We start from the raw sequence: 72,089 nt of genomic DNA, 5'->3' as shown, positions 1-72,089 counted from the left end.
GAGGACCAATAGAATGCGCTGCAGAGTCTGAGCACATGACCCTCGATCTCCAACGGGAGATCTTGCCCTGGGCATGCTCAGTGTGCGCAGACAAGGACTTAGTCCCAGAGAAGTCCACTCGCTGCTGACCAGTATAGGCTTTACAGGCAGAAGCTGGAGAAGCAGCAGTAACTCTTCTCACAGAGTCAGACTGAGCGAGATGCTGGGATCGACATCCCTGCTGAGCAGGCTCCACTGCGGCTGGAGGAGAATGGGAGACCGCAGCGGAGACGGATCGAGATTCCCCCTGTGCAGCAGAGGAAACTCGACTCCTAACACATGCAGCTTTTATTTTGCGTCATGCGTAAAATTATGCGGAGGCGTAAGCATGTGTTTACATGCGTTTTGGTATGCGTTTGCGTATGAAGATGATACACTGCACACAGAAACGCTAATGTGAACCTAGCCTTAGGCCCCACAGTCCCCTCTCTAGTTGCTGGGTCCTGGCTATCCCATCTGCAGTTTTTTGGGCAATTTCATAACACCAAAATCTACCACAAATCATGTGATACTCTATGGGTGAGTAATTAAATCTAGAAAAAAATTTTCAATGCTTTTTTGGACTTTTGCATAACACCAAAATGTACCACAGAGCATGTTATAGTATAACTATGAACAAATGAATGCAGAAGCATTTTTCAATGCTTTATTGGACTATTTTAGAACACTGAAATCTACAACAAAGGACAAAATATGCTATGGATGAGCAATTGAATAAAAAAAATGTTTCAACACATTTTCGACTCTGAAATATATCACAGAGGATGTAACAGTATTTGGATAAATAATTGAATACTGAAACATTTTTAATTGCTTTTTAGTTCTGTTATATAACACCAAAATCGACCACAAACAATGTAATGCTTTATGGCTGAGTAAATGAATCCAGTAAAATGTTTCAATGCTTTTTTGAACTGCTATATAAGACCTAAATCTATCATAAAGCATGTAATACTCAATGGGTGAGTATTTGAATCCAGAGAAATGTTTCAACTCTTTTTTGGAGTGTTATATAAAACCGAAATGTACCACAGAGCATGTATTACTCAATGATAAGTAATTGAATCGAGAAGAATATTTTAATTTTTGGGGGACTTTTGCATAACACCAAAATGTACCACAGAGTATGTTATAGTATATTTTTGAGTAATTGAATACAGAAAAAAATTCAAAATTTTGAATGCTTTTTTTGGACTGTTATGACATGTAGTTCTGTTGTTGGGTGTCCTGGGACCGGGGGCCCTAATGCTAGGAGACACTCTAGCTCACCCTCCTCCTCAAATTACTTCTGATGGTGAAGATGCCGGGGCCATGTACCTTGCCTTAACTCCTGAATCTGCCCTCTGTATGTATCCTTCCCTTACTCAGGGAAGAGGGGAGTAGTAGTGAATCTCAATACACAAACCAGACTTAACAAGGTAATTCAAAAAAGAGTAATGGAAAATACCAAACACACAAATATACATACATATGAAAGAGGTATGCATTGGGGAGTGGAAGATGGGGCTAAACCAACATAGGAGAAGAAAGAGAATTATCACACACTCAAAACCAAGCAACAGTCACAGATAAATCCACCAACTGCCTACTCAAATAACCACGAACAATAACCTCCAAGGCATGCAGCAAAAGCTAGCTGTGTGTTAGTCAGGACCCAGATTGTAAAGGAGATGGGAGTGGCTAACAGTGCACAGCTGAGAGCCTTAGCTTCAGGAGCTCTCAACAGAGCAGATTAACCTCTGCACTGCCCAAACAAATTTACACTGTTTAATATAATGGTGAAATGCTTCTATTCAGTGCAGACGTAGGAGAAATCAGACGCTGTGGTCTTCTGGCTCCTCTCTGTCATGGTAACCCCTTGACCATGCCACAGAACTCATAATAATATTTGAATGAGTAATTGAATAGAGAAAAAAAGTCAACACTTTTTTGACTGTTATATAACATTGAAATAAACCATAGAGCAAGTAATACTCTATGGATGAGTAATTGAACAGAGAAAAACTTTTCAATGTTTGTTTGGACTGTTATATAATATCAAAATCTACCACAAAGCACGTAATACTCGAAGAGTGAGTAACTGAATCCAGAAAATAGTTTGTTTCAATGATTTTTGGAACTGTTATATAACACCGAAATGTACCACAGAGCATCTCATAGTATATACTGTAGATGAGTAATTGAATACAGAAAATTGTTTCAACTCTTTTTTGAACTGTTATATAGCATATAAATCTACCACAAAACTTGTAATATATTCTGGGTGAGTAATTGAATCCAAGAAAAACGAAAAAACTAATCTATCCAAAAAACTTTATTAAACCAAAAATAAGGATAAAAGACTGACACAACACACAGACCCCTCTATATAGGAGTGGGTCAATAAAAATCCTGGCCCAAAAAAGTTAGAAAAGGGCAAAGGGTGGGAGGGAAAAAAGGACCGATAACCAAACCCTGAGCGTCCCTACGACTGTTCCCTACCTGTCTGCGGAGGTTGGCACCCTCTTGAACGCAATATGGCGCCCCCGCTCCTCGTCGACTGTCCCTTAAAGCCCTAAAAGTCCCTAAACATGTATGAAAATACCATACCACAAACGACTATAAATAGTCAACCTAATCAAACTAGGGACAAAAGAAAGAACACCAGGTAATAAATCACCAGTAAAGACAAATAGTCTGACCGTACAAATCCCTAAAATACTAATATGTACCACCTGTAGCTAAGGCTAGCAAGCCCTAAGGGGTCCCTAGCCAAAATCTCCCTGCCTGTCAGCGGAGGTTGGCACCCTCTTGAACGCAAATGGCGCCCCCGCTCCTCGGCGGCTGCCCCTAATAACCCTAGCTGAGTCCCTAAACAAATATAGCGGGATCCTAAATATGGGTGGTGCCTTAGGGGCTGCACTAGTGACCCGTGAAAACAGATCCCTGTAACTCGGTCAGACACTAAATATCAAAACAAATAACTTAAAGTGCTTAAACCAATAATAGCTGATAATACCACAGATGTATCTAGTAGCTTAACGGATACAGCTAGATTTTAGTGACAATGGTCAGGTATCCATACATGTACACATATATATTGGTTACGAAAAAAAGCACATAACTGGTGAAAAACATAAATATTTAAAAAGGCCTGAAACACTTATCTGTGTTCAGGTCTCGCCTCTACGCGTTTCCCCCCCATGATGTGGTTCCTCAGGAGGCATATGGGAAAAAGAGATTCCGTGTGAATAGATCACATCAGAGATACATATTGTGCCTGGTTGCAGGTCAGGGATACATGAATGGCGGTTTAGTCAGTGTATCCCTGATTTGTTTTGATATTTAGTGTCTGACCGAGTTACACCAAGAGGGTGCCAACCTCCGCTGACAGGCAGGGAGATTTTGGCTAGGGACCCCTTAGGGCTTGCTAGCCTTAGCTACAGGTGGTACATATTAGTATTTTAGGGATTTGTACGGTCAGACTATTTGTCTTTACTGGTGAGTATTACCTGGTGTTCTTTCTTTTGTCCCTAGTTTGATTAGGTTGACTATTTATAGTCGTTTGTGGTATGGTATTTTCATACATGTTTAGGGACTTTTAGGGCTTTAAGGGACAGTCGACGAGGAGCGGGGGCGCCATATTGCGTTCAAGAGGGTGCCAATCTCCGCAGACAGGTAGGGAACAGTCGTAGGGACGCTCAGGGTTTGGTTATCGGTCCTTTTTTCCCTCCCACCCTTTGCCCTTTTCTAACTTTTTTGGGCCAGGATTTTTATTGACCCACTCCTATATAGAGGGGTCTGTGTGTTGTGTCAGTCTTTTATCCTTATTTTTGGTTTAATAAAGTTTTTTGGACAGATTAGTTTTTTCGTTTTTCTTGGTAAATACTAATTTGGATCATCAGTTATTATACTTTCTACTGAGTAATTGAATCCCCCCAAATTTTCAACCCTTTTTTGGAGTGTTATATAACATTAAAATGAACCACAGAGCATGTAATACACTATGGGTGAGTAATTGAATCCAGAAAAATGTATAATTACTGTTTTGGACTGTTATATAACTTCTAGTGATGAGCGAATATAGTCGTTACTCGAGATTTCCCAAGCTCAGAGGTTTAGTTTTCCTCACCTCAGCTGAATGATTTACATCTCTTAGCCAGCTTGATTACATGTGGGGATTCCCTAGCAACCAGGCAACCCCCACATGTACTTATGCTGCCTAACAGATGTAAATCATTCAGCTGCACTAAAAAATACTCGGTCACCCGAGCGTGCTAGGGAAATCTCGAGTAACGAGTATATTAACTCATCACTAATAACTTCAAAATGAACCACAGCGTGCCTAATAGTTTTGGGGAAAAAATTTCACTGCTTATTTGGTGTGTTATATAACACGGAAATGTACCATAAAGCATCTAATAGTAGATGGAAGAGTAATTGCTTACAGAAAATTTGTTCAATGCTTTTATGGACTATTATTTAACACCAATATGTACCACAGAGCACGTAATAGTATATGGATGAGTAATTGCATACGGGAATGTTTTTCATTGCTTTTTTTGGACTGTTATATAACACCAAAATGTACCACTGAGCATGTAGTAGTATATGGATGAGTAAGTGAATACTGAAAAAATGTTCATTGCTTTTCTGCTATATAACACATAAATCTACCACAAAGCATGCAATACTCTAAGGGTGAGTAAATAAATCCAGAAAAATGATTCAACTTTTTTTTTGGACTTTTGTATGATACCAAAATGTACCACAGAACATGTAATAGTATATGGATGAGTAACTGAAAATTGAATATATTTTTAACCCCTTACCGGCATCGGACGTACTATACCGTCCGATGCCGGCTCCCCTGCTTTGATGCAGGGCTCCGCGGTGAGCCCGCACCAAAGCCGGGACATGTCAGCTGTTTTGAACAGCTGACATGTGCCCGTAATAGGCGCGGGCAGAATCGCGATCTGCCCGCACCTATTAACTAGTTAAATGCCGCTGTCAAACGCAGACAGCGGCATTTAACTACCGCTTCCGGCCGGGCGGCCGGAAATGACGTCATCGCCGACCCCCGTCACATGTCCGGGGGTCGGCGATGCGTCTCCATTGTAGCCATAGAGGTCCTTGAGACCTCTATGGTTACTGATTGCCCGTCGGCGCTCACAGCACACGTGCAGCCGATCGTGCTATGCCTGCTTCTAGCCTCTCATGGAGGCTATTGAAGCATGGCAAAAGTAAAAAAAAAAAGTTTAAAAAAATGTGAAAAAAATAAAAAAAACATAAAAGTTTAAATCACCCCCCTTTCGCCCCAATCAAAATAAATCAATAAAAAAAATATCAAATCTACACATATTTGGTATCGCCGCGCTCAGAATCGCCCGATCTATCAATTAAAAAAAAGTATTAACCTGATCGCTAAACAGCGTAGCGGGAAAAAAATTCGAAACGCCAGAATTACGTTTTTTTGGTCGCCGCGACATTGCATTAAAATGCAATAACGGGCGATCAAAAGAACGTATCTGCACCAAAATGCTATCATTAAAAACATCATCTCGGCACGCAAAAAATAAGCCCTCAACCGACCCCAGATCACGAAAAATGGAGACGCTACGAGTATCGGAAAATGGCGCAATTTTTTTTTTTTTTTTTTAGCAAAGTTTGGAATTTTTTTTCACCACTTAGATAAAAAATAACCTAGTCATGTTTGGTGTCTATGAACTCGTAATGACCTGGAGAATCATAATGGCAGGTCATTTTTAGCATTTAGTGAACCTAGCAAAAAAGCCAAACAAAAAACCAATGTGGGATTGCACTTTTTTTGCAATTTCACTGCACTTGGAATTTTTTTCCCGTTTTCTAGTACACGACATGCTAAAACCAATGATGTCGTTCAAAAGTACAACTCGTCCCGCAAAAAATAAGCCCTCACATGGCCAAATTGACGAAAAAATAAAAAAGTTATGGCTCTGGGAAGGAGGGGAGCGAAAAACAAACACGGAAAAACGAAAAATCCCCCGGTCATGAAGGGGTTAATACTTTTTTGGGCGGTAATATAACACCAGAATCTACCACAAAGCACAAAATACTCTGCATGCGAGTAATTGAATTCATAAAATTGTATCAATACTTTAATGGACTTTTACATGAACACCAAAATGTACCACAAAGCATGTAATACTAAATGGATGGGTAACTGAATGCAGAAAAATGTTTCAATGCCTTTTTGGACTGTTATATAACACCAAAATGTACCACAGAGAACGTAATAGTTTATGGAAAACATTTTAACTGTGTCTTGGTGTTATACAACACCTAAATGCACCACAGAGCATGTAATAGTATATGGATGAGTAATTGAATCAGAAACAATGTTCAACGCTTTTTTGTTCTGTTATATAACACCGAAATCTACCACAAAGCACTTAATACTCTATGGGTGAGTATTTGAATCCAGAAAAATGTTTCAACTCTTTTTTTAACTTTTGCATGACAACAAAATGTACCACAGAACATGTGTTAGGACTAGAGTCGAGTTCTTCAAAAGGGCTGCGGAGACCTTTCCACCTCACCGCCCCTATGATTGTCATATTGACCTCTTGCCTGGTGCTGAGCCTCCCCGGGGTTGAGTCTATCTGTTGTCTCTCCCAGAGACCGAGGCAATGTCACAGCATATCTCATAGAATCTGGCAAGAGGATTCATTAGGAAGTCAGTGTCAACTGCAGCGGCTGGGTTCTTCTTCGTACAGAAGAAGAGTGGAGAACTGCGTCCATGCATAGACTACAGGGGTTCTTATCGCCATCACCATTAAGAATAAGAACCCACTACCCCGATATCTGAGCTTTTTGATAGGCTATGGGGAGCAAGGGTATTTACTAAATTAGATCTGCGGGGTGCTTACAACCTGATTCGCAACCGTGAGGGGGACGAATGGAAGACGGCTTTTAACACCAGGGATGGGCACTATGAATATCTGGTGATGCCCTTCGGGTTCTGTGATGCCCCAGCCATTTTCCAATACTTTGTAAACAACATCTTTTTTATTATTATTATTATTTATTTGTATAGCACCATTAATTCCATGGTGCTGTACATGAGAAAGGGTTACATCAAAATACAAATATCACTTACAATAAACAAAACTAACAATGACAGACTGGTAGAGAGGGAAGAGGACCCTGACCTTGTGGGCTTACACTCTACAGGATTATGGGGAAAGAGACAGTAGTTCGAGGGTTGCGGTAGCTCCAATGGTGTTGAGGTGGCCGTGGGGTCTTTACAGGCTGTAAGCTTCTTTGAAGAGGTGGGTTTTCAGGTTTCTTTTGAAGGATCCAAAAGTAGCGGATAACCAGATGTGTTGGGGCACTGAATTCCAGAGGATGGGTGATATTCGGGAGAAGTCTTGGAGGCGATTGGGTGAGGAGCGAATAAGCATAGAGGAGAGGAGGAGGTCTTGGGAGGACCGGAGATTACGTGAGGGAAGATAGTGAGAGATTAGTGTGGAAATATACGGAGGAGAAAGATTATGGATGGCTTTGTAGGTCAGTGTTGGTAATTTAAACTGGATACGCTGGGAAATTGGGAGTCAGTGAAGGGATTTGCAAAGAGGGGAAGCAGGAGTGTAGCGAGGAGAGAGATTAATTAGTCGGGCAGCAGAGTTAAGGATGGACTGGAGGGGTGCGAGAGTGTTAGAAGGTAGGCCACAGAGGAGTATGTTGCAGTAGTCGAGGCGGGAGATGATTAGGGCATGCACGAGCATTTTGGTAGAGTGTGGGTTGAGGAAAGGACGGATTCTGGAAATATTTTTGAGCTGGAGGTGACAGGAGGTGGCGAGAGCTTAGATGTGCGGTTTGAAGGACAGGGCAGAGTCAAGGGTTACTCCGAGGCAGCGGATTTTGGGGACAGGGGAAAGTGTGATTTCATTTATTTTGATAGATACATCAGGTAGGGAAGATATGTATGATGGAGGAAAGATAATGAGTTCAAATTTGTCCACATTGAGCTTGAGGAAGCGAGAGGAGAAGAAGGAGGATATTGCTGATAGACACTCTGGGATTCTGGAGAGCAGAGAGGTGACATCTGGGCCAGAGAGGTAGATCTGAGTGTCATCGGCATATAGATGGTACTGGAAGCCATAGGACCTTATGAGTTGTCCCAGGCCGAGTATATAGATTGAAAAGAGTAAGGGTCCTAGGACAGAGCCTTGGGGGACTCCAACAGAGAGGGGGCGAGATGAAGAGGTAGTATGGGAGTAGGGAACGCTAAATGTGCGGTTGGAAAGGTATGAGGAAATCCAAGATAGGGCAAGGTCTTTGACTCCAAAGGAAGAGAGAATCTGTAGTAGGAGGCAGTGGTCAACTGTGTCGAAGGCAGAGTACAGGTCTACAAGGAGGAGTATAGAGAATTGTCTGTTAGCTTTGGCTGTAAGTAAGTCGTTAGTAATTTTGGTCAGGGCAGTCTCAGTGGAATGGTGGGGACGGAAGCCAGATTGTAGGTTGTCGAAGAGAGAATTAGATGCAAAGTGAGAGGAAAGTTCAGCATGGACGTGCTGCTCAAGGAGTTTGGAAGCAAATGGGTGCAAAGATATGGGGCGATAGCTGGACATACCACTTGGGTCAAGGGATGGCTTTTTGAGAATAGGTGTGATTGTGGCATGTTTGAAGGCACAGGGGAAGGTACCAAAAGTTAATGAAAGGTTGAAGAGCTGGGTTAGGGATGGGATTAATGTGGTGGTGAGGTTGGGGAGGAGGTGGGATGGGATGGGGTCAAGTGCACAAGTAGTGAGGTTTGATTTGGAGAGAAGATGAGCAAGCTCCCCTTCAGAGATTTTGGAGAGTGAAGATATGGGGTTTGGGCATTGGTCTCTCATACAAAGGGGTTGTGGTGGTTGGCCAACAAAGACTTGCCTTGTTTGGTCTATCTTATTTTTGAAGTGCGTGGCAAAGTCCTCAGCAGTGATTAGGGAACTCGGAGGGGGCAGTGGTGGGCGGAGGAGGGAGTTAAAAGTGTTGAACAACTGTTTGGGGTTGTGGGATAAGGAAGATACGAGGGTTGTGAAGTAGGCCTGTTTAGCAGAGGTGAGAACTGATTTGAATGCCAGTGTTGCTTGTTTGAGTGCAGTGAAATCTTCTTGTGAATGTGTTTTCTTCCAACGCCGTTCTGCAAATCTCGATACTTGCCAAAGCTTTTTAGTGATGTTATTGTGCCAGGGTTGCCTATTGGTTCGTCGCACTCTGCTATGCATGACAGGGGCGATGGTGTCAATAGCTGATGCAAGAGTGGCATTGTAGAAAGCAGTGGCAGTGTCTGTGTCATGGAGTGAGGATATAGAGGACAGTGGTAGGATAGAGTCAGAGAGTGTGGGAGTGTCTAGGTGTGCGAGGTTCCTGCGTGGGTGCACATGGTGCTGGACATCGGTGACAGATGAGGAGGACATGGATGAGAAAGTCAGTAGATGGTGGTCAGATAGAGGGAGAGGGGAGGTTGTGAAGTTAGATAGGGAGCATAAATGGGTGAAGACCAGGTCCAATGTGTGTCTGTCTGTGTGGGTGGCTGAGGAGGACCACTGAGTAAGTCCAAAGGATGAAGTAAGGGACAGGAGTTTGGAGGCTGCTGACTGGTGGGTGTCAATGGGGATGTTGAAGTCACCCATGATGATGGTGGGAATGTCAGCAGACAGAAAGTGAAGGAGCCAGGTGGAGAATTGGTCAATAAAGGCAGTGGTTGGGCCCGGAGGTCAGTATATGATGGCCATTTGGAGGTTGTAGGGGGAGTAGATGCGGACAGATTGGACTTCAAAAGAGGGGAGGATAAGGGAAAGGGAGGGTAGAGGTGAGATTGGGTTAAAGGTACAGTGTGAAGAAAGTAGAAGGCCCACTCCTCCACCATGTTTGTTGCCAGGGCGAGGAGTGTGGTGAAGTGGAGGCCCCCATAACATAGTGTAGCACGGGAGGCTGTGTCAGAGGGTGTCAGCCATGTATTGGTGATGCCCAGAAAGAACAGATTACGAGAGGTAAAGAGGTCGTGAATCACGTGGAGTTTATTGCAGATGGAGCGGGCATTCCATAGTGATCCAGATAGAGGGTGCAGGGGGGTGGGCAGCATGGGCATGGATTTGAGGTGGGCAAGATTTTGGGTGTTTATATTGGGTTGGGACCGATAGGAGGGGGTAGTAATGTTAGGTATGAACTGTGGGGGTCCAGGGTTGGGAGATATGTCACCAGCAGTGAGGAGAAGCAGAGAGAGACAGAGCAGGTGGGAGAAGGAGTGGGCAGCTTGTTTTGTGTTTTATTAGGAGAGATCTGAGGTTGAGGAGCAGGTCAGCAGAAGAGGATAGGTGGGGAGGCAGGAGGGAGATAATTACTTGGTTAGGGGGTGCTGGGGTTTGAGGATAGCGAAGGAGAGTGAGGAGTAAGGGAGCCAAAACTGTTAGAGCGTATGTCAGCATGATAAGAATAAGTGTGGCGGAAAGGGAATGAAATTTAGTACATTTATTAAATTTATTTATTTATTACATCTTCTGGGATATGCTTTCCACCTCGGTTGTAGTTTATCTGGATGATATTCTCATCTACTCTCCAGATATTGACTCCCACCGGAGAGAGGTTTGCAAGGTCTTCGACCTCCTATGCCAAGTTGGAGAAGTGTGTGTTTGAGCAGGAGTCCTTGCCTTTCCTTGGCTATATCATCTCTGCCCAGGGATTGGCTATGGATCCTGCCAAGCTACAGGCTGTGATGGACTGGCAGGAACCCCATTCTCTCAAAGCGGTGCAGCGCTTTATGGGGTTCATTAATTACTATCGCCAGTTCATTCCCCACTTCTCAACTTTGGTAGCTCCCTTGGTTGCCCTCACCAAGAAGGGAACAAATCCCAAGTTGTGGTCAGAGGAGGTCTCCATGGCCTTTCTGTCGATTAAGTCACACTTTGCTTGCACTCCCATCCTACATCGCCCCGATGTAGAAAAGCCATTTATTATGGAGGTGGATGCCTCATCCGTTGGTGCTGGAGCAGTCCTCTTCCAAAAAGATGCTCAAGGTCGGAAGCATCCTTGCTTCTTCTTCTCCAAGACCTTTTCACCAGCGGAGAGGAATTATTCCATCGGGACAGGGAGTTGCTAGCTATGAAGTTGGCTTTCTCTTCCCTTCCAGGTGTTCACAGACCACAAGAACTTGGTGTTAGCGTTGTTCATCAAACATGTTTTCCGTTTACATGGCATGCCTGACAAAATTGTCAGTGACCGGGTCCTCAGTTTGCATCTCGGCTCTGGAGAGAACTCTGTTGTTTACTCAGCATTGAGCTGAATCTCTCTTCTGCATACCATCCCGAGACGAATGGGTTGGTAGAGAGGCCGTAAAAAAAGAGTTTTCTTTATTCACAAACTTTAAACATGGAGGATACAGACTTCAGCACAACCATATGGGTAAGAATCTCAACGCGTTTCTGGAGACTAAGCTCCCTTAATCATGACATGTCATGCGCTAGTATCAAACCAAAGTCTATGAGCTCAGCGCCAGTGTGGTCATGTCTGTATGTGGTTAGGGTTTGGCTGAAATAAGCCCCTAGAATACCAGTACCTCCGGTAAGGAGTTTGCATGTGTGTATTCATGGCCTTGGCTGAAATAAGCCGCTAGAATACCGGCACGTCCGATGAGGAGTTGTTTGCCTGTTTCTCATACTGCATGACCACAGTTTTGCTCTGTTTGGTAGCTGTGTACCTCTGTGAGGTTAATAGGGCACAGCATCTTGTTTCTAGCGAATCTGTGGAGTTAACAGAGTTCGCTTATAACGCTGCAATTTGCCAGCAGCAGGTTCCTATCCTGCACGGTGGACCCCGGGTTACAAACGCACCTATTAATACACATATATACTTAGTGTGTTCCGCCAACCCTAACAACATACACTAGTATATGGATGAGTAATTGAATACTGAAAAATGTTTAATTGCTTTTTTTGGTCTGTTTTATAACATTTAAATCTACCACAGAGCACGTAATACTCAATAGGGGAGTAATTGAGTCCAGAGAAATGTTTCAATGATTTTTTGGACTCATATATAACACCAAAATGTAATAGTAATAGTATATGGATGAGTAATTGAATCCAGAAAAAAATGTCAACAGTTTTTTGGAAGTTATATAACAACAAAATGTACCACAGAGCAAGTAATAATTTATGGATGAGTAATTTAATCTAGAAAGAAATGTGTCAACCCTTGTTAGGACTGTTATATAACATCAAAATCTACCACAAAGCACAAAATACTCTATGGGTGATTAACTGAATCCAGAAAACTGTTTCGATTTTTTTTGTACATTTGCATAACACCAAAATGTAATACAGAGCATGTTATAGTATATGATGTTAGGGCTGGCGGAACACACTGAATAAATATAAAGATACTAAAAGGTGCGTTCGCAGCCCGGGGTCCACCATGCAGAGATGGAAACTGCTGCTAGGTAATGGTGGCTCTATGTGGCGGTACCATGCCGGACTAAACTCGGGTTCTGTCACTCGGTATGAACTGATGTGACCTCTGTTGCTTCACAGAGTCGCAGGGAAACTAAGGAAATGCTGTGCCTTGTTAGCAGTCACAGGGTGCAGCAGATGGGCGCTAGTGGGATCCCTGAAATTCACCCTCACTATGCTGGTGATTGATCCCGCTCTGACCCTCGGTGGCTTTTGAGACCGGGCCTGAGGATGCACTGAGTCAGATGCTGAGATCAAGCGGGAGTTCCCACCCTACACTGACCAGTTGTCTGGACTTATTAAAGATCACTGCACAGAGTGCGTACAGCGCCGCTCTGGCGGACGCCACTAAGCACCCTTACAAGGGTTAGGAAAGCTCTCTAATTGTGTGTGGTGCTGCACTGGCGGTCGCTGCTGGTTAGGGGCATTAAGTATCGTGCTCTTGTGTTAAGGATAGCACTGTCAGGCGCTAGGTAGCTCCAACATTCGCGACAACAACTCTAGGAATGGGAATGATTAAGGAACAATCACCAGAACAGGCATACAACCACACACACACATGATTACAGGTTTATACTAGTGCATGGCCGAGCGGCCGTGCAAGCCTTTTATAGATGTAGCCTTCCGGGACCTTCCCAGTGGTCCAGTCAGAGCCTCTACAGGACCTGAGCATGTGATCTCCGACCTCCAATGAGAGGTTGTCCCATGGGCATGCTCAGTAGATGAAAAGCAGGACTTAGTCCCTGGAACGTCTGCTCGCTGCTGATCAATGCTGGTTACAAAGGCTGAACCTGGGGCAGCAGCCATAACTAGCCGCACAGTATCAGCTTGAGCCAGATGCTGGGACCGATGTCTCTGCTGAGCAGACTCCACTGTGGCTGGGGAAGAATGGGAGTCCAAAGAGGACATGGTTCGAGATTCCCCCTGTGCAGCGGCGGGAACTCGACACCTAACATATGATTAATGGAATCCAGAAAAATGTTTAAATGCTTTTTTGGACAGTAATATAACATTGAATACTACCACAAAGCATGTAATACTCTATGGGTGAGTATGAGTAATTGAATCCAGAAAAATATTTCAATGTTTTTTGGCCTTTTGCATAGCACCAAAATGTACCACAGAGCATGTGATAGTATATTTATAAGTAATTAAATACAGAAACATTTTTCAATGTTTTTTGGACTGTTATACAGCACAGAAATGTAGTACAGAGCATGTAATAATATATAGATGAATAATTGAATAGAGAAAAAAAAATTCAATGCTTTTTAGGACTGTTATACAACATCGAAATGCACCACAGAGCATGTAATACTCTGTGGATGAGTAATAGAACACAGAAAAAAATGCAATGTTTTTTGGGAGTGTTGCAAGCCATCAAAATGTACCAGAGAGCGTAATGGTATGTGGATGAGTAATTGAATACAGAAAAAATGTTCAATGTTATATAACATTGAAATATACCATAGAACAATAAATAGACTATGGGTAAGTATTTGAATTCAGAAAAACTGTTTAAACGCTCTTTTTGAGTGTTATATAATACTAAAATTTATCATAGAGCGCGTAATAGAATATGGATGAGTAATTGAATACAGAAAAATGCTTCGACCTTTTTTTGGACTGTTATATTTATTATTATTATTATTATTATTATTATACATTTTTATAGCGACGTTTATTCCATGGCGTTTTACATGTGAAAAGGGGGCAAATATAGACAAATACATTAAACATGAGCAAAAAACAAGGCACACAGGTACATAAGGAGGGAGGACCCTACCCGTGACTGCTCACAGTCTGCAAGGGATGGGTGAGGATACACTAGGAGAGGGTAGAGCTGGTTGTGCGGTGGTTCAGTAGTTTGAGGATTACTGCAGGCTGTAGGCTTGTGGGAAGAAGTGAGTCTTCAGGTTCTTTTTGAAGGTTTCTATGGTAGCCGAGAGTCTGATGTTTTGGGGTAGAGAGTTCCAGAGTATTGGGGAAGCACGGGAAAAGTCTTGGATGCAGTTGTGGGAGGAAGAGATGAGAGGGGAGTAGAGAAGGAGATCTTGCGAGGATCGGAGGTTGCATGTAGGTAAGTATATAACAACAAAATATACTGCAAAGCATATAATACTTTAGGGGTGAGTAATTGAATCCAGAAAAATGTTTCAACCCTTTTTTGAAGTGTTATGCAACACAGAAATGTATCACAAAGCACGTAATACTCTCAGGATAACATTATAGTAAATGTTTTCACCCCCCAAAAAAATGTGGTCTTCTGCCGCAGTTATATATTTAGCAACGGACTGCAAAATCCTAATCCCTGCCTAGAGACTTAATTCAGCTACTCTCCCTGCTCCTGTAACTCTTTCACTCCCAAGGCTAATGCAGTATGTATCTAATACAAACAGCAAAGCACACAATTAGCCCTTACAAGGACTGTTAGTATGATGGTTTAGCTTCAGTACTAGTGTCAACACTACAGGACTCTGATTTGGTAAATTGTGCACACAGACGCTGGAACAAGCACTTTCCCTCCATTAAGAGCTGTGCAATGTTGTCAGTGTTCTGAGCCTGGCAGTGCCTGTCTTTTTACAACCCCTAATGATGTCAATAACAGTAATGCCATTACCAAAATCACTACGGCATTATAGTGACTCACAGGAAATCCCTGCATGCTTTTTGGCTGTCCAAAAGAAGCCATACATGAGGGCTGGGGATTTGAGTTTGAAATCGAGCGATGGCTAAAGGTACCTTCACACATAACGATATCGGTAACGATATCGTTGCTTTTGGTGATGTTGCAACGATATCGTTAAGGAAATCGCTATGTGTGACAGCGACCAACGATCAGGCCCCTGCTGGGAGATCGTTGGTCGCTGAACAAAGTCCAGAACTTTATTTCGTCGCTGGATCTCCCGTGGACATCGCTGGATCGGCGTGTGTGACACCGATCCAGCGATGTCTTCACTGGTAACCAGGGTAAACATCGGGTAACTAAGCGCAGGGCCGCGCTTAGTAACCCGATGTTTACCCTGGTTACCATCCTAAAAGTAAAAAAAACAAACACTACATACTTACCTGTCCCCGGCGCTGTGCTCTGCACTCCTCCTGTACTGGCTGTGACCGTCGGTCAGCCGGAAAGCAGAGCGGTGACGTCACCGCTCTGCTTTCCGGCCGCTGTGCTCACAGCCAGTACAGGAGGAGTGCAGAGAAGCAGAGCGCCGGGGACAGACAGCGTTAGGTAAGTATGTACTTTTTGTTTTTTTTACTTTTAGGATGGTAACCAGGGTAAACATCGGGTTACTAAGCGCGGCCCTGCGCTTAGTTACCCGATGTTTACCCTGGTTACCGGCATCGTTGGTCGCTGGAGAGCGGTCTGTGTGACAGCTCTCCAGCGACCAAACAGCGACGCTGCAGCGATCCGGATTGTTGTCGGTATCGCTGCAGCGTCGCTTAATGTGAAGGGGCCTTTATGCTCACTGAGTGTCGAACACATGCAAGCTCGCAGATATTCGAGTGATATCCTAGTATCATCGAGCAATTTGGCTCATCCCTTATAATGAAGTCTGATAAACCCTCCCTGGCTTCATTGTAATGCAATCAATCATTGCAGATACCAAGGTACAAATTAAATTGTGTGCATAAGTAAGATTTCAATTGCCTGAGAGTTGTCGTGGGCATTTTAGAGAATGTCAGTTTTATCTATAGAGGGCATAAATAGAATACATCAGACAAGACTTTTCTGTGAAAGTGACTTATGGATGTTTTGAGCATTGCACAGGAACAGAGCGGATGTTCCTATGTATGCACTTGCTGCTATGTATACAGTGGGGAAAAAAAAGTATTTAGTCAGCAGCCAATTGTGCAAGTTCTCCAACTTTAAAAAAATATGAGAGAGGCCTGTAATTGACCTCATAAGTAGACCACAACTACGAGAGTCAAAATGAAAAAAACAAATCCAGAAAATTATCTTGTCTGATTTGGCAAGATTTATTTTGCAAATTATGTTGGAAAATAAGTATTTGGTCACCAAAAAACATGCAAGATTTCTGGCTCTCACAGACATGTAACTTAATCTTTAAGAGGCTCCTCTGTCCTCCACTCATGATCTTGTTATCAGTATTAAAGACTCCTATTTACAACCTCAAACAGTCACACTCCAAACTCCACTATGGTGAAGACCAAAGAGCTGTAGAAGGACACCAGAAACAAAATTGTAGCCCTGCACCAGGCTGGGAAGACTGAATCTGCAATAGACAAGCAGCTTGGTAAGATGAAATCAACTGTGGGAGCAATAATAAGAAAATGGAAAACATACAAGACCACTGATAATCTCCCTCGATCTGTGGCTCCATGCAAAATCTCCTCCTGTGGGATCAAAATGATCACAAGAACAGTGAGCAAAAATCCCAGAACCACACAGGGGGACCTAACATAGTAACATAGTAACATAGTTAAGGTTGAAGGAAGACTTTAAGTCCATCTAGTTCAACCCATAGCCTAACTTAACATGCCCTAACATGTTGATCCAGAGGAAGGCAAAAAAACCATGTGGCAAAGAGTAAGCTCCACCTTGGGGAAAAAAATTCCTTCCCAACTCCACATACGGCAAGCAGACTAGTTCCCTGGATCAACACCCTGTCAAGGAATCTAGTATATATAACCTGTAGCATTATACTTTTCAAGAAAGTTATCCAGTTCCCTCTAAAATTTTAGTAATGAATCACTCATTACAATATCATAAGGCAGAGAGTTCCATAGTCTCACTGCTCTTACAGTAAAGAATCCGCATCTGTTATTATGCTTAAACCTTCTTTCCTCAAGACATAGAGGATGCCCCCTTGTCCCTGTCTCAGGTCTATGATTAAAAAGATCATCAGAAAGGTCTTTGTACTGTCCCCTCATATATTTATACATTAAAATAAGATCACCCCTTAGTCTTCATTTTTCCAAACTAAATAGCCCCAAGTGTAATAACCTATCTTGGTATTGCAGACCCCCAGTCCTCTAATAACCTTGGTCGCTCTTCTCTGCACTCGCTCCAGTTCAGATATGTCTTTCTTATACACCGGAGACCAGAACTGTGCACAGTATTCTAAGTGTGGTCGAACTAGTGACTTGTATAGAGGTAAAATTATGTTCTCCTCATGAGCATCTATGCCTCTTTTAAAGCATTCCATTATTTTATTTGCCTTTGTAGCAGCTGCCTGACACTGGCCACTAAATGTGAGTTTGTCATCCATACACCCAAGTCTTTTTCATTGACAGTTTTGCCCAGAGTTTTAGAATTAAGCACATAGTTATACATCTTATTACTTCTACCCAATACATGACCTTACATTTATCCCCATTAAAGCCCATTTGCCATTTATCAGACCAGGCTTCTAGTTTACATAAATCATCCAGTAATATAAAATTGTCCTCCTCTGTATTGATAACCATGCAGAGTTTAGTGTTATCTGCAAATATTTAAATTCTGCTCTGTATGCCCCCTACATGGTCATTAATAAATATGTTAAAAAGAAGAGGGCCCAATACTGACCCCTGTGGTACCCCACTGCTAACCGCGACCCAGTCTGAGTGTGCTCCATTAATAAACACCCTTTGTTTCCTATCCCTGAGCCAGCTCTTAACCCAATTACACATATTTTCCCCTCTCCCCATTATTCTCATTTTATGTATCAACCTTTTGTGTGGCACCGTATCAAAAGCTTTTGAAAAGTCCATATACACTACTTCCACTGTTCCCTTGGTCCAGTCCGGAACTTACCTCTTCATAGAAATTGATCAGATTTGTCTGACAGGAACGGTCCCTAGTAAACCCATGCTGATATTGGGTTATGAGGTTATGACCTGCATAGAGTTGGGACCACCGTAACAAAGGCTACCATGAGTAACATAGTAACATAGTAACATAGTAACATAGTTAGTAAGGCCGAAAAAAGACATTTGTCCATCCAGTTCAGCCTATATTCCGTCATAATAAATCCCCAGATCTACGTCCTTTTACAGAACCTAATAATTGTATGATACAATATTGTTCTGCTCCAGGAAGACATCCAGGCCTCTCTTGAACCCCTCGACTGAGTTCGCCATCACCACCTCCTCAGGCAAGCAATTCCAGATTCTCACTGCCCTAACAGTAAAGAATCCTCTTCTATGTTGGTGGAAAAACCTTCTCTCCTCCAGACGCAAAGAATGCCCCCTTGTGCCCGTCACCTTCCTTGGTATAAACAGATCCTCAGCGAGATATTTGTATTGTCCCCTTACATACTTATACATGGTTATTAGATCGCCCCTCAGTCGTCTTTTTTCTAGACTAAATAATCCTAATTTCGCTAATCTATCTGGGTATTGTAGTTCTCCCATCCCCTTTATTAATTTTGTTGCCCTCCTTTGTACTCTCTCTAGTTCCATTATATCCTTCCTGAGCACCGGTGCCCAAAACTGGACACAGTACTCCATGTGCGGTCTAACTAGGGATTTGTACAGAGGCAGTATAATGCTCTCATCATGTGTATCCAGACCTCTTTTAATGCACCCCATGATCCTGTTTGCCTTGGCAGCTGCTGCCTGGCACTGGCTGCTCCAGGTAAGTTTATCATTAACTAGGATCCCCAAGTCCTTCTCCCTGTCAGATTTACCCAGTGGTTTCCCGTTCAGTGTGTAATGGTGATATTGATTTCTTCTTCCCATGTGTATAACCTTACATTTATCATTGTTAAACCTCATCTGCCACCTTTCAGCCCAAGTTTCCAACTTATCCAGATCCATCTGTAGCAGAATACTATCTTCTCTTGTATTAACTGCTTTACATAGTTTTGTATCATCTGCAAATATCGATATTTTACTGTGTAAACCTTCTACCAGATCATTAATGAATATGTTGAAGAGAACAGGTCCCAATACTGACCCCTGCGGTACCCCACTGGTCACAGCGACCCAGTTAGAGACTATACCATTTATAACCACCCTCTGCTTTCTATCACTAAGCCAGTTACTAACCCATTTACACACATTTTCCCCCAGACCAAGCATTCTCATTTTGTGTACCAACCTCTTGTGCGGCACGGTATCAAACGCTTTGGAAAAATCGAGATATACCACGTCCAATGACTCACCGTGGTCCAGCCTATAGCTTACCTCTTCATAAAAATTGATTAGATTGGTTTGACAGGAGCGATTTCTCATAAACCCATGCTGATATGGAGTTAAACAGTTATTCTCATTGAGATAATCCAGAATAACATCCCTCAGAAACCCTTCAAATATTTTACCAACAATAGAGGTTAGACTTACTGGCCTATAATTTCCAGGTTCACTTTTAGAGCCCTTTTTGAATATTGGCACCACATTTGCTATGCGCCAGTCCTGCGGAACAGACCCTGTCGCTATAGAGTCCCTAAAAATAAGAAATAATGGTTTATCTATTACATTACTTAGTTCCCTTAGTACTCGTGGGTGTATGCCATCTGGACCCGGAGATTTATCTATTTTAATCTTATTTAGCCGGTTTCGCACCTCTTCTTGGGTTAGATTGGTGACCCTTAATATAGGGTTTTCATTGTTTCTTGGGATTTCACCTAGCATTTCATTTTCCACCGTGAATACCGTGGAGAAGAAGGTGTTTAATATGTTAGCTTTTTCCTCGTCATCTACAACCATTCTTTCCTCGCTATTTTTTAAGGGGCCTACATTTTCAGTTTTTATTCTTTTACTATTGATATAGTTGAAGAACAGTTTGGGATTAGTTTTACTCTCCTTAGCAATGTGCTTCTCTGTTTCCTTTTTGGCAGCTTTAATTAGTTTTTTAGATAAAGTATTTTTCTCCCTATAGTTTTTTAGAGCTTCAATGGTGCCATCCTGCTTTAGTAGTGCAAATGCTTTCTTTTTACTGTTAATTGCCTGTCTTACTTCTTTGTTTAGCCACATTGGGTTTTTCCTATTTCTAGTCCTTTTATTCCCACAAGGTATAAACCGCTTACACTGCCTATTTAGGATGTTCTTAAACATTTCCCATTTATTATCTGTATTCTCATTTCTGAGGATATTGTCCCAGTCTACCAGATTAAGGGCATCTCTAAGCTGGTCAAACTTTGCCTTCCTAAAGTTCAGTGTTTTTGTGACTCCCTGACAAGTCCCCCTAGTGAAAGACAGGTGAAACTGTACTATATTGTGGTCGCTATTTCCTAGATGCCCAACCACCTGCAGATTTGTTATTCTGTCAGGTCTATTAGATAGTATTAGGTCTAAAAGTGCTGCTCCTCTGGTTGGATTCTGCACCAATTGTGAAAGATAATTTTTCTTGGTTATTAGCAGAAACCTGTTGCCTTTATGGGTTTCACAGGTTTCTGTTTCCCAGTTAATATCCGGGTAGTTAAAGTCCCCCATAACCAGGACCTCATTATGGGTTGCAGCTTCATCTATCTGCTTTAGAAGTAGACTTTCCATGCTTTCTGTTATATTTGGGGGTTTGTAACAGACCCCAATGAGAATTTTGTTACCATTTTTCCCTCCATGAATTTCAACCCATATGGACTCGACATCTTCATTCCCTTCGCTAATATCCTCCCTTAAAGTGGACTTTAGACAAGACTTTACATAGAGACAAACCCCTCCTCCTCTCCGATTTTTACGATCCTTTCTAAACAGACTGTAACCCTGTAAGTTAACTGCCCAGTCATAGCTTTCATCTAACTATGTCTCGGTTATTCCCACTATGTCAAAGTTACCTGTAGATATTTCTGCTTCTAGTTCTTCCATCTTGTTTGTCAGGCTTCTGGCGTTTGCGAGCATGCAGTTTAGAGGATTTTGTTTTGTTCCAATCTCCTCACTGTGGATTGTTTTAGAAATGTTCTTACCTCCCTTCTGAGTATGTTTTCCTGGGTCGTCTTTGTACGAGTCTAATGTTTTTCTTCCCGTCCCCTCTTCTTCTAGTTTAACGCCCTCCTGATGAGTGTAGCGAGTCTTCTGGCGAATGTGTGTTTCCCAGGGACTCAGATCCTGCAGTGCCAGACGTGTCCCCCTGCTTAAGCCAGTACATGTCCAGGCTCGTCTGAAGTTTGCTAGAGAGCATTTGGATTATCCAGAAGAGTATTGGAAGAATGTCATATGGTCTGATGAAACCAAATTTGAACTGTTTGGTAGAAACAAAACTCGTCGTGTTTGGAGGAGACAGAATGCTGCGTTTCCTCCAAAGAAAACCATACCTACTGTGAGTCATGGGGGTGGCAACATCATGCTTTGGGGCTGTTTCTCTGCAGAGGGAGTAGGGGGACTGCTCCGTGTACATGAATGAAGGGGGTCATGTATCGTGAGATTTTGAGTGCAAACCTCCTTCTATCAGCAAGGGCATTGAAGATGAAACTTGGATGGGTCTTTCAGCATGATAATGATCCCAAGCACACCACCAGGCAGTGAAGGAGTGGCTTCGTAAGAAGCATATGAAGGTCGTGGAGTGGCCTAGCCAGTCTCCAGAGCTCAAGCCCATAGAAAACCTTTGGAGGCCTTTGAAAGTCCATGTTGCCCAGCAACAGGCCCAAAATATCACTGCTCTAGAGAAGATCTGCATGGAGGAATGGGCCAACATGCCACCAACAATGTGTGCAAACCTTGGGAAGACTTACAGAAAGCGTTTGACCTCTGTCATTTTCAACAAAGGATATATAACAAAATATTGAGATGAACTTTTGTTATTGACCAAATACTTACTTTCCACCATAATTGGCAAAATAAATCTTGCCAAATCAGACAATGTGATTTTCTGGATTTGTTTTCTCATTTTGACTCTCATAGTTGTGGTCTACCTATGATGTCAATTACAGGCCTCTCTCATCTTTTTAAGTGGGGGGCACTTGCACAATTGGTGGCTGACTAAATACTTTTTCCCCACTGTACATGCAATGGTGTTTAGTACAGTGGGTTTCATAGGGTGAGAGAATTGGAATGTTTTGTTATTCAGGAATGAGTATAATAAATGTAATCGATAAATTCTGGAAAACCATTTAACGATCATATGCCAACCAGACTAACATCCATCTTCAGGCATTTTCATTAACTTACCTGGAGCAGCCAGTGCCAGGCAGCAGCTGCCAAGGCAAACAGGATCATGGGGTGCATTAAAAGAGGTCTGGATACACATGATGAGAGCATTATACTGCCTCTGTACAAATCCCTAGTTAGACCGTACATGGAGTACTGTGTCCAGTTTTGGGCACCGGTGCTCAGGAAGGATATAATGGAACTAGAGAGAGTACAAAGGAGGGCAACAAAATTAATAAGGGGATGGGAGAACTACAATACCCAGATAGATTAGCGAAATTAGGATTATTTAGTCTAGAAAAAAGACGACTGAGGGGCGATCTAATAACCATGTATAAGTATATAAGGGGACAATACAAATATCTCGCTGAGGATCTGTTTATACCAAGGAAGGTGATGGGCACAAGGGGGCATTCTTTGCGTCTGGAGGAGAGAAGGTTTTTCCACCAGCATAGAAGAGGAATCTTTACTGTTAGAGCAGTGAGAATCTGGAATTGCTTGCCTGAGGAGGTGGTGATGGCGAACTCAGTCGAGGGGTTCAAGAGAGGCCTGGATGTCTTCCTGGAGCAGAACAATATTGTATCATACAATTAGGTTCTGTAGAAGGACGTAGATCTGGGGATTTATTATGATGGAATATAGGCTGAACTGGATGGACAAATGTCTTTTTTCGGCCTTACTAACTATGTTACTATGTTACTATGTAATCACCTGGTCCACTACGAGTTAAGTTGTCACAGGCAAGATCCTTCAACTCCCTCATCAATTTACTCCGTCCAAACAAACACTTTCAGCCTGCAGTGGAGCAACTTATCATCTGACTTTTTCAGGGACATTGTAAAACACCCTGTAGCTTGCATGTTCTACATAGCCTACATTTTAAAGCACCATTGCTTCTTCTCCGAGTGACTGAGGTTGCTGGACATGAAAAGATACTTCTTAAATTTTCTCAGACCACTGCCTGAGCAAGATGCTCATCTCATCTCATGGCACAAGTAGCCCTGGGTAGAGGTTATAGACAGCCAATTATGTGATTGTTCATATTGCTAACAGGGTTTTTTGGGCAATGAGTGATCAGTAGAAGGATTAATAATGGAGGGAGGCACAGAAATAATAGGAGGAGAAGTTGATTTACCAATCAGCATAGTTCATCTTTGACTGTTGGGAAGTATGGGTGTTAGATGGGAAGCCACAAAGAAGGATGTTGCCGTAGTTTAGTAGGGGGATGATGAGGGCATGCACCAGCATTTTTACTGATTCAAGGATGAGGAAAGAGTGAATATGAGAAATGGTGCCAGAAAATTGTAAAAGTTTGGTTGTTAAGTATAATACTCAAGTTGAAATTAAACGTTCTCCAAAGGCAACAGAATTGCAAGGCAACAGTTACACTAATGAAAATGTGAAGTCATCATTTCATAGTCCAGTTGGGTGAGTGGTTATTGAGATAAGGGAAAAAATATGAGTTCAGTTTTCTCCATGTTAAGTTTTAGGAAGAGGCCGAAAAAGAAAGAGAATAAAGCTCAAACTATAATTCTGTATTTCTTGATAGCGGAGAGGTAATATTGGCTAAAGAAAATTTTAATGTGTCATCAAGGTAAAATGGGTCCTGAAATTCATAAGATTCTATAAGCAGCCCCAGGGTATAGGTAGAAAGAAAAAGTAGGACGTCCTGGATATAGCCTTGATTGTCACGAGCAGACAGAGGTCAAGAAAAATACATGGCACTGACACACTAAATGCTTGGTGGATGAGGAATGGCGATATTCAGGAAGGGGCATCTTCAATTTTTAGTAAAACTAATTGATGTAAATAGAAGAAAAGCAATTATCTCAGACAAATCCTTAAAATTTACTTTTATTTAAAATAAAAGTAGGATTGACAGTATTTTAACATTTTAGGCATAAAAAATCGAATTTGATGAAATATGTGCATTTATTTGTCATTTACAATTATTCGATGAGCCAAATGCCTGTTTTTCCATATGATTTACTAATTGGCTCGACATTAGCTAGAGAACCCTAAATCCTACATGGAACATCGTTTGAAGATTATTAAATAGAGATGGAAAGAATATGCCTTGAAATGACACAGTGCCAGAGCCAACTACTTTCATTTATCTCAAGTAGATGATGTCTGTTTGATCATTTCGCTTTAAATTGTAGAGGTGTCAAAGAGTTTCCTTATGTCTAAACAAGTGTTATTAACTTCAATTATGGCTTCCAGATGGAGAACTGTGAAGTTCTTTTAGTGCGTTTCAAAGTATTTCATTTAGACATTTTTGGAAAAACATACATACCAATTCATAACCTATTTCACTCTTCTAATTTATAAGTCCTGTACAACTGTAAATCATTCAAAAATATGAAATGTAATTTTATTGCATCAAAATTGTGTGGCAAAGAGCCTAGGTAAAGCATAACATAAATTACATTTTCTACTGGCAATAATAATGGAACTTAACCGGATTGACTCACACTCTCTAGTACAAGTATCAAGGGAAGCTTGTAATGTTCCTGACCAACAATCAGGCCTGTATGGCAGATAAAGTTATATACAGCAATAAATCTAATTAAATACAATTAGATTTTTAAGAAAGTTGAAAACATGAGTGCAGAGATGAACTATAAACTATATACATTTCATACGGAAAACAAAATTTCAGAAACCAGTTCTATAAAACTCCTTAATATAGAAACTGGAATGGGTGGGGTAACATATGAATTCTGAAATATGCCATGTTTTTGGAATTCCCAAGAGTCACCAATTTGTAAGCTTAAGCAATGTTTACAATTGCAAAATCTTGATTTAATATAAACTGGAGACTTCATGGTGGCTCAGTGGTTAGCACTGCTGCTTTGCAGCGATGGGGTCCTGGGTTCAAATCTCACGAAAGACAACATCTGCAAGGAGTTAATGTATTTTCCTTGTGTTTGTGTGGGTTTTCTCCTGGTTTCTTTGCTTACCTCCCACTCTCCAAAGACATACTGATAAAGAATTAGGTTGTGAGCCCCAATGGGAACAGCGATGATGATGTCTGTAAAGCGCTGTGGAATATGATGGTGCAATATAAGCAAAACATAATAAATAAAACTAATTAATAAGAATACTTAACACATGAGAGATCGCCTTATTAAGTTTTTATTTACTACTGGAGCGTTATATGTTCCCTTATATTTCTAGCATCCTTTGAAAAGCCAAGGCATTTCTTGGCAAATAAGAGCCCTGCAGTATTCAATTGATATCTGCTGTAGGAAGGCAATCTACAGAAAGTTTCAGATGCTACCTCTGTGTCCCGCAATATTCAGGAAAGAAAAGGAAAAGTCTGCATGATACAAGTCTCAAGAATGAAGTCACTGTTAGGATTGGTAGATTGCACTAAATAAATTTAATAGAGCAGTGCAATCACAACCCGGGGTCTACCGTGCAGAGATGTAAAACTGAAGCTAGTGTGAATAATGGCGGAACACACAGTGAGCGATTGCTTGCTTACACTGAGTTAAATACCACTCAGTGAACAGCACAAGAAGCTGTGTCACTCGCACGCAGAATCGAAATGGATGCTCTGCAATAGAGCTGTGTCACTCCCATACAGTAACTGAATAGATGCTCTACTATAGAGCTGTGTCACTCTCACACAGTAACAGAATAGGAATGACGCTAGACACGATCCCTGTTGACCTCACAGGCAAACGTAGCCAAATAACTTGGCAAAAGGCAAACAGTGGTCATACAATCAGCCAAAACACTCAACAAACTCCTCTCTGGAGGTGCCAGAATTTTAATGGCTAAACGCCAGCCCTGAATTCACTCAGACAATGTCCTCTCTGGAGAACCAGAATTCTAACATGGCACAGTCTCTGATTAGCAGCGACACTGATCAGAGAGCTGCAGACACAGGAAGAGCACAAATGCTCTGCGCAGGACGCCGCTGCCTAAAAAAAATGCGCAAACAAGTGCTCTAAAAATTCAATTGGAAGGGGGGGATTGGAACAGGGATGGGGGATTAGGAAAGGGGTAGGTGCTGCTCCTACTGCTCTGCTTTGATCACAGGAGTCACACAGCAGGCAGATCACAGCACATAGCTGCGGAAGCTGACGCTGAAGATAGAGGCTGGAGATCACTGGGGGAGATCACACTGCCACCAATGGATTCTCTTCTCAGGTGACACAGAGGGGTCTCACAACCGCTCTGCACACCAGATCTGAGAGAAAGATGGTGTGCAGGGTGGTGATCCCTATTTTAGATGATCCCTTTGGTGCTGATTGGCTAGAAGCTATTGTTCAGCCAATCAGCGCTATAGGGGTTAATCTGGTAAGGTGAAGTGGTGATCACCCCACCCATTGTGACGGCTGTGGTTGATGCTACGTCACACAACACCGATGACAGCGTGTCACTTTTTTTTAACTTTATTGTCACATTGCTGTGATTGGCTTGTCAGAATTGACCAGCCAATCACAGCGATCGCCAATGTGGGGGCCTTGCAGCCCCCTGGAGCGATGTGCTGGGATGGTCTGCTGTCAGAGACAGCAGCGATCGGAACCCGATCACTGTGCGATGCAGCGCGGTGACCGGAAAATAGCGGCGCAGTACTATTACTGCTCTGGACGGAAGTGCAGTTCCCGCAGAGCAGTACTAGTACGATGAAGGTCGTGGAGGGGATAAAGGCCCCAAATCTATGATAATTAAATGGACTGCTGAGACAGAGATGGCATTCCAGGAGCTGAAGCACGCTGTGTAAATATCCGGTTCTGGAAGCACCAGACTCCAACAAAGAATTTGTGGTCCAGACAGATGCATCAGAAGTCGGTTTTGGAGCCGTGCTGTTTCAGGAAGGAAATGGAGCAGAACATCTCATTCTGTATCTGAGCTGGAAGCTCTCATCATGCGAGAAAAACTATGCCATTGTGGAGAAGGAGTGTCTAGCTATAAAATAGGTGACTAGGTGGTTCTCAGGCCTCCAGGATTTCAGGGTCCACGTAGAACATAGATCGGGAAGTTACATGGTAACGCAGATGCCTTCTCCTGAGTTCTCTTTTTGGTGTCCGAAGGTGCCAAAGCCCCCAGCTTTGGCAGAGGTGGAATATAAGACAGGGTAACTGGCGCCGTATGTGAGGGGAGATATGTGTCGCAATGGTTGTTGTTAAGACAAAAAAATATAAACTGCATATATATCTTAATAGTGCAACATGATTTTCTTATTTCCTTTTTAAGATTCCACTCCAATGGCACATTGGTGTCTAAATAAAATAATACATAAATATATAATATTATTTTGGGGGGTTATCTAAGAAATATATTTTATAATTGGCTTTTCAAATCAATTGCTAATTTTAAACTATTTTGATCGAACTGGTCAAGCCTACCTCCTTTTTTTTCATTTCCGTCCATTTTTTTCTCCATTTTTTTTTCACTGCTTAGGTTTTTCAGAAAAAACACAGACTTGTGATTAGCCCCATACATAGACTATAATGGGTGCATGTTGTATCCATGAAAAACACAAAACGTGCGTGAAAAAGGACACCTGAATGAGACTTAACATTATTGAGGACTGTTCCTGTTTCCTACCTCTAAACCAGATAGACAGACAAGCAGACAGAGATATAGACTAATGAGCCCATTGCGGTTAATTTGTCTTCCAACCTTGCAATTATGCCATTTTTTCATATTTTGCAATATATTTCTCCATCTGGTGGCTAAGTTTTTGGACTTGTGTGAATGAGATTGCAGCCAGAATGTTGGTGGCATCCACAAGTGTGACTTTAGCGTATTTACCGTAATTCACCCGGTACATAAATCTAGACATTCCACTAATGTGTTTTTAACATCTCCACATCTGTCTTCCTTTTTTCCATCCTTTCATATTTAATTCATTTAAAACAAAATGAGTTAAAATTCATTTTCAGTGACTATTTTTCTTTTTTGTCTGCGGTTATATAATAATAGTTAGCTCGACCTGACTTGCATATGGCAAATGTAATGTGCAATTGGGATAAGAAAAATACTAAGATGGCATGTGGAAAGATTTTGTAAAACCAGAACTAATAAAGGGCCTACATTTGCTATCCAAGCATAATTTTATGCAGATTGTATGTATTGTACTTTTAATATTTGTCTTGCTTTCACTCTCAATATATTTAACGGTAAAAAAGAAAAAGTTGATGACATGTATTGCTCTGGTTTTCTGAAGTTTTGATAGAGACCATCAGATGTTGCCTATTATATTAATAGAACGTCCACCTTTGAGAGTCCCGAGATAACTCCCACTTGACCCCCAATTCTGCAACCTAAGGCGGCTGCTGATGTCATGTACTGGAGATAAATTACATGAGAGGTTGGATTTCTCCATTGTCCATAGTAATGGAAGGAGGTAAGTGTGTGAGGTCATCATTCCATTTAGCCTCCTTCTGTAATGTTTGTCACTGGCCATCAAGACTTGCAGTAAGGAGTTTACGGAACCCATGTTTCCTTTATGGCATGTGGATAATGGAGGAACACTGACCAACCAGACAGTTATTACATATTCTATAGATAAGGAGTAAAAGGCTAGAGCGAAAAATATCCAATTAACCCCATGACATGAATAATCATGTAAAGTAGATAATTAGAATCAAACTAATTCTACAACGCTTCACAGACATTGACCGTTCACTGTCCCCAGTTGGAATCACCACCTAAATTCCCTATTCTGGAGCCGATTTTAACTTTCCTGTTGTCTACTTCCCACCTTTCCATCAACCGAAGGAAGGGCACTCCTGATGATTGACAGTTTGAACCTACAGCATAGTTGCACTGTTGGCAATGGAGGAGGTCATGAGCTCTGCAGCTAGCTGGATATAACCAGCTTCAGTGCAGTGCTTACAAGCTCTATAATAACTTTAGAAGTGCTACGCTCAAATGCCTCGTAAACGGTAGAAAGGGTTTGTAATACAGGAAATGAGCATTACAATAAAGAAGTAAACTTACTTCTTATTTTTAATAAGAGGTAAATTGTTTTTACAAGTGCTTTGTTATTTTACCAATTTAAGAAGCCGAGACTTGAAAAATGCAATATATCCAGAGGAATACGCAAATTGTCTTGAACTCTAGTGCCACCTATTGAAAGTAGCAATCCTATAAGTCAGTATTGTCTCTTTAATGAGCCTTATAATATGACTTATGATAAAAGCCAAATCATAATCTCAATTTGCAGACATAGTGTTTAGGGTTGTTGGCTTTTTAGCAGAGGCCTGAAGGTTTAGCTGCAAAATTGACTGATATTTGGAACTGTTCATAATTCCCTTTAACTGAACTAAAGCCCCAATTCCAGATGCCGAAAAACATCCCAAAGCATATTGCTTCCACCATGCTTCCTTGTGAGTATGGTGATCTTTTGGTGATAAACAGTGTTGGCTTTGCACGAAACATACAGTTGTGCTCAAAAGTTTACATATCCCAGCAGAATTTTTGCTTTCTTGGCCTTTTTTCAGAGAATATGAATGATAACACCAAAACTTTTTCTCCACTCATGGTAAATCCTTGGGTAAAGCCATTTATTGTCAAACTACTGTTTTCTCTTTTTTAAATCATAATGACAAACCCAAAACATCCAAATGATCCTGATCAAAATTTACATACCCCATTTGTTAATACCATGTATTGCCCTTTCTAACATCAAGAGAGGAAAAATCGAGTGATTTGAAATTTTACGTTTTTTCAATTTTTTTCATATTTTTTATAATAAATATTTTTTAATTTTCATTGTTCTTGTTTGTCCCTTAGGGGACTTCAAACTGCGATCATCCTAGCCTGTGCTATATACAGCGATGCCAAAACATTGCTGCCTATAGTAGAAATCATGGTCTCCTTTGAAGCTCGGCCAGAGGCAGGGTTTCAAAGGAGCTCTGCAATGACAGACACGGGGGTCATCAACTGACTCCTGGCCATCATTGCCACCCATCAGCGACCCGCCATCATGTCACAGGCGCACCGATAGGTGGCGAGAATGACACTCACACATGTCAGTGCTGCTATCAGAGATTGACAGAGGCATTTAAAAGGTTCACAATCCACTCGCAATTGTTAGTGGCAGATCCTGGTTGTAATACACAGCCATCATCTGCCGGGTATGGAGTCGGCTCGCTACATTAGCCCACTCCATACACCCGCTTCTCACTTGCATGGTACTTGTATGGCAGATGTCATGAAGGGATTAATATTACCACCACCCACCTGCGTTGTATGACATGACACTATTCATCATTTATCTTTATATCTATGACTCATACTATGTATGATATATCAATATTTATATTTCCAATACTGAATATTCATATTTGATTAAATATAACTATACAATATTAAATTAGTTATTTATTAATGAATGCATTATTAAATAATTGATAAATTATTGATATTGTATCAATTACAACAATTATGTATTTATTATTAGTTAATTATATTTATTTGAACAGTAAAGGGAATCTGTGTTAGGGCTAAAGGAACACACCGAGTATAGATAGGTAGCTACAAGGTGCGTTCGCAGCCCGGGGTCCACCGTGCAGAGATATCTGCTGCAAAGTAACGGCAGATAACCTCTGAGCTCACACGTGGGTTAAGCTTCACCCCGTGTGAACTGGAAATGATCTCTGTTCCCTCGCAGAGTCGCGCGGTACACAAAACTATTACCCTAACTAGGGTTGTGCTTGCTCTGGAACTCTTCTGTGCTAACCGCATACATGTGTCAAGGTAAAAATATATTTTCTTTATACTCTTTTGTACTTTATGTATTCTTATGCTGTGAAACAATAAGTTTTTCCCCTTCGCTTGCTAATGCATATATATCTGTAGTTAAGATGGCTGCCAGTATTCACCTTTGCCCCACTTTCGCTCGGCTGAAGGAACAAGCTACACATTCCAGAAGGACAAGTATCATTTCTCTGGAAATGATACTTAAAGCGATGTGGACAAGATGTGGACAAAGGAAGATTCATCAGATGATGTCAGAGCCAACCAGAGGGACTGAATACTAGATACATTGCTTAACCCCTGCCTAACCCCGCCCTCTGCACACCTTCCCCCAATAGATCATGTAGTGTTGTGTATCGGGAAATAAAGTTCAGTCGTTGCTGTGACGTTACACACGAGCATGCAATGAGTTTGAACCAGCATTGTGTCTGACTCATTCTTATCCGGTACCAACATGCTTTTATTCTGATTTGGAATGACTGGTGGATGAAGGGTATTGTCGTGACGACCCCGACAATTTGGCGCAACCAACGTGGGGCGTGGCCCGCGAGATCCGAGACCCCCTGGACCCATGCCTGGACGTCCGTGGACGACACCCGTAGTGGCTGACCTCGAGGACTGATCACCCTCCAAACACGGTAAGTGGAGATCGCATACTATGTATGTGTCACACTTGCTAGTGTTTCAGCCATTATTGGTTAGTCTGTGGTCTCCTTGGGTCTGGGGAGTGACTGGTCGAGTGGTGAGACCGAGCGCGATCCCGTGCCACGCTTCGAACCAGCAACTGAGAGACGTCGCACTCTGCGCGTCCTCGTGTACACCACACCTCCTCCACGGGTCATTGTACTCCATTCAACCACCCTACCCGTGACTGTTGCCTAGTAGTGATAGAGTGAAAGATTGAGAAGTTTGTGGATTGGGGGCGGCTTAGAGGAAGGGATAGGAGACGTAGCCTCTGTGATATTGCACGCACATACATCGGTAATTAAGACGTCCCAAGAGGGGGACCACCAGAAACACTTGCACACACTTGCACATATCGGTAATTAAGACGTCCCAAGAGGGGGACCACCAGAAACACTTGCACACACTTGCACATATCGGTAATTAAGACGTCCCAAGAGGGGGACCACCAGAAACACAGTGGAGGGGTCTACCTAGGAGAGAGCCTCCCAACGTTTAGAATATCGTGACAGGGCAGACTGTAATCACTGGTGTTCAGGTTAGGGAAAAATATTGAGCGCGAGGCTCTTTATTCATAGCACGTCGAGCGCGAGGCTCCGTGTTAGGACACAAGTGTTGCTGTCACTGTCAGCGGCCTACTGCAGAAGGGCGTAGTATTCTGTGAGTCATGTTGCGTCTCTTATGGCAGTGTCACGGTGCCTGGATATCTATGCTGCAGGGGAAGCTGCAAACAGCAGCTGAACAAAACGCCAAGTTACTAACCTGAACCCACGGGACCTTAGACATGAAACAGAGTGTACAGGTAACAAACAGGACCTAGACCATGTGACATAGTGGGAGGAGGAAAAGGGGGCGGAGCCAGACGCCAGGGAAACAGAGAAAGGACAAGCACTAAAGAATTATCAAACAAGCAGAAGTCGGAGCCAGGAGATTACGAGGTACCAAAACAGAGAGACAGGGGATCGTCAGAAGCAAAGCCAGAGTTCAGAAGCCAGGAACACGAACAGGGTAAAGCACGGGAAGCAAGACAACGCTATGCAAACCAAGCACACAATCCAGGAGTCACGCATACAGACAAACACAGAATCTATAGCTGACAGAGAAACCAGGCTAGGAGCGAGTATAAATACCCCCCCAATATAGAAAAGAGGCTAGCAAAAATTAACCCTGACAGGACATTAACCATGTCCAGACCATGACAGTACCCCCCCCTTAACGGGGGGCCACTGGACCCCCAGGCTTCTCAGGGTATCTAACATGAAAAGCCCGCACCAGTCGATCAGCATGCACAGAACTGGCCGGAACCCATGACCTATCCTCAATAGAAAACCCCTTCCAATGTACAAGGTACTGAAGCCTACGACGCACCCACCGTGAATCAATGATGCGCCCTACCTCATACTCCAGCTGACCCTCTACCAATACTGGCGGAACATTCAATGAAGAATCTTCTCTAACCGTCCCCACAGGTTTTAATAGGGACCTGTGGAAGACATTAGAAACTTTGAAAGAGGTGGGCAACTGTAACCTATAGGCCACTGGGTTGATCACCTCAATAATCTTGTATGGACCTATAAACCTGGGGCCCAACTTCATGGAGGGAATCTTAAGTTTGATGTTACGAGTAGACAACCATACCTTCTCCCCCACCGTCAGTGTAGGAGCTGACCCCCTCCTCCTGTCTGCAAAATGTTTGTACCTCTTTTGGGCTTTGGAGATGTTCGCCTGAACCTCCCTCCAAAGGGTTCTTAACTGTTGCACCAGACCCTCAGCACCAGGGCAACCAGAATCCATGAGGGAAAATTCTCCAAACTGTGGAACAAACCCACAATTGACTTCAAAGGGAGATTTGCCAGTAGACTGATTAATACGACAATTGAACGCAAACTCAGCCATGGGTAAAACCTCACACCAGTCCTCCTGTCTGGAAGAGGCCAGGCATCTCAAAATCTGTTCCAACGACTGGTTGGTGCGTTCAGTCTGTCCGTTGGATTCCGGGTGATAAGCAGAGGAAAATGACAACATAACCCCCAACTTCTTACAAAAAGCTCTCCAAAACCTGGCCACAAACTGCACACCCCTGTCAGACACCACATTCACAGGGACCCCATGCAACCGAACTATATGCTGAATAAACAAGCGAGCCAAGGTTTCAGCAGAAGGCAACGCAGGTAGCGGCACAAAATGGGCTTGCTTTGAAAACCTATCAACCACAACCCAAACTACAGTGTTGCCCTTGGAAGACGGAAGATTAGTGATAAAATCCATGGAAAGGTGTGTCCAGGGTTTATCCGGAATTGGCAAAGGTACCAATTCCCCGGCCGGCCGGACCAGAGAGCTCTTAGAACGAGCACACACCCCACAAGAATTCACAAACTTTTTGATATCCGAACCCATAGAAGGCCACCAAAAGTTCCTAGCTACTGCCCCCCGGGTAGCTGCAATCCCAGGGTGTGCACTCAACACAGAATCATGAAATTCTTGCAGAAGTGTGAAACGGAAGTGATCGGGTACAAACAGTTTACCTTGGGGTTTATTCCTGGGAGCTTGTGCTTGTGCATTCAAAATCTCCCTCTGTAACTCAGATGAGACTTCAGCCACAACCACTCCAGGTTGAAGAATGGAGGAAGGAGGTTCTGGAGGGAACACAGAATCAAAACTACGAGATAAGGCATCCGCCTTCACATTTTTAGACCCTGGTCGGAATGTAATGTAAAGATGAAACCGAGAAAAAAAAAGTGCCCACCGAGCCTGTCTGGGGGTTAATCTCTTAGCGGACTCGATATAGGCCAAATTTTTATGATCAGTGATGACCGTAACGGGAAAAACAGCCCCCTCCAGAAAATGCCTCCATTCTTCGAAGGCCAATTTAATTGCCAACAATTCTCTGTTGCCGACATCATAATTTCTCTCGGCCGAAGAGAATTTTTTAGAGAAAAAGGCACAGGGTTTAAGGTTAGTAAGGGTGGACGGACCCTGAGACAACACTGCCCCTACCCCCACCTCCGAGGCATCAACCTCCACGATAAAAGGTTTCGATGGATCGGGTTGTATCAACATGGGTGCTGAAGTGAAACATTTCTTCAGTGCCAGAAAGGATTTTTTTGCGGCCATGGACCAATTTTTTACATCCGCCCCTTTGAGTGTGAGGTCCGTCAAGGGTTTCACTACCTGCGAAAACCCTTTAATGAACTTCCTATAATAATTAGCGAAGCCCAGAAATCGTTGCAACCCCTTCAGGTCCTGAGGTTGCACCCAATCAGAAATGGCCTGAACCTTCCCAGGATCCATGCGGAATCCCTCCCCAGATACAATTAACCCCAGAAAAGACAGTTCTTGCAAAAAGAACGAGCACTTCTCCAGCTTAGCATATAAATGGTTCTCCCTGAGTCTTACAAGAACCGAGTGAAGATGGTGTAAGTGTGACTGACTGTCCTCTGAGTATATCAAGATGTCATCCAGGTAAATGACAACATAACGCCCAATCAGGTCAGAAAACACAACATTAATAAAACTCTGGAAAACAGCAGGAGCGTTGGTGAGACCGAAGGGCATGACCAAATTTTCAAACAAGCCCTCGGTCGTCAGAAATGCTGTTTTCCATTCATCCCCCTCTCGGATCCTTATCAGATTATAAGCCCCTCGTAAGTCAAGCTTGGAAAACCACTTGGCCCCAGTGAGTTGATTACATAAATCAGGAATCAGAGGAAGAGGATACGTGTTTTTAACAGTAATCTTATTTAGTTCTCGAAAGTCGAGGCACGGTCGCAAACCACCATCTTTTTTCTTGACAAAGAAAAACCCCGCGGCAACGGGTGAGACAGAAGGCCGAATATGCCCCTTGCGGAGGCTCTCTGTGATGTACTCTTTTATAGATTGGCGCTCAGGCCCAGACAAATTGTACAGACGAGCCTTAGGTAATTTGGCTCCTGGGATCAAATCAATTGCACAATCACCGGGTCGATGTGGTGGAAGCGCCTCAGCCTCACTTTCGGAAAACACGTCTTCGAAGTCCTTCAGGTACTCCGGAATACCCTCCAGACCGACAGACGACACAGATACAGACTTAATAGGGTTAACAAGAGGTCCCAGGTTACAACACGGACCATTACCCTTACATCTCCATTGAGTGATTTCCCCTGCCACCCAATCAATGACAGGATTGTGGCGTTGCAGCCAAGGCATACCCAGTACCAGTCCTGCAGGTAGATTATTCATTACAAAGCAACTTAATTTTTCCACATGAGTGGAACCCACTTTCAGAGAAAAAACATCAGTCCCGAAACAAATTCCATCCCGGGTAAGAGGGGATGAATCAACAGCCACAACTTTAACAGGGTTTTTCAGCCTGGCTGTCCCTATCTTATGACGAGTCACAACTTGGGCATCAACCAAATTAATAGAAGAGCCACAGTCAACAAAGGCGGTGGTCACCACAGGACCGCCAGCAAGTTCCAATTCCACTTGAAGCAATATTTTGGCAAGTGAAAAAACATGTACCTGGGAGTCTGGACAACCTCCTCGATTGTTGCCCAGACTCAGTCGTTTCTCAGACGGTTTCACAGAAGAAGGGCAGAGTGGACAGTTGCTTTTCCAATGTCCAGAGGCTCCACAGTAAAAGCATAATTGATTGTCTCTCCGGCGCCTCCTTTCTTTTTCCATAACCGAAACTGACCCAATCTCCATGGGTTCAGATACAGGAGCAGCGTCACGCAATTTGGAAAACAAGGAAGTCTCTTGCTGCATCACTCCTCTAGCACGGAGTCTCCGGTCCATTCGAACTGCCTGAGTCATGGCGTCCTCCAGGGTATGAGGAGGAGGATGAAGTGCCAGAGCGTCCTTCAGACGGTCGGACAGACCCATGCGGAACAACCCCCTCAGGGCTGCATCATTCCAAGAAATTTCAGCTGCCCAGCGCCTAAACTCTGAGCAGAACCATTCAGCAGAGTGCTTCCCTTGTGTCAAACTCATCACCATTTCCTCCGCCAGATGTACTCTATCAGGTTCATCATAAATGAGCCCCAGGGACTCAAAAAACAGGTTCACAGACATACGTTCAGGAGCAGAGGGAGAGAGGGAGAAGGCCCATGCTTGAGGGGACCCCCTTAATAAAGACATAACTACCCCCACCCTCTGTCTTTCATTTCCCGAGGCCCGGGGACGCAACTCAAAAAACAACCTGCATCCCTCCCTAAAGACCCTGAATAACTTTTTATCCCCAGAAAAAGAATCGGGTAATTTTACAGGTGGTTCGGGGTCCACCAGGGATACATCAGTGGTGCCCCCCTCCCGGGACCGCAAGGAAGCAGACATCTGTAAAGCACCTGCCACATCTCTATGCACCTGCTGGTGCGAGTGGACCAGGGCTTGCTGTTCCACAGACAGCTTCTGCAACAACTGGGAGAGCTCATTAATCTGCCCCGTGAGAACCTGTACAGGATCCATGGCATACCAACAACCCCCCACCAGGGAAAAAGACTGTATGGTCAGCTATAAATGTCACGGTGCCTGGATATCTATGCTGCAGGGGAAGCTGCAAACAGCAGCTGAACAAAACGCCAAGTTACTAACCTGAACCCACGGGACCTTAGACATGAAACAGAGTGTACAGGTAACGAACAGGACCTAGACCATGTGACAGAGTGGGAGGAGGAAAAGGGGGCGGAGCCAGACGCCAGGGAAACAGAGAAAGGACAAGCACTAAAGAATTATCAAACAAGCAGAAGTCGGAGCCAGGAGATTACGAGGTACCAAAACAGAGAGACAGGGGATCTTCAGAAGCAAAGCCAGAGTTCAGAAGCCAGGAACACGAACAGGGTAAAGCACGGGAAGCAAGACAACGCTATGCAAACCAAGCACACAATCCAGGAGTCACGCATACAGACAAACACAGAATCTATAGCTAACAGAGAAACCAGGCTAGGAGCGAGTATAAATACCCCTCCCAATATAGAAAAGAGGCTAGCAAAAATTAACCCTGACAGGACGTTAACCATGTCCAGACCATGACAGGCAGAAGTCCGTGCCCCACGAGTTAAGTGAGGATGCTGTGGAAGTCAAGACAATAGTAGAGTCACGGGAGGGCAAGAAGGCAGTCAAGAATGTTGAGAGATTGTACAAGCATGTAGGATTGCCCTCGACAGGGAGATTGCAGCCGTCTACATGGCACCATCTCATAGAGAACAAAAAGGTTGATGGAGAGGAAAGATGAAAGGATGCAGAGCCCGTGTTTGGTTATAAAATACCTCAATCATTGGTTTTTCTAAGGTGTTTTGGTATATGAATTGTGTGAAGGTATTGTAGAAATTAATTGAGTCTGAGAATTGTTGTATTCCGCTACTCTATGTGGTTTTCCAAAACACCCGATGGGAGGGGGGAGTCAAATAGCTGCGTTGTTGTTTTTCTTCTTTTGTGTTGAGGAATGCTGTAAATTCTTATCTGTTCTGTGTTTCTGGTATGGAGGGGGCGAGTCGCTGCGTCCTCTTGGAATTTTCTATCCTTGCGTGGTATGCGCTATAGTACAATGTTGTATTGAATTAAAAAGAATTATTGTAAGTTTAAAGTGAAATATGGTGTCCGGACGATGCATTAAAAGTAGTACAAAGTTTTCAGAAGAACTTAACCCATTCTGCATCAGCAGCTGCAGCGATCTTTACTCGCTCTCCAGTCCCCCTCCCCCGCCACAGCTTCAAGGACACGGCACGCAGCTCGGTTCCTTATCAGTGGCCCAAGAAACAGACTCCAGCCCCCCTCCCTTACACATATCCAGTCTTACACTCCAATATCCATTTTAACCCTGTGTCTGGAAATCTCCCTCCCAAGCCTCGCTATGTTAATTCTCAGACCAAGAGCTTGTTTTAATTAGAGTAGATGGCAGACCCAATTGATAGACTCTCACAAAACCCATCCCTGTGGGACCCTTCCCTGAAGTTACTGCTCAGTTCGTAATCTCTCCCTCATGTCCGGTAAATTTACTGGGGACAGATTTATTATCACAAGCTCCGCTCCAGAGTATAATTCCAAGATGATGGTCAGATGGTATTTACGTTGTATAACCCCTATGTAGATGAATATAATGAGATGTGTATCTTACACGCCCTTTCCCGATCAGTTTGAAAAAAAAAAAAAAAAAAATAGGGGGGATAGTGTCGTTAACCCTGTCAGTTAGAATATCCCTATGTCACGTTGCTTCAGTATGTGGGTAATTTTTTTTTGTTGTGTGCACAGACAGAGTAGGAAGCCATTGTTGCCACTGTTAGTTTTCACAAGGTTCTGGCAGATCTGAACTGTCGGGTTTCGCCCTCGAAACTTCGGTTCTGCCTTGGTCAAGTGATATTTTTGGGTCACTGTCTCCTTCAGGGTGCCAGACACCTCACAGAAGAAAGAAAAATAGCCGTCAGCTCCCTTCCTTTCTCAAAAGATGAGACTGAACTCCAGCGTTTCCTTGGACTATGTACTTATTGTGTCAGTGGATACCGGACGCATCCCGCATAATGCTACCTCTCTACAAGGCCCTGAAAGACGGTTCAAGATATGCTGATGATTTTGGCAGATTTCACACAGGATACGCTGTTACTATGGAAGACACTGTAGTGCATGCAGCTGCACTCCGTCCCACCCTGTCTGTCTACTGCATGTGTTCTGGCCAAGGACAGGCGGGCTAATATACACGGACTCACAGTATACATTTGGTATTGCTCGTGATTTCGGAGCCCTATGAGCCAATCGATGATTTGTTACTACCGCCGGGACTCCAGTGAAGAATGCTGAAGCTGTTAAAACCCTCATGGACTCAATCAAATTACCTACCCAGGTGGCTATTATCAAAGTTAAGGAGCACGGTCCTAAGAACAGTCCACAGACAGTTGGTAACGCCTCTGCAGATATGCAAGCAAAAGCCGCTGCTCTTCTGCCCGTTGAACAGACCATACCAGCTATGGTGACCACACGCTCTCAGCGTAAACAGTTACAAGAAACACTGACTCTACAGGAACCTGATGATCTATGCCAGACTGAGTTTTTCTAACGGACCCCGCGAGACCACTTAATGACGATGCAGAGAATGTCTCCAAAGGAAGAAGTGAAGCAGTGGAAGCTGATGGAGCACGTATGGACAATGGTCGCTGGAAAAAGGACCAACTTGTGTGTCTCCCTAAGCGGATGTACCCTGCTATTGCCACGTGGGCACATGGGCCCACACATCGAGGTATCAGTCAGACCTGCAATCCCGGTCAACTTCAACGTGTACCCCCGAAGCACCTTGCTAAGCCCGACTATCCTTTCCAAAGGCTCCAGGTGGACCACCTCACGTTGCCTAAGTCTGGAAGGTATGAATATTGTCTGGTGGTTGTCGATATGTTCTCCAGTTGGCCAGAAGTATTCCCTGTTACCAACGTGACTGCAAAGACCACAGCAAAGAAACTGGTGATGGAAGTTATATGCAGATATGGTGTTCCAGAAGTTGTCGAAAGTGACCAAGACCCGGACTTTCCTTCTCATGTGTATCAGGAGGTTCTGACAATGCTTGGATCCACTGTAGCCCTCCATACTCTCCACAATCCAGTGGGAAAGTTAAGAGGCTGAACGGTACACTGAAGGGACAATTGACCAAAATGATGCAGGAGACTACGGCTCCATGGCCAGGGCTCTCACACATTCGTACTACCCCTATTGCAAAACATGGCCTGTCCCCATATAAGATATTGTTTGGTGCTAGGTTCTCAGTTGTAAATTTTCAGTCTCAGTAGTTCTCAGAAGAAACTGACTGTGCTGTTCAATATGTTATTCAGCTTAGTAAAAATGTTGCTAACACCCATGTTTTAGTTTCTTCTTTCCTTCCAGATTCAGCAGAAACCGATATTGGTCACAACTTGAAGTCTGGTGGTCTTATGGTCGTGAAAAGCTATGTCAGTATAACTTGAAGGAAAGAGCACCTGAATCCACGCTTCACACTGTAAAAGAGACTGGACCAGCGCCTAGTCGCAGTAGTGATTAAAGGAAAATGTTGTTGTTGTTTTTGGTCCTGGGGCTGGGGGCCATCCTCGCCCCTATCTTTTTGGCCCCTATTGTAAATAAGTATTCCGGTGCCACTATTCTCTGGGTAAACCTAATGGCCCCGGTAAATATCTGGCAATTTGATTTCTGTGATATTGTTAGGTGCCCCGAGACTCAGCAGGTGGTAGAGGGGATTATCCAGTGTTATATATGTGTTACCAGAGATAACAATTGTGCTGGGAAGATATTTTCATAATGTGTTTAATAGTGGATACTATGGGAATTTAGGCCATATACAGCTCCAGGATATTAGCTTCAGACCAACCAAGGCCCCCGTTACCAGTACAGCTAAAACAGGCCCAGGTGAACGTTTGCAAAATATAGTTAACGAAGTAATCCCCATTCCAGGTCTTAGTTGGCAAGAAGTCTTCTCCATAGAAACACAAACAGCCCCAAGGAAAAATTTATGGTTAGAATGGGTAAGATACAATGTAAGAGTTCAGAATATCTCTGTAGGATGTATTGCTTGTGCTGCAGCGAATACACATCTATACACATATGCATTGTTTTTTCCTGATAACAATACTACTGCCTGTGTTATGAATCTGTTGAAGGGTTTAAAGTCCACTGATTGCTCAGATTATGTCCCACTAATTCATGAAGCACCTAAACTAAAGGTCCCAGGAGGGATTACCGTATTAGCTGATAATTATACCTGCTATAATTCCCATGACACTACAGGTACACCAGTAGGGGTCTTCGAGACAGGTTTCTGCAAAGAGAACAGTTCCCTAGATACTGATTTGCTAGCTAATCATACACAGTATATGTACGACATTTATTGGTTATGTGGAGATGGTAAGCTCCGTCCTAGGTTGCCTAATGCCTGGACAGGTCAATGTACCCTTGTTAAACTAGCCATGCAGTTCAAGATTTTACCTTGGGATCTGGAGACACCTGATGAATATACCAGAAAGAGGAGAAGTCTTGATCAGCTCCAAATGAGTTATGAAGAAGATCCATTGGTATATGTCGATGGCATTAGAGTGCCAAGGGGGGTGCCTGACCAGTTTAAAGCCCAGGACCAGATCTATGCTAGCTTTGCTTCTTTAATCCACAAGTGCAGATTAACAAAAATGTTGATTGGATCAATTACATATATTACAGTGAACAAAGGTTTGTCAATTTTATCTGTGATGCTTTCCAAGGTATAGTTGAGGAATTGGGCCCTAACACTAAAATGACCCTCCAAAACCGACTAGCCCTTGATATGATCTTAGCTGAGAAAGGAGGAGTCTGTGGGATGGTGGGAGAGGAATGTTGTACCTATATCCCTCAGAACTCTGGGGTAAATGGAAAGACCATGATAGCTCTTAAAAAGATAAATGGGTTAGCAGCAGAATTAAAGACTAATGCTGGAGTAGACACATCATTTTTTTTTCCGGCTGGTTGGGTGGGCTCAAAGGATTCCTTCAACAAGCTTGTCTAGTACTGATTACTCCCTTCTTGTAGTTGAATCAATAATTCTCTGTTGTGTTATTCCCCTGTATAAAAAGATTATCACTAAGGCAACTCCGACTGGCACCTTCCTCAATCAAGAAGTAGACTCACTAGAGTGCGATGGCACTGATCCAGGGGAAATCCCTAAGTACGTCCCCCTCAAGAAGATAGACAATACCCTTTACTCTCAGATGATGCAAAGAGATTTAGTTTAGGGACAGCGGGAGAACTCCATGTGAAGCTAGTGAAGGGTTCAGCTGCCTGGAGGCCTCTCACAAGGGGAGAGCTTCTGAGGTGTCTGGATGAAGAAATCCACCTCCCCTTTCCCCATCACATGGACAGTCTCGAAGGAACTTTCTTTTTAGGGAAAAACTTAGTGTTTAGGGGGGATTGTCAAGGTAAAAATATATTTTCTTTATACTCTTTTGTACTTCATGTATTCTTATGCTGTGAAACAATAAGTTTTTCCCCTTCGCTTGCTAATGCATATATATCTGTAGTTAAGATGGCTGCCAGTATTCACCTTTGCCCCACTTTCGCTCGGCTGAAGGAACAAGCTACACATTCCAGAAGGACAAGTATCATTTCTCTGGAAATGATACTTAAAGCGATGTGGACAAGATGTGGACAAAGGAAGATTCATCAGATGATGTCAGAGCCAACCAGAGGGACTGAATACTAGATACATTGCTTAACCTGCCTAACCTCGATGAAGCTACAGCATCTAACATTCTCTCCAAAGTTATGAATTCTAGCGAGTTTCTACGGACACCTGCACAAGATATCAGAAGTAGGGACTATGAAAGAGAACGTCGAAGATTAATGTCATATGACCTACACTCCATTACTCTGGCAGAATACTACAAGTTGAGCCGTATCCCGAGGGGTCTCCGGTGTAATCTACGTCCCACACTATTTGCGGATAAGCCCGACTACTGCGAAAGGTACAAACAAATTTTAAACAAGTGTTCATTGGACCTTATTCTTCTCACTATTGAAACCCTACAGACGGCCATACTTGAGACTGAAACCAAGGTCAAAGCTATAGAAGAACAACTCTGCTCTACCATCTCTAATACGGATTGGCAGAACTTGAAAACGAAGATAGATAAAATTATAGAGGATAACCGAAGAACACTCCAAGAAAAAAAGAGAAACAAGTTCTATAGAGACTCAGAAGATTATAGGTTGGAACGCGTCTACAAATGGAACGAATCCACAAATTTTGGTCAAGGTCGAGGATATCATTCCTCAAAGCGTCCCGGTTCCTTCAGTTCCGACAGCAGTGGGTCTTCTTATCAGGGTCGTTTTTTAGGGAACAGACCACCTGGAAGAGGAAACCCGAGACAACGGGGAGGAGACCGACAAGGAGGGCCAAACATAAGCCAAGTCGACCGCATGGTGACGAGATCACAGGTAGGAACACAAAATCTGTGATTAACATATCCTCTTACACCCTAAATCCTGTTGAACTGACAGTCTTACAAAAGGGCCTCTCCTTTTGCCCAACCCCCCCATGGGACAGTTTTAGGCTTGAACAGGATTTACAATACTTCTACCGCAGCATCAGGCTCAAAACACACTTTGGTGTACAAGACAAACCTATCAGTAATAGACCTCCCTCCTCCGATAATAATCGCTTGCCTGATCTATCTATCTCCTCCCTAGGTCTCTATAACAGAAGCTCTTTTCACCCACCCCGCACATACCATGCTGCAGAGGCAGTGATTGACCTAATTCAGAGGGACACTCAGGACCTACTCTCGAAACAACTTAAGGGGGAATTCCCGACTAGACATAACATTACACCTCTAGAGAAACAAGCTATAGAATCCCTACGTGCCAACAAGGACATAGTTATCAAGCCGGCCGATAAAGGTGGGGCAATAGTCATTATGAATCGTAACGACTATATTAAGGAAATAAATAACCAACTAGCCGATACATCCACCTATCGGAAGCTACCACATGATCCTACACCAAATATTAAATCTAAAATCGACGTTATTCTAGCCAAATATCTTTCTAACAACTGCATAGACCAGAAAACAGCCACATTTTTAACTAATTCATGTCCAACAATACCGGTCTTCTACGTCCTTCCCAAGATTCACAAATCTCTGACTAACCCTCCGGGACGCCCTATCGTGGCATCTACAAATTCCATCCTTTCTCCACTGTCCATTCTTTTGGAAAAATACCTTACCCCCTTTGTGAAAAAAACCAAATCATTTGTCCTCGATACAGGTCACTTTATCAGCATAATCAAACAGGTCACCTTATCACCACAATGCCTCTTGGCAACCTTAGATGTCAAAAGTCTCTACACGGCTATTAGACATGATTTAGGTCTGGAGGCAGTAGGTAACCTCCTTCGAAACTCAGATTTAAGCCCACAAGCGCAACAATTTCTACTTGATCTCCTATCTGTTGTCCTCAGAGAAAATTATTTTTTGTTCGGTGACCAATTTTTCCTACAAACCTGTGGGACGGCCATGGGGTCCAACATGGCACCAGCGTATGCCAACATCTACATGGATACCTTTGAGAACCAATATGTATACAATAATACCCTCTTTAAACCACACTCCAAATGTTGGCTCCGGTACATAGATGATGTTTTTTGTCTATGGGACGGACCAACAGACACCTTTGCCCTTTTCGTGTCTCAGATCAATGGGGTCAGACCCGAACTACAATTTACACCCAACTGTGATATAGAAACAGTTCCGTTCTTGGACACCTTGGTCATCAAGGATAACCAGGGGGGCCTTGATACCGACATTTACACAAAACCTACTGACTCGAACAACCTGCTCCTGTTTTCAAGTTGCCATCCTAAATCTACACGTGAGAGCCTTCCATATTCTCAATTTCGCAGGGTTACTAACATTGTGTCAAACACTAACCTAACGGAGTCACGATTAGACGACATGGCACAAAAATTCAGGGATAGGAATTACCCTGATAAGATTCTTCAAAAAGAAAGAACTAGGGCCCTTGAATATCTCCCTTCCAGACCCCGATCCCCTAAACAGGAACGTATTCCGTTTGTACACACTCACCACCCCACGATGCCGCTGATTTATAAGACCATTAATAAGCACTGGCCGCTACTCAACGAGGCCTACCCACAGGTAGTTGCCTTCCAATCCCCAGCACTGATGTGCAAACGTAGACCCAAGAATTTTAGGGACAACTTAGTTAAGGCCGACATCGGTAGCTTTGCTAAACAACCAAGACAACAATTCCTTGGAACCCAAAGAACGGGTACATTCCCCTGTCTAGGTTGCGCTTGCTGCGCCAATGTAATCAAATCAAGTGAATTTACACATCCACACACGGGTAAGAGGTTTAACATCAAAGGATTTTACACTTGTGAAACTAACTTTGTTGTATACCTAATCAAGTGTCCCTGTGGTCTTATGTACGTGGGAGAAACCGTACAGCATGTGCGTAACAGAATTTCAAGCCACAAGTCTTCCATTAGACTCAAGAAAACCTGGCTTCCACTCCCCCATCATTTTGACTCAGCTAACCATTCCGTGTCGCAACTCCGGTATCAGGTAATTGAAAAAGTGGAAAGACCGAGACGGGGCGGTGACCACATAAAACTCCTCAAGGAACGAGAATCGTTCTGGATTTACACATTACAAAAATAGGCCTAAATAGGGAACTGGACTTCACCGTTTAGAATAGTGTTATAGGATCAGAATGTATAGTGATTATTATATACTGTATTCCTGACATGTCACTGTATTAAGATTGCCTTCCTAACCACTCTTTATCTTTTCCTTCCTCTTCTTCTAGACTTCTTAGGTAGGAAGCACAGAAAATCCCTTTATTTTTTTCACTACAGGCTGCCACTTGTGGTAAGTTTACCATTATTTTGCTGGTTCTTTTTCTTTTTGGTTTTTCTTTTCCTTTTTTTCTTTTTTTCGGTTTTCCCTTTTTTTCCTTTTTTACTTTTTTATTTTTATTTTTTTTTTAAATTGTCTAGTTTTCTTTTATCTTAAAAAATTCATTTTTTTTCATTTTTTCATTTATTTCATTTTTTCATTTGTTTTGTTTCAATTTATTTTTGTCAAAATAATTTTTTTTCATTTTTTTCATTTTTTTCATTTTTTCCATTGTCCTCACTTCCTTCCTAATTTTTTTTGTTGTTCATTTTTGTCTTTTTTCAACCTTTATTTTTCTATATTTTGCTTTATTTGGTTTATTTTTATTCTTATCTTTATTTTTATTTTTCTCCAGTTCCCTGCATTATATATATACACACGTGTGTTATACACTATATACTTAATGCCATTGTCTTAACCATTTCTCTTACAGGGATATACATATGGTCCCATACTGTGTTGTAGTTTCTTGTATACCAATGATCTCCTGGGACGTTTTAATATACTCTCTATTTTTTATTTTTATTTTTATTTTTTTATTTTTTTATTTTTATTTTTATTTTTCCTGTGCTCCTACCTGTTTTGCTTTGGCTTTTACTTGTATACCCTCCTTGCTGCCGCTTTGTTGATTCCTCCATCCTACATTCTATGTTTCAACACACGGCTCCACTACCCCTATTTCCCTAACATAGTAGCGCTCCGCTTGTAAGCGTCTGCGACACTTGTCCCCTACTGCGCAGGCGCCGGTCTGGAACGCACATCGCTCTGCGGGCCAGACCTCGTACACCTTGCGCAGGCGCCATTCGGGCATAGCTTACTGCGCACGCTCCGGCGCTTCATCATAGCTGCGGTACTTGACTCTACTGCGCAAGCGCCGTTCTTTGCGGGCCAGACCTCGTTCTCACGCCGGCTGATACCGGATGTGACCGCTACTGCGGTGTACTTATAGCGCCTACAGCGCTCACATGAGCCACTACACCACCTATGTGACGGACAACTTACCTGTATACTCTGCCAGGAGCTGGTAAATATTGGGCTGTTATCTCCTTCACTTTATCCTGATCTCCAGTTCACCATACTTAACCATGTCCTTTCTGTTTCTTTTCTTTTTAGTCCTTGGGGACTCTCATCCTACTTTTTCCTCTACTACTCCTCCTCCTAAAGGTTAGTCTACATGGCGTCGTATACAATACTGACTACATCTCTGTGGGTATACTTTAATATAGCTATGTTCTTGTGAGCCTATATTTTGGCATAGTCCGTTCATGCAATACAATCCCAGTGCAATGCTACACTATCCCAGAGGACTACTACCTACTCTCATATACTACGGTTTTTGCCCTACAATTTTTGCCCTGGGAGTTTATTTTATGTAGTCCGTGGTTTATATTCTGCTATCTATATTTCTAATAGCGTATATTCACGCACGCATGCATGTAACTTTGTATATATGTATATATGTATATAGATTGTTGTAGCTTTACTATATTGTTATTTTGTATGTTCTATAGTTTTGCATAGGGTGTTAGTTTTTTATCTATATGTATGTATGTATTATTAGTTTTTTTCTTGTATATCTGTACAGCACACTTATATATCGCATTTATCTTTGCAGTGAGGTTTTGAGAAAGACCATACCTGGTCGAAACGTCACCTCGTTGTCCGCTATCATTTATTACTTTCTTCTCTAAAAAATTATTTGGTGGTGCATGTACACTTGAATAAAAGCAAAGAAGTTTCTTTTTTCATTGAAATCAAGACTTTGAGTGCCGCTGTTTTTCTTGTATATTTAACCCCGCCCTCTGCACACCTTCCCCCAATAGATCATGTAGTGTTGTGTATCGGGAAATAAAGTTCAGTCGTTGTTGTGACGTTACACACGAGCAGCCACTGAGTTTGAACCAGCATTTTGTCTGACTCATTCTTCACTCCGGTACCACTGCTTTATTCTGATTTGGAATGACTGGTGGATGAAGGGTATTGTCGTGACGACCCCGACACATGAAGGAACCAGATGCTAAGCCAAGGCTAACTGCCCCCACTAACGCTAGCTGCCTGCCCGAGTGTACAGTCCCAAAGCTACAGTCTCACATCACATATGAATAGAGTGGTATAGAATCCACTGGCATAAGCCAAACATATTTGATACTAGCACATGGCCGTGCAGCCATGCAAACCTTTTATAGCTGCAGCTCTTCAAGACCTTCCTGGTGGACCAATAGGAGCTGCTACAGGGCCTGAGCGTGTGACCCCGACCTCCAATGAGAGGTCCTCCTGTGGGCATGCTCAGTGTGTGAAAAGCAGGACTTAGTCCCAGAAAAGCCTGCTCGCCACTGACCAGTACTGGCTACAAAAGCAAGAGCCTGGAAAGGCAGCAGTCACCATTCGCCCAGTATCAGGCTGAGCGAGAAGCTGGGACCGACGTCTCCGCTGAGCAGGTTCCACTGGGGCTGGAGGAGAATGGGAGACCGCAGCAGACATGGTTCGAGATTCCCCCTGTGCAGTGGCGGGAACTCGACACCTAACAATCTGTTACCTCATTTTTTGCATATAAGCTGAGGCCACCGCCATTAGGGGCTTATCTACAAATAATGCTGTAGATAAGCCCCCAATTTAACCTGAAAGACAAGAAAAACAAGTTAGATTATACTCACCCACGGGAGGTCCCGATGTGGTCTGGTCCGATGGGCGTCACGGTCCGGGTCCGGCGCCTCCCATCTTCATACGATGAAGTCCTCTTCCTTGCTTCTGTTGCGGCTCCTGCGCAGGCATACTGATTTGCCCTGTTGAGGGCAGAGCAAAGTACTGCAGTGCGCAGGTGGTGGGAAAGGTCAGAGAGGCCCAGCGCCTATGCACTGCAGTACTTTACTCTGCCCTCAACAGGGCAAATCAGTACGCCTGCACAGGAGCCGCAACAGAAGCAAGGAAGAGGATGTCATCACATGAAGATGGGAGGCGCCAGACACATTTTATATGTGAAAAATGAGGTGACAGATTCCCTTTAATATTCAATATTGCTGATGCAAGGATTATTACTAATATGTAATAATAATAATAATAATAATAACGTCTTTAAATGTTTTATCAATAATAATAATAATAACAATGATCTTTAAATGTTTCATTATTAATAATAATAATAATAATAATAATATAACAATAATGATCATTATAATAAAAATAATAATATTACAAAATAATAATTATAATGGTCTTTAATTGTTTAATCATTAATAATAATAATAATAATAATAATAGATAATAGTAGTATAAATATATCTTCATTATTATTATTATTATTATTCGTAGTAATAATAATAATAATAATCTTTAAATGATTCATCATCATCATCATCATTATTATTATTATTATTATTATTAAAAATAATATTAATAATACAAAAGAATAATAATAATGATCTTTAATTGTTTCATCATTAATAATAATAATAATAATAATAATGCATAATACAAATGTTCTTTAAATGTTTTATCACTAACCCCATGCTTTTTTCGTTTTTGCGTTTTCATATTCCGCTCCCCTCATTCCCAGAGCCAAAACTTTTGTATTTCTCTGTCAATTTGGCCATGTGAGGGCTTATTTTTTGCAGGACAAGTTCTACTTTTGAAGGACATCATTGGTCATCATGTCGTGTAGTAGAAAATGGGAAAAAAATTCCAAATGCGGTGAAATTGCAAAAAAAGTGCAATCCTACACTTATTTTTTGATTGGCTTTTTTGCTTGATTCACTAAATGCTAACACTGACCTGCCATTATGATTCTCCAGGTCATTATGAGTTCATAGACACCAAACATGTCTAGGTTCTTTGTTATGTAAGTGGTAAAAAAAATCAAAACTTTGTTATAATAAATTGCGCAATTTTCTGATACCTGTAGCGTCTCCAATTTTCTTGATCTCGGGTCGTGTGAGGACTTATTTCTTGTGCACGAGCTGATGTTTTTAATTATAATATTACAGTGCAGATATGTTCTTTTGATCACCCGTTATTGCATTTTAATGCAGTGTTGCGGTGACCAAAAAAACATAATTCTGGCATTTCACATTTTTTTCTCACTACGTCGTTTAGCGATCAGGTTAATCCTTTTTTTATTGATAGATTTGGCGAATCTGAATGCGGCGATACAAAAGATGTGTACGCAAAAAATAGAAAAAAACGGATAGCACTCACCGATCCTTAAAAATCTTGCTTTATTTCAACGTTTAAAACATCATGGCCAGGAGAACAGATGAAGGAGTGTGTGAGCCAGTGCTCACGACGGCCGTTTCGCGCTCAACAGCACTTCTACGGGTCAAATAAATGTACGTTTGATTTTTTTATTGCTTTATTTTGAATGGGGCGAAGGGGGTGATTTAAAATGTTGTATATTTTTGTATATTTTTTTATTTTTTTCAAAACTTTTTTTTACTTTTGCCATGCTTCAATAGCCTCCATGGGAGGCTAGAAGATGGCACAACTCGATCAGCTCTGCTACATAGGAGCGAAGCATGGATCGCTCCTATGTAGCTGAATTACAGGCTTGCTATGACCGCCGACCACAGGGTCGCGCTCACAGCTATCCGGCATCAACAACCATAGAGGTCTTCAATAGACCTCTGGTTGTCATGCCGATGCATTGCTGACCCCCGATTACGTGATGGGGTCAGCGATGCGCTCATTTCCGGCCCGATGGCTGGAAGCGCTACTTAAATGCCGCTGTGAGCGTTTAACAGCGGCATTTAACTAGTTAATAGCGGCGGGTGGATCGCGATTCCACCTCCCGCTATTGTGGGCACATGTCGGCTGTATAAAACAGCTGACATGTCCCGGCGGGGGTTCTGACCTTGGAGGTACTATCGCGACCGAGGTCAGAAAGGGGTTAATAATATTAATAATAATAATAATAATCTTAAAATGTTTCATCATCACCAATATTATTATTAATAAGAATAAAAATAATAACAATAATACAAAACTGGGCTGAACTGGATGGACAAATGTCTTTTTTCGGCCTTACTAACTATGTTACTATGTTACTAAAATAATAATAATAATGGTCTCTAATTGTTTCATCCTTATTATTATTATTATTAATAATAATAATGATAATAATAATAATAATAATCTAAATGTTTCATCATCATCATTATTATTATTATTAATAATAATAATACTGATAATAATAGTCTAAATGTGTAATAATAATAATAATAATAATTATTATTAATAATGCATAATACAAATGGTCTTTAAATGTTTCATCATTAATAATAATAGTAATAATAATAGTCTTTAAATGTTTCATCATCATTATTATTATTAATAATAATATTAATAAATAATAATAATAATTGCCTTATATATTTCATTGATAATGATAATAATAATAATAATAATAATAATAATAGTAAAACAATCCCATTCCTCTGCTTAGCCGGTGTCAGTAATACCTTCTGTACAGTAACTATTAGGTAACAGCTATAACCCGACAGTAATTGTGACTTATCTTCTCCTCTTACATTGGAGCTGCCAGTGGAGACGCTGCCTGTTATTGATTTAGCACATGTTCTTCTTATAAATGGTAAATAATATCCCCCAGTCATCAATATTCTTCAGCTATTTTAATTCGAGCTTCTCCCTCATTGAATCGTGTGATCGGTTCTGTCATCATCCCTCCGAGATCTGTAACCGTTTCCTATGATCATAACTCGCCCCTGAGCTCCAGCTGTTTCCACATCAGTGGCAAATTAAATATAATTTCTTTCTTTTGGCTTACCGTCATGTCTAACGCATATATCTATACCCCATGTGTCCTATTGAGGTTTTCCTTTCCATGTACTACACAGTATATTGTAGTTTTAATATCCTTGTCTGCTGCTTTATGCGGCCAAGTCTCAGCGAACCAATTAGATCGTATTTTATGTGAAACACAGGTGACTAGACGGGATACTACTCGCGGAAAATCATCTGTACGTTTATGGGACTGCCATGGCTAATTGTGATTACATGGCTTACTGTGTCCGCACTGAGCAGTTATTAGATTTTACCTGTTTATAGTTTTTATGTTTCACAATTCTATATATTTTTTATTAGACATAAATAATATATTAAATATATGATATATTTATAAATATAATATATTAAACGTATACTTTATTTGTTATGAATTATAAATGTATTATATGTATTTTTCAAAAATGATAATAAAAAAAAATAATGATAATAATAATGATAGTAATAATATTGTGCTTAATGATAGTTCTGCAGACATTTCCCAAAATTGGGCTGGACTTAATGCAACGCCTTTATTTTGCAGAATGTCAGTAAAGAGATATAGATAGATTTTAGATTTTTTTAAGCAAATTTCTCTGATAAGATAAATTACAAAATTTCTTTTTTTTTCATGTGTACTATTGATTTGTCAAATAAATAAAATAAAAATGACGGTTACACTCTAAATTAAAAAAATACTCTTTCGGTAATTGAAATGTCGCATGACCTTAAAAAGCCAACACAATCATTGGCAGTGATAATCATGTAATGTCACAATGGTTGTGATGTCACTGCTCCTAGGAAACAAAAAGGTTATTGACATTTTTTACACTCTAATCTGCAACAAAACCCATACTATAATATTTAAAATATTTGCACTACTAATATTAATAATCTTAAGTAATAACATAATAATACCTGCAATGTCAAAGTTAAAAATGGAACAAAAAATAATAAAAATGATAAAAACCAAATTGAATGCAATTGAAGGTTTATTGCAACAGTTAATCAACATTATTTCCATCTTAATGAAAGAAAGAAACACATTAAAAATTGACATTTTTTCCAAAACAAGAACTTCTTCAAGCCTTAGCAATCTAATATTTATGATATTATTATTAATATTGTTACTATTACTACTACTTCTAATAACAATACCAATTAAGTTAAAATAGCAAAAATAAAAAGTAATATCCTCTTAACGACCTCCGATACGCCTTTTAACGGCGGCAGTTAAGGGTACTTAAACCACAGCGATGCTTTTTAATGGCGCTGAGATTTAATTGCATAGCGCCCCCCAGCGTTAGAATTTCTCAGGGGTGTTGGCTACTGAAGGTAGCTGAGACCCCAGAGAACATGATTCAGGTTGTTTTTTATCGACCCTGGTGTTGCGATCATCGTTATAAACAGTATAATGGCAACTGCAAAGAAAGGCAGATTTTCCATTGATTTTCTCTCTCCTCTGATGTGATCGCACATCGTAGGAGAGATGACCCCCCCCCGGTACCTCTGCTTTCCCTGCATGCCCTCGTGAAGTCCCCTGGGCCGCCGGAGTCTTCTTCCGGGAGAAAATGGTGGGCGCATGCGCAGTGCGCCCTCCGACATCTGCCCGCCCGCATCGGGAAAGAATAGGGAATTTTTCCTATTGGTTAATAATAATAATAATAATAATTTTTATTTATATAGCGCCAACATATTCCGCAGCGCTTTACAAATTATAGAGGGGACTTGTACATACAATAGACATTACAGCATAACAGAAATACAGTTCAAAACAGATACCAGGAGGAGTGAGGGCCCTGCTCGCAAGCTTACAATCTATGAGGAAAAGGGGAGACACAAGAGGTGGATGGTAACAATTGCTATAGTTATTCGGACCAGCCATAGTGTAAGGCTCGGATGTTCATGTAAAGCTGCATGAACCAGTTAACTGCCTAAGTATGTAGCAGTACAGACACAGAGGGCTATTAACTGCATAAAGTGAATGAGAACATAGTGCGAGGAACCTGATTTTTTTTTTTAAATAGGCCACATTGGTTCATTTTAATCACTGTGATAGACCCTTTCAGAGTGATCAAAATATAAAAAAATAGTAAATAAAACTCCCCTTTATCACCCCTTTAATTAGGGAAAAATAATAAAATAAAAAATATATAATTATTTCCATTTTTCCATTATGGTTAGAGTTGGGCTAAAGTGAGTTGGGCTAAAGTTAGGGTTAGGCTAAAATGAGTTTGGCTAAAGTTATGGTTAGGAGTAGGGTTAAGGCTAGGGTTAGGGCTAGGGTTTGTTTTAGGGTTAGGGCTAGGGCTAACATTAGGGTTAGGGCTAGGGCTAGGGTTAGGGTTTGGATTAAGGTTAGGGTAGGGATTAGGGTTAGGCGTGTGTTAGGGTTTGGTTTACGGTTAGGGTTGGGATTAGGGTTAGTGGTGTTTTGGGGTTAGGTTTGTTGTTAGGGTTATGGTTAGGGTTAGGGTTGGAGTTAGAATTGAGGGGTTTCCACTGTTTAGGTACATCAGGGGGTCTCCAAACGTAATATGGCGCCACCATTGATTCCAGCCAATTTTGCATTAAAAAAGTCAAACAGTGCTCCTTCCCTTCTGAGCCCTGCCATGCGCCCAAACAGTAGCTTTTCCCCACATATTGGCTATCAGCATACTCAGGAGAAATTGCACAACAAACTTTGTGGTCCATTTTCTCCTGATACCCTTAAGAAAATAAAAAAATTGTCTCCAAAATACATTTTTTGTGAAAAAAGTAAAATGTTCATTTTTTCCTTCCACATTGCTTTAGTTCTCGTGAAGCACCTGAAGGGTTAATAAACTGGATCGAGCGCGATCGCAGCATTCAGGGGGGAGGCAGAGGGATGGGAGCTACCTCTGCCTTCAGATCGGCGTCCCCACGATGTCATCGCAGGGCCCAATCTCTGCCATGATGACCCGGGGTCGTCATGACGACACCCGTTTTATCAAGCTACGGAAAGCCTCTGATACCATGCTTACAGCATGGTCTCAGAATCTTTCACCATAGCTAGTGAATTGCAATGCATTATACCTGCAACCAAAGTGAAAAAAGTGAAAGTCCCATAAAGGGACTAGGTAAAAAAGGAAAACATTTTTAAAAAATATGCAAAAAAATATTTAAAAATAATAAAAATAAATTTAAAAATCCACTAATAAATACACATTTTTATTTTAAAAAGTTAAATAAACAATAAGAGTACATGTTTGGTATCCCCGCGTCCGTAAAAATCCCATCTATAAAAGTGTCACACTAGTTAACCCCTTCAGTGACCGCCACAAAAAACACAAAAAAGTGGCAAATTATACTTTTTCCAAGCGGTATCATTGTACCGCTTGGAGAAAGTGGAATAAAACTTGATAAAAAAAGAATGGTAATAAAAATAGTATCACTGATAGCGCCATCTTGTCCTGCAAAAAACAAACAAGCCACCATACAGCTCCATCAGCAGAAAAATAAAAAAGTTATAGCTCTCAGAATAAAGCAATGATAAAATAATTATTCTTTGTATAAAAGATTTTATTGTGTTTTTTACATAAAAAAAGACATAAAAAAATGATATAAATGAGGTATCGCTGTAATCGTACTGGCCCAAAGAATAAAGCTGCCTTATCAATTTTGCCACAGGCAGAACGGAGAAAAAAAAATCCTGAATTCCTGTTATTTATTCATTCTGCCTCCACAAAAATCGGAATAGAAAGCGATCAAAATTGTCATGTGCCTGAAAATGGTGCCAATGAAAATAGCAGTTCATCCCACCAAAAATAAGCCATCACGAGACTCTGTGGGCCAAAATATGGAAAAATTATATCTCTCAAAATACGACGATGCAAAAACTTCTTACAAAAAAAAGCATCTTTTAGTGTGTGGCAAAAGCGAAACATAAAAAAATTCTATAAATGTGGCATCTCTGTAATCGCACAGACCCGAAGAATAAAGTCGCCAAATCACTAGTACCGCACGAGGAACGGTATAAAAAATAAAACCAATTCTTCACCTTTTGTGGATTTGTTCATTCTGTCTCCCAAAGATTACAGTAAGGCGATTACAGTGGTTTACCCCCACATATGATGGGGGACTCAGGACAAATTGAACAACTTTTGGGGTCTTATTTCTTTTGTTACCCTTGGGAAAATAAAAAATTGGGGGCAAAAAGATCATTTATGTGGAAAAAATATGATTTTTTGTTTTCGCGGCTCTACGTTATAAACCTCTGTGAAGCAAAGTGCTCACCACACAGTCAGATAAGTTCGTTGGGGGTCTAGTTTCCAAAATGTGGTCACTTATGGGGGGTTTCCACTGTCTAGGTACATCAGAGGCTCTCCAAACACTCCCCATTCCATTCAATTTTAAGCTCAAAACCTCTAATGCCACTCCTCTTTTCCTGATATCCTTGACAAATAAAAAAAATTGTGTCCGAAGTAAAATTTTTGTGAAAAAAAGTTAAATGTTCATTTTTTCCATCCACATTGCTTCAATTCTTGTGAAACACCTGAATGGTTAATAAACTTTTTGAATGTGGTTTTGAGCACCTTGAGGGGTGCAGATTTTAGAATCGTGTCACTTTTGGGTATTTTCTGTTATATAGACTCCTCAAAGTGACTTCAAATATGAAGTGATCCCTTAAAAAATGGTTTTGTAAATTTTATTGAAAAAAGAGAAATCGCTGGTCAAATTTAAACCCTTATAACTTCCTAACAAAAAAAAATCTGTTTCCAACATTGTGCTGATGTAAAGCAGACATGTGGGAAATGTAATTTATTAACTACTAGATGGTGGCCCGATTCTAACGCATCGGGTATTCTAGAATATGTATGTAGTTTATTTATGAAGATTTTAGAATAATACCATGAATACACAGAATTCGGCTGGCCGGGCGCGACCAATTAGCAAAGCATGGTTCAAATCCCGTGCCAATTTGCGGCCAGAGTGTGCCTATCGCCACGTAGGATATAGCACAGCCACGTAGTATATAGCAGCCCATATAGCATATAACACAGCCACATAGTATATAACACAGCTCACGTAGTATATAACAGCCCACTTAGTGTATAACACAGCCCACGTAGTGTATAACACAGCCACGTAGTATATAACAGAAACCAAGTAGTATATAGTACAGCCACGTAGTATGTAGCACAGCCCACATAGTGTATTGCACAGCCCATGCAGTATTATTCCACAGCTACGTAGTATAATACACAGCCCACATAGTATATAGCACAGCAACAAATTACATAACACAGCCCGTGCAGTATATAACACAGCCCACACAATATATTACAGCCACGTAATATATTACACAGCCCACATAGTATATTGCACAGCCGATGTAGTATATAGCACAGCGACGTAGTATATAACACAGCCCACATAGTCCCACGTAGTATATAGCACAGCCAAGTAGTATATTGCACAGCCATGAAGTATTTTGCACAGCCACATAGTATACTGCACAGCCACGTAGTATATATAGCACAGCCACCTAGTATATTGCAGAGCTGATGCAGTATATTGCAGAGCCGACGCAGTATATAACACAGCCCATGCAGTATATAGCACAGCCCACCTAGTGCATTACACAGCCATGTAGTGTATTACACAGCCCACATAGTATATAGCAATGTGGGCACCATATCCCTGTTAAAAAAAATAATTAAAATAAAAAATAGTTATATACCCTCCGACGGCCCCCTGATCCAGCCCAGGCCTTTCCCGCTCCTCACGCGCTGCTCCGGTCCCAAGCGGCAATGACATGTGATGATGTAGCGGTCTAGCGAGACCTCTACATCATCTCTGGTCATTGCCGCAATGCATTCTGGGGACCGGAGTGGCGCGTGAGGAGCGGGAAAGGCCTGGGCTGGATCCGGGGGCTGTCGGAGGGTGAGTATATAATGATTTTTTTATTTTTATTATTTTTAGCATATGTTTTAACTATTGATGCTGCATGGGCAGCATCAATAGTAAAAAGTTGGTCACACAGAGTTATAATGGCAGCATTAACGGACTGCCTTACACCGCGTTATGCCGCGGTGTAAGGCAGTCCTTTGAACGCTATGCGGATGCTGACTGGGGGGAGTATGGAGGGGGCACTGACTGCAGGGGAGTAGGGAGGGGCCAATTCATGGCTGGACTGTGCCCGTCGTTGATTGGTCGCGGCCTGCCGGCCTTGACCAATCAGCGATGCGGGATTTCCATGACAGACAGACAGACAGAAGTGGACCATAGACGATTTTATAGATAGATTTTGTGTGACATATCTCTCTGATTTAACGGCATAAAAATTAACAGTTTGAAAATTTCAAAATTTTAGACATTTTCGCCATATTTCCATTTTTTCATAAATAAACGCAAGTTATATCAAATAAATTTTATGACTAACATGAAGTACAATATGTCACGAAAAAAGAATCTCAGAATCAGTGGGATCCGTTGAAGAATTCCAGAGTTGTAACATATAGTGGTCAGATTTCAAACAGTGGTTAAACAGTGGTCAGATTTCAAAATTAATGTAGAAAAGCCACGGAGACACCATCATTAGGCTATTAGGAGCAGTGCCTAGTAAAAGGACTTTAAACATAAGGATGAATGACCTCGGGGAGATCAAAACATCCAACACCGCAGAGACACCATCACGTGTTTCTCAACGTAGTGATCCATCCACAGACAGCTTTTTCGGGGTATTATTACCAGCTGTCTGTGGATGGATACCATGTTTTGGCATAGGTGGTTTTCCTTTTTGGATGCTGCCCTTCCCGTGGTTGTTCCTTCCCGGTGAAAGACCTGGCTATTTATTGTTTGCGTTGAGAAACACATGATGGTGTCTCCGCGGCTTTTCTACATGCATTTGCATATTTCCCGTAAGGGATGGGGGCAGTGTTCTGGATCCCTGCGTTGAGAAACACGTGATGGTGTCTCCGCGGTGTTGGATGTTTTGATCTCCCTGAGGTCATTCATCCTTATGTTTATAGATTTCAAAATTAAGGCCTGGTCATTAACCTACAAAATGGATTGGTCCTTAAGGGGTTAAAGAAAATTATACTCACCCATCCTCATCCCTCCTCATCCCTCTCCTGTCACTGCTGGCTCTACTGCCTACTGTCTTCCTTTCATAGTGGGCCTCCTTGACGTTAAGGACATACAGGATATTGTGCCCCACATAATGGCGTGGGACCTAGTAGAGAATGACATAACTGGAATCCCGTAATGTGAAGAAGGTCACCATTTAAATAGATTCATGTAAATTTTGGGACATTTTTAGTGAATTTGATTTGTTTAGAATCGATTCGCCTTATCTCCCAAAGCATTGAATGGAGATACAGTAGATATAGTAGCGAATCCCTGTTATAGGTGGGGGTCTAAAAGGTAAGAGCAGCACCTAGTAAACATTTATGACAGATCCTTTGGAAAACCCATTTGCACACTCCGAATTACAGGTCCTGTACTGTACATCTCAGAACTTCAATAACAAATTATTTGCTAAGCATTTTACTATGTTTGGCGGCTATTTATTGCTTGTACTATTCAATTTCCTTTTAATAAACTTACACTCAAAATGGAATATTAAATACATAATATTGAAATACATAAAAGCTTTAAAAAGCTGCAGTAGATCAACTCTACAAACTCCAAAACTAAGTTTACTCCTGAAACATATTTACCTTTTCTCTATTAATACAGTCCACAAGCACAGTTTATTACATTATATCCCCCCGCGAGAGGATTCTCTAGAATTAGAAATAGTGCTGTTCTCACAACTACTCATCACATGTTACATCAATATCAATCTGAAATATAATATTTTTTTCTCCTTCGGTTAGTGAAATAATTTTTACTTCTCTTATTAATGATACATCGGGCCTCATTTTTTTGTCATTTTCATGTTTTATTTTTTATATTTTGCTGATATCAGGTGATATTGGTAGGAAAATATAGCCAATACTTGTCATTTTTTCACAGTGTTTTATGACCATAAAAGACCACTAAAATAAATTTAAAAATGTGTTCCCCTTTCCATAACAATTATTTTATATATCAGATATGTATATATACAACCATTTGGACTTGTAGTGTTTTTTAATTGATTTTTTTCTTTATTTTTCGCTATTTTCATATTTTTCCTTTATTTCATATATTGCCCCAGCCCATAAAGTACATAAAAGACCTTTGGGGGCATTTCAACATTTAAATACTATTTTTTTCATTTTATTTGCCTATAATGGGGTCTGGTACATTAGCCCCAATGAAATTCATCCTCCTGACTGCATAGCAGAGCTGATTGGATCACCTATGGTACAGCAGCTCCTGCTTCCTCCCTACACCCAGCGATCACATGACTGCTGGGTCCTGAGGAGGAAGCACTGTTAGTACTTTTCTATTACTGTGTACATAGCACTTTTTTGGTACTGTGTATCCAGCAATAAAGAAGGCAGAGATGATAAAAAACCATCTGTGCCTTCTCTATGGGGACTGCAGATGTTTCTAATAGACAATTCCCAGCTTCCACAGCTGCACAATCATCTGAAGTTGTTCTATAACACAGAGAAAGCGGACCACCAAGATGTTTAAAGTCTATGTGTGGGCTGGAAGCAATAACTACAGTAAAATAGGAGAACCTCAGCAGATGACAGAGCTTGTAGTAAAAATATCTATAACAAATATACGAAGACCAATACTGACATTATTGCCAAATGGTGACATATAGTGGTAGATGCCAGTGCTGCAGAACCTATAAGAGATCAAAGTACTGTGATTGATGGTGACTGACAGCTGACGTTCTTTATGATGGAGTCGTCACTTTCCCATCTTTTCCATCTCACCCAGACTGACATACCTTCTTCCAGCCGGGATTCATCTACAGAAATCACAAGAAGGACACATCTGACTTCTCACATTTCCAACACCGTCCCCATCTATCCCCAACCTGCACAAACCACTCATCCTGCTGATAACCCAATACTGAGCCGCTGCTGTTGTATGTGTCCCTATTACAGCACCTACTGTCTGTTACTGTGTGCCCTTTAATTTTCCTCCTACTGGAGCCCTTGACCCCCCTTTTATTGCACTCAAAGTATGATGTCAACAAAAGTGCCCAGAAACACTATAAGATACCACCACAGTGAATTCCTCTACAGTACCCTACACACGCATGGTATGATGAACCTACTGTACCCCACCCCTGGAAAAGTATGATGACACCAACATAATACGATCCTTCAACTGTAACCTCCACACAGCCCTCCATGAATTTTAATGGGCCTACATACAGTGTATTAAACCCACACCTCTCCACACTGTATAATGGCTCTCATACGGCCCTCCACACAGTATGATCGACCCCACACAAACCTTAACACCGTATAATTGCTTGCATACAGTATAATGCATCCCAGAGTCATTCATACAGTATAATGCTCCCCATAATCCATATAGTATAATACACTCCCCATAGTCCTCCATATAGTGTAATGCACCCCATAGTCTATACAGTATAATGCACAGCCTGTGGCTTTCTGTATAATATAATGCCTCCAATAGTCCATACAGCATAATGCGCCCCATAATCCATACAGTATAATGCACCCAATAGTCCTCTGTATAGTATAATGCACCCCATAAAATGGACAGCCCATAGTCCTCTGTATAGTATAAAGCAGCCCATAGTCCATAATGTATCCCATAGTCAATACACTATAATGCACTCCATAGTCCTTTATATAGTCGTCTACATAGTACAATGCACCTCATAACTCATACAGCATAATGCACCCCATAGTCCTTACAGTATAATGCACCCCATGGTCCATACAGTATAATGCACCCCATAGTCCATACAGCATAATGCACCCCATAGTTCATACATTATAATTCACTCCATAGTCCTCTGTAATGTATAATGCGCCCCATAGTCCATATAGTATATGTGTGCTTTTCCACATAGTTTAGGATATAAAGCAAAACCAGTAATGTTGGACTACTACAACAGGGAAGTGAGCAAAAAAGGAAAAAATATTTTTTTTACATCATGCACATGAGGTAGATAGTAGTAATGTTTAAATTTCTGGATTATGAGATTTTTCTTTTGACTTTTACAAAAATACTTTATGGCTTGCTCATCTTACAATGTAGGAAGCATGCTTTCTGTGACAAAAAAAGCTTTTGTTTCATGATTTTGGTTTAGTAGTAAAATTAGCACTGAGGTGTTTAATGCTTCTTCTCCTTGTTTGCAGTGTGTGAAGAGTAAAAAAGGGTGTCATTAAGGAACTGTAACTGCAATTTATCTCAGGTCAATCAATTGACAGAGACGCTTTGGAGTCCCATTTTGAGTCTGTTTCAGCACTGTAGTAGAACACCAAAATCACATCACTATAAATATTTGTCTATCACAAAGTGGAATAAGCTGAGTGTTCTGATACCTATGGTGAAAATGCCTAAAATGGTGATACTTGGCTGGCCCTCATCTTTTATACCGGCTGTAATAGTCCACCCTGATTGGCTCGGCTAGACCATGTGATGTAATAGCTGCAGAGCATAATGGGGATGACTGAATCACTGGGTGAAACGGCGCCGGGCATTTTTTTGTTGTTGCCATCCTTGCTTATCGAATTGGTCATCTCTAAACATAACACATAAGAAAACTATATAGTGAAGCAAGGTAGCCTTATAGCGTCTGAAGTGGCCTTTATTTGCTGCTGACTATGCCCGTCTGTTCTCATAGTCATAGAAAATAATCTTGGATGCCATTTCATACCGAGTGTTTTCTTTAATTAAACTTATCAGATGAGAAATGAGAAAGTGCAATAGTTTTATTTTGCCTGCGAATCTATTGCACTTTACAAAGTTTAAGTGGGCTTATGCAACGCAAACACGCGGGACGTTTAACATATCAAGTTCAAATAAAAATGACACGCAGATCATTCACTTGTAAAGCTGCCTTGTGTTCACTTAATGAAGCCCTCTATCCCTGCGGTTTCCGAAATATTATAAGTATATATTCCAGATTAAACTTTCTATTTTCCTCCAGGTAGAGTTCCTTTTCACGTCTCTCAATAGCTCAGTTTGAGGCTGAAGAATCAACTCGATCAGCAAAATCAAAGATGATTATACAGTTCAGTAGTCATTTAAGATTTCTGTGGCTCAATTAGGCATGTATAGCGTGCCACAGCCACTGAGACTCTGTTTATCCAGTCAAAGTGCCCTGTAATTTATTTCAAATAATCCATCTTTAACAAATAAAGAGCCCATTGAGTTCTCCGCGCTCCAGGCGGCCATTGAACGGCAGCTTCACGATCGCATGTTATTCTGGCTTAAGGTAAATGCCTGACAAATTTGATTCAGATATTCAAGTCTTTCTTGCCGGACACATTCCCACTGTTGTCTTTGCTTTACTCCAGTAATCACTTACAAGAGTGTAACAAATCGGAAAAAAAGAAACGCTAACTATCCAGTTGTCAGTGGAGAGAATGACATTCTATGTTCCAAATGTTGCCCGGGAAAGTTTGATATTGAAACAAGATCGTCTTTTGGAAAAAGTTATGAATACACAATAGAATTAGGTTGGCAAATTTCTGGTCGAATTTCTTAAAAAAAAAAAAAAGCCCTAAGTTATTTGTTAAGTAGTGATGAGCGAATATACTCGTTACTCGAGATTTCCCGAGCATGCACGGGGGTCCTCCGAGTATTTTTTAGTGCTCGGAGATTTAGTTTTTCTTGCCGCAGCTGAATGATTTACATCTGTTAGCCAGCATAAGTACATGTGGGGGTTGTCTGGTTGCTAGGGAATCCCCACATGTACTTATGCTGGCTAACAGATGTAAATCATTCAGCTGCGGCAAGAAAAACTAAATCTCCGAGCACTAAAAAATACTCGGAGGACCCCCGAGCATGCTCAAGAAATCTCGAGTAATGAATATATTGCAGAGCTTTGTGGAGAGTAGCTGCAGTTGCAGCAAGATGTTCCATAGCAGCAGCTTGTGAACAGCACCCGGAGGTGCCGGCATTTGTGGTTGCAGCAGGAGCTGTGACAATACCAGTGGCAGCTGGTGAGGTGTCGTGAGGACACTGGTGGACCAGATTGTGCAGACTCTTAAAGGGCTAGTGCGACCTAAAGAGACATTTTGTGTGCACTCTTGCGAACTGGTAATTAAGAGTACAGTGGGAGTCCCCGAAGTGTCCCTATAAGTGGGTGGTAACCCGCATAGGGATAGTTGCCCAAAAAAGGGTGGAATCCCAAAAGGGTCGGTAACCCGAATAGGGATAGTTGCCCAAAAAGGGATGGAATCCCAAAAGGGGCGGTAACCCAAGCAGGGATAGTTAGGGGCAGAGTCCCTAAAAGGGGGCGGTGACCTAAACAAGGGTGGAGTCCCAAAAGGTGACTTGGGTACCAGGTATAGAGATCCAGACCCCTGGTGTGTAACAGGTGTTCAACCCCACAAGTTTGAACAGAGGGGGGATATGTGATGCAGTGGCCCCTGTTACAGCTAGGGGGTGCTGCATGTGCTCCTCAGGATATGCATCGAAGTATATCTGTGGTTGTAATGGTTGAAATAGACACACACACACCTCCCACCTATGGGAGTGGCTGCAAGTATATAATGTGACCATGGGGAAAAATGGATGGACCTGAGTGGACTGTGTGCCAGGTCCTGGAGGGCCTTTGTCTTGGGAGGTCCTGGGAGTAGGACTAGATCCCTGAAGAGCATATGGGGGAAGCCTTGGACCTGGGGGCCTGTATGTGGGACGGTCCCAGATGGGGATGAACATCCCGAATAGCACACAGAGAGGACGCGTGTGCAGAATCTGTGATGGCACTGCGTTTGGGAAGCTACAGCCCGTCTGAGGATCTGGACTGTCAGGTGGCCTGGTGAGCAAGGCATTGCCCGAGATGGTGATCCCAGTTTGGCAGCTTCCCTGAGAAAGAGAGTACTGACAGGAGTCAGCGTATGGAGCAGGAGCTCCTAGAAGGTAACACAGCATATGGGGTGCTGTGCGGTCACCCAGGGCAACTGGTCAGATAAGGATCAGCATGTTTAGAGACTGCGACCCAATGTCATGTGCGCTATATGACTATGGACATGATGAACTGTTCGGCGTACGGACACCCATGGTAACTGGACGAAGTGAGAGGTCCAGTATGTTTAGTGTCCGTGAGATAAAGCCAAATATGAAGTGTCTAAAGATAAAGCTGCAACTTAATGTCACCGGTTGGTGCCTATTGTGTTCTATGAAGTGTATACAATGAACTTTGCATAATCAGGTTTAAGATGCTATAATAAACCATGTGTACTGTTTAAGTAGAAAAACCGTGCCAAAGTGCTTCAATTCCGTGCCAAGCGAGTGTCCCCAATACACTCAGTAAGTGCAATCTTACACTTCACAAAGGATCAAAGCCCACTAACGGAGCAGGTAGCAAAGAGTGGTCAAACAGTCAGCAACTGCACTCAACACAACTCCTCTCTGGAGATGCCGGAATTCTAGTGGCTACACAGCCGACCCTGAGCATATTTTGACACAGACCACACAGTTGCAAAGTTCATACACACATGAACATAGGTTGACACTAGCACACCGGTGTGCACCTCTCAGAACCTTGTATACGAAAAGCTCAAGTCCAGTCAGACAGGACCTTGACCATGGACCAATCCGGAGCTGCCACATCACCAGAGCAGCTGACGAACGACCACCAATGAGATGTTGCCACATCACGAGCATGCTCAGTAGGGTGATTTCTGGACTTAGTCTCCGGAGTCTTCGATCGTGGCTGACTACCGCTGGTTACTAGTGATGAGTGAGTGTACTCGTTGCTTGGGTTTTCCCGAGCACGCTCAGGTGACCTCCGAGTATTTGTTAGTGTTCGGAGATTTCGTTTTCATCCCAGAAACTGAATGATTTATAGCTACTAGACAGCTTGATTACATGGGAGGATTCCCTAGCAACCAGGCAACCCCCACATGTACTCATCCTGGCTTGTAGCTGTAAAACATTCAGCTGCCGAGATGAAAACTAAATCTCCGAACACTAACAAATACTCGGAGGTCACCGAGTGTGCTCGGGAAAACCCAAGCAACAAGTACACTCGCTCATCACTACTGGTTACCATAGGCTTGGCTGAAGAGCCAGCAGTAACCAGACAAATACCACGAGCTTGAATAAGACGCTGGGACCGACGTCTATGCCTAGCAGCAGTCAATGCTGAATGGGAGACCTTTAGATGAAGGCAAGGCTTGGGATCTACCCTGTGCAGTGGGAAAGTCCCGGAGCCTAACACTTACTCACCTTGGATGCTGTCAATGAGGTTAATAATGGTTGTCTGAGGAATCTTCTGTCATGCTGAATGCACTTGGGCAAATCGTAAAGGTCCTCTGATGGCAGCTTCCTTTGAAATTGCTTACCAAATACATCCCAGATATGGCTACGCAGGCTGCTATAGTAGCATGTTGCTTAATGTTTGAGTATTGACTAGTGGCTCCTGGGACAGTTTAAAGAAATGGCTGTACCAATGGATCTACCACTAGATTAAAGTAAAGTGGAACTATTAGTATGTATGGAAGGGAGACTAGAGGGTTCTGACTACTGAACGTTGTGCCACCCAACACCATAATCCAAGGGGTAGGACACGAATGATATTCTTTTGTGAAGTCCTCTTTGTGACACTGTTCATGTGATCTCCAGTCCAATCTCCAGCTATCTTTGGTTAGGCAGTGGAATTCTCCCGCTGCACAGGGTAGTCTCCTATTCATCTTTGGCCACTGCGGATGCTGCTGAGCTTAGACATTGGTCTCAGCGTCTTGCTCAGGCTCGTGCTGTTCGTCTGGTTACTGCTGGCTTTTCAGCCAAGCCTATGGTAGCCAGCGGTAGGCAGCAACAAGCAAATGCTCTGGAGACTAAGTCCAGGAATCACCCTACTGAGCATGCTCATGATGTGGTGACATCTCATTGGTGGTTGGTCAACAGCTGCTCTGGAGATGTGGCCGCTTCGGATTGGCCCGTCGGCAAGGTCCTGTCTGACTGGACATGAGTTGAACATATAAAAGGGTCTCAGAGGTGCATGCGGGCGAGCTAGTATCAATCACTTTACATGTGTGTATGAGACACTGCAACAGTGTGGTCTTTGTCAGCATGTTCTCAGGGTCGATTGTATGCCGTTAGAATTCCGGTTCTCTGCATAGGAGTTTGTCTGTGTGAATTCAGGGCTGGCATCTAGCCATTAGAATTCAGGCACCTACGGAAAGGAGTTGGTTGAATGCTTTTGTTGACTGTTACCACTGTTTGCTACTTACTCCATGAGTGGGCTTCATTCTTATGTGAGGTTAACGGGGAGCGTATCTAGTGTCTTTTCGATTCCGTTACTGTGTGCGAGTGACACAGCTCTATAGAAGAGCATCTATTTTGTTACTGTGTGCGAGTGACACAGCTGTATAGCAGAGCATCTATTCTGTTACTATGTGCAAGTGACACAGCTCTATAGCATAGCATCTGTTTCGTTACTGTGTGTGAGTGACACGGCTCTATTGCAGAGCATCTATTGCATTTCTGTGTGCGAGTGACACAGCTCCATTTGCTGTTCAATGAGTGGCATTTAACTCAATGTGTGCAAGCAATCGCTCGCTGTCACGATAATGTAAAAATGTCATAATGTGAGATTAGTTCTAGAAGGTACCATGGCAGAGACACACATGCTGCACATTTGACCCCCCCTTCTTGTCTCTGCCTGTAGTACAGTGGAATTCAAGCCACTCATTTCCCCCCTCCCCCAAGAATGTCTTTGTTTACCCTGTGAAGCCAAAAACGTAAAGAGTAGAAAGGAGGAGTGCATTTCCTAGCTCAGCCCACTCAGTGATGTCACGACAAGAGTGCTTATCTTCACCCTGCTGAGTTATGAGTGTGTCTTTTGTCCGGGGTCTAGCTGCTGTACAGATGTGATATGCATCTTGATGTGTCTCCTGAGCACATGGGCAACCAGGAGATTAAATGATCTGAATGCTATGTGTTTTTTCAACTTTAATCCCCTTTTATTTGTTATTGTATTGTACATATGATAATTGTCTTCTTTTTATACTTTGTAAACACTGCCTACCTTTTTTGTAGTGAAATATAAAATTACTAGCTTGTCTCTCCACGCTCTATAACGAACTGTCGTGTCATCTGAGGTGAATTACCCTACTGATTTGGGTCAGATCTGGACCTGGTGTTCATAAGGAAATCGGAGCTGTTGGCAGCGGATTTGTACCCCGCGGTTGGGAGTCTTTGTAGCGACTGGCGGCGTTGATAATTATTGTTCCCGCCTGAGTGAGAGTAGTTATATCGCCATCGCTGCAGCGTGCCCAATAGCCAGTACATATAAAGCAGCCTTTCTGGTGACTAATTACCCTAGGTGCAGTACCCTGACTGACCTGAGGGTAAGGGGGGTGCCAGAGAGCTGCAAGTTCCAAACTGGAACTGGGAAGTGGGATATAGATAAATCCCCTTCAGAAGGAACCAATGGGCAGCCAAACAACCCTGGTTCATGACAAATTGGTGTGAGTGGTGGGAATGATAAAGGTATTTTCCCAGTGAACCGTGACCTATTGGTGGGATTCGTGACACTTGCTGTGTGTTCTGTCATTGTTAACACTACCTGCAGTTTTACATCTCTGCACGGTGGACCCCGGGTTGCGCTTGCACTTCTCTATTAAATTTATTTAGTGCAATCCGCCAACCCTAGCATCATTCCATTCTTGAAAAAGTTGGACTCATTGAAGAGGTTAGACCTCCATTCTAGAAATTCTACACACCCCTGTTAAAATGCCAGGATTTTACCTTGTAGAAAAAAAACATACCAAGTAGAGTTATTTCAGACATATCCATTGAAAAATAAACTGAAATCTTTCTGGGTGGAAAAAAAAAATTAAAATAATGTTTTTGCATAAGTGTGAATACTCTATTATAATAGAGATGGTTTCGTGTTCAGAACAGGACAATCACATTTAACCAGTTCAAGACCAGACCATTGACTGGTTAACAGCTTTGAGAAGTACATGACAGCTGATCAGATGTCATGTGTGGGGAAACATGCTGGCTCAGCAACGGAGCCCGTATCAAAGGCAGGGACACAACCTTTGATGTACCTATACATCAAAGGTCATGAAGGAGGTTCTGAAATGACTTCCTGGCATCCTTTTTTTTTTACATGACAAAAGCCCGGCATTTTAAGAGGTGCATGTAGACCTTTTATATCCACTGTGTATAGTGAAAATCCCAGTCTCTTTGAAACTCAGTATATAGTATATAGCAGGCTCCTGGCTGTCATGGTAATCCGTCGGTGTCCTGCATTCGTGTTACGTGGGGCTGACTGCAGCCAGCATGAGTGAGTACTGACATGCATTTCATTTAAAAGATGCTTCACAAATTGAAAGTGGCATTTAAATAGTTAACATCCGCTGCCATGGCTCATCTCCGGCTCTTTGAGGCAGATCCCAGCTACCTAATATAGTTGGTAATTGCCAAGTGGCAAGAGTGCTCAGCTCCTGAGCCCTCTCCACGTGTGATCACCCGCTCAATCATGTACAGTGGGTACAAAAAGTATTCATACCCCTTTACATTTTTCACTCTTTGTTTCATTGCAGTCATTTGGTAAATTCAAAAAAGTTCATTTTTTTTCTCATTAATTTATACTATGCACCCCATCTTTACTGAAAAATAACAGAAATGTAGTAATTTTTGTCAATTTATTAAAAAAGAAAAACTGAAATATTACATGGACATAAGAATTCAGACCCTTTGCTCAGTATTGAGTAGAATCACCCTTTTGAGCTAGTACAGCCCTAAGTCTTCTTTTAAATGATGAACCTTGAGTACTTCAGAAATTATGTTGTAACCTTGGCCAGATCTGTGCCTTGCCACAATTCTGTCTCTGAGCTCCTTTGACCTCATGATTCTCATTTGGTCTGACATGCACTGTGAGCTGTTAGCTCTTATATAGACAGGTCTTGATTGGGAAAGGCACACACCTATCAGTTTCATTAAACACAGCTGGACTCCAATGAAAGAGTAGAACTCTCTCAAGGAGGATGACAAGGAAATGGACAGCATGTGACTTAAATGAGTGTCTGAGCAAAGGGTCTGAATACTTATGACCATGTGATATTTCAGTTTTTCTTTTTCATTAAATTTGCAAAAATTTCTACATTCCTGTTTTTTTCAGTCAAGATTGGGAGCAGAGTGTACATTAATGTGAAAAAAAATGCGCGTTCGTGAACATGTACTTGGCATTGAGGCAGCTGCTTACTAGTGTTGAGCGATACGTTCCGATATCCAGAAGTATTGGTATTGGATTGGATCGGCCGATATCCAAAAAATATCGGATATCGCCGATACCGATACCCGATACCAATGCAAGTCAATGGGACCAAAATATCGGAATTAAAATAAATCCTTTCTTTCCTTGTAGGTTAATTCTACATGAAGGAAAACAACTAAGAACAATGTAGGATGTATTGGGGGAGGAGGAGGAGACATTAAAGGCATAGAGGTTTAGCCCAATCAAATGGAATAGCAGGAATTATTTTTTTTTTTTAAGACGTTCGGAGTTACAAAGATATTGACTATGTTAAGATTTTTTATATTTTGTCAGATATTTGTTTCACTACTTCCATGCTGTTCAAATTCTATTTAACTTCTCCCACACTTTCTTCTTCATCATCCTCAGCAGCATCATCTTTTCCATCAACTTCTCCTTGACCTTATTCATCTTCTTCTTCTTCACCTTCTTCGTATTATTTTTTTTTTACATTATTCATATTCTTTTTATTCAACTATTATTCTTCTTCATAATCAACTTCTTCATCTTCTTCATATTCTTCTTCTTCATCATATTCTTATTTGTGACAGCCAGGCCTTCTTGTAGTTGTTATCTATAAAAGTTTCAAGATAACACCTTATGTTCTGCCTGTCACAAAAGATTTACAACAGGATTTGTCCGCGTTCAGTTTGACCTGCACCAGCAGGTTTTTTCCAGGGGCACCACGAGGAGGAACGGACTCACCCCCATACACTGCTTAGTCTTCTTCTGCTTATAATTTAGATAATATCTTTTTTTCTGATTTTTAGTCTTATACTTAATGTTCTTCTGCTTTTTGTTCTGCAGCTTCTGGTTCTCCTGCTTCTCGGTCTTCAGGGTCGTCATCTTTAGGGTCTTGAACTTGGAAATGTAGCAGAAGGTACAAGAGCAAAAGACCCTGCTGAGAACCAGCTGACGGTACTGGAACCCGGATGGCTAGCCGAAGGTACCAGAGCCAATGGAACAACCGAGGACCAGCTGACGTTACTGGAACCCAGTTACTAAGCAGGAGGTACCCGTGCCAGAAAGCACTACCAAGGACCACCTGACATTGGTGGAACTCGGATACCCAGAAGGAGGCACCTAAGCCAAAGGCTCTGCCCGGAACAGCTGATGGCACTGGAACCAGGATGGGGAGCAGAAGGTACAAGAGCAAAAGACCCTGCCGAGAATCAGCTGACGGTACTGGAACCCGGATGGCCCCGGATGGCTAGCCGAAGGTACAAGAGCCAATGGAACAACCGAGGACCAGCTGACGTTACTGGAACCTGGTTACTAAGCAGGAGGTACCCGTGCTAGAAAGCACTACCAAGGACCACCTGACGTTGGTGGACCTCAAATACCCAGAAGGAGGCACCTAAGCCAAAGGCTCTGCCCGGAACCAGCTGATGGTACTGGAACCAGTAGAAGCAGAAAGTACAAGTGCCAAAGACACTTGTGAGCAGCAACTGGCAGTGTTGGAGCCCAGGGACAGCAGGAGGAGCAGAGTGTAGGCCGAAGCCTGTACTCGAGGCAGTTTAATATCTGTTGTTGTGTCAGCATGATGGTCTCTGGACACATTGCCGGATACACAGCTGGGGATCAGCTGACGTTACTGAAACCCAATAACACGGCAGCTAGTGTTGACTGTGCAGACAGCACTTCCAGGCAGCAACT

Source organism: Ranitomeya imitator, chromosome 1 (genome assembly GCF_032444005.1).
Source record: "Ranitomeya imitator isolate aRanImi1 chromosome 1, aRanImi1.pri, whole genome shotgun sequence".
NCBI lineage: Eukaryota > Metazoa > Chordata > Amphibia > Anura > Dendrobatidae > Ranitomeya > Ranitomeya imitator.
Note: the sequence above shows the minus strand (reverse complement) of the source record.